The sequence below is a fragment of the Macrotis lagotis genome, chromosome X (assembly GCF_037893015.1).
Source record: "Macrotis lagotis isolate mMagLag1 chromosome X, bilby.v1.9.chrom.fasta, whole genome shotgun sequence".
Taxonomy (NCBI): domain Eukaryota; kingdom Metazoa; phylum Chordata; class Mammalia; order Peramelemorphia; family Peramelidae; genus Macrotis; species Macrotis lagotis.
In genome coordinates this window covers 318,733,208-318,805,296 of record NC_133666.1, presented here as the reverse complement: position 1 = coordinate 318,805,296, position 72,089 = coordinate 318,733,208, and the positions used below count along the sequence as shown (strand labels likewise).

At 34.4% G+C, this 72,089-nt stretch overlaps 1 long non-coding RNA gene across 2 annotated transcripts; it reads right to left on the bottom strand.

Annotated features, from left to right (window-relative positions):
* Window positions 1-14,467: 14,467 nt before the first annotated feature.
* On the bottom strand, window positions 14,468-55,982 carry LOC141503253 (uncharacterized). 2 transcript variants are annotated; one of them, XR_012472793.1, is made up of 4 exons: window positions 55,902-55,982; window positions 54,949-55,080; window positions 47,955-48,044; window positions 14,468-14,770 (listed from the first exon to the last, which is right to left on the bottom strand). It is a non-coding gene; the product is annotated as an uncharacterized LOC141503253 (long non-coding RNA). The 2 variants fall into 2 exon arrangements; XR_012472794.1 differs by lacking the exons at window positions 14,468-14,770; window positions 47,955-48,044 and adding an exon at window positions 54,644-54,764.
* Between the last annotated feature and the right edge of the window lie 16,107 nt (window positions 55,983-72,089).

Here is a 72,089-nt window from a genome sequence, read left to right as displayed (position 1 = left end):
TATGGCAATATCAGAATTATGGGCAGCCTAAATAGTATTTTTTTGTGTGTGGCAAGAAAATCAAAAACAATAGATATCACCCTAGTGGATCTCATGTTGTCCATTTTTCCTACTATAAGTTATTAAATTATTTTGGGTTAAGTCCTTGAAGGCTCATGTTAATTGTAAATATGTTTTCTTTTTGGTTATGCATACAATATTATTGGATTAAAAATGCATATATAAGAGCAGAGATTATTTTTTAAAAGAAAACAGGGAAGGGGAGAGCATAATGCAGTAGAAAAATATCCTAGTTCCAAAATCAGAGAACATAAGTTTACATCCCATCTCTGCTGCATTCTACCTGTGACCTATATTGACCTTGGGAATTTTTCACTTAGTTTTCTCCCACCCCTGGACCTCAATTTCCTCATTTATAAAATGAGGAGTTTGGAATAAAGGACCTCTAATTTCCATTTGAGCTCCAAATCTAGTTAGCACATAATGGAAAGTGATAGTGAATAATTAATAAGCTTTTATGGATGTAACATACAAGTAATTTTCCCCAGCATAAATAGCTATAAATGTATGTTTATTTGGGTTTGTTATTGTTTAAAATTAAGAGCATAATAAATTATATAAATTAAGTTATCTGCAAAATATCATATTTTAAGTCATTATCAACTATTCATACTTTACAAGAAATGAATTTGATTATTTTACCAATCTCCTATCAAAGTAGCTCTTAAGGAAATAAGCACAGAAAGGCCTAAAGAACATGGCTTAGGAGATCAGGCCAAGGTAGACATCTCATTTGAGATTTGCAAAGGGGAAGTATGATAGTGTTGAAAACTGTCCTGGGTAGTTAGGAACAAATGGAAGAAAATAATTTAATCAATGGAAATGCAATATATGATATAGAAGAAGGAACACTAAATTTGGGGGGTTCATTGATATAAATATTGATCTTGAATCTGTCTTTACCTAAGTTGGAAGAATCATTTCTTTCTTTCAGATCCTCAGTTTTCTTATCTTTAAAATGAAAGGATGGCCTAGGTTCTCTCTAAGGTCTCTTCCATCTCTAGTAATTAGGGATCTAAAATTTAAAAATTTTATTTTTTAAGTATTAAATTATTGCCTAGGAAGTCACAGATCATACTGAGGAGAAAAATGAAGTAACAATAACAAAAGAAAGCATTTTTAACCAATTAATTTTTATTTTTTGAGCCTATGATAAATATAAAGCATTTCTTACATATCTGTAGAATGTGCAGCATGGTATGACCTGGAATTTCAAGTGCTTTTGTTGTAGAACAGATATGGGAAGACACTAATAGAATGGAAGCTTCTAGAGAGCAGGGAATGTTTTTCATTTGTCTTAGTTCACCACTGTCCAGGCTAGTGCTTGTCACAGAGGAGTGGCTTACTGAATGTTTGTTGAATATAAATCCCTTAATGGCAGTGATTTTTTGATTTGTAACATTGTAAGTTCATTGCCTGCTTCTGTGCCTGGAAATTGACAAATTCTTGTTGCTTGATTGGATTGAGTTGAATTGAATTGAAGCAATCTGCCTCATCAAAAGAAAAAAAGAAGAAATAAGGAAAGAAAAAGGGGAAAAAAGCCAGAGAAGAAAGTCCTAGGGAAAAGTAAGCAGAGAGTCATAAAAGAAAATATTCACTGGGGAGCAAATGGGACTTGACATAACCCCTGAAGCCAAGTCAATAAATTTTATTCAAATAAGATTTAAATAGACTGAGAAGGGAGAAGAGGTAACTTTCAGTCAGAACTTGAACAAAAGGGAGAAGGCAGATGAATAAAGGATGTGTACGTGAAACAGTAAGTTCACTAGCTCAGTCAAAGAGGTAGAAGAAGAGCTACATGTCTGTTGATTGATAGATACAGTTAGAAAACAAGATGAAGCAAGGATATTGATCTTTTAATATTAGACTGAGAAGTTAAGCATTGTTTTTTTCTTGTAAGCAATGAATTGGACTTTAAAATTTCCTATGCCTCAAGTCTAGCTCTAGATATAGATGCTACTGCAAAGACAGAGTACCAGTCACTCTACAACCCCAAAACACTGGGATACAACCCAATCTATATGACTGACTTCTACCTCAATATTTGTTAACACTTCAGTGCTCAACCCATGTGACTACAACTCCACTGTATAAGAAGTCCCTGAGGCCCTCACTGAAGTGTTCTCCATCATTCTCCATCAATTCACTAAAGACTCTCTCATGTTAAAAACAAGTCACTGGGCTTTAAGCAATTTCTTTCTTACCCTTTCAGTGAGTGGACATTCTGTGTATTTAAGGGTACTGTCATCTATTCTCTCTATCCTTCCAGGCCAAACTGTTTGGTATAAGTGCCCTGAAAGACATATATAAATCTGCCTCCTTGCTCTTACTGATCTCAGGCAAGCATATATATAGACTATCTCTGAGGAATACATGTAGAAACTGATAAATATTCAATTCAATATGTCTAAAAAAACATCCTGTATGTTATACTTGGGTTCATTTTGTGAAGAGTTTGTATTAAACAGGAGCTGAGTTCTCTTTCAGTATTCAAAATTAGAGGAGGAGGTGAGGGAGGAAGAGAAGAAAGGAGAAAAAGAGGTGAAGGAAAGAAGAAGGGTGAAGAGGAGAAAGAGGAAAGAGCCAAGGAAGGAAGGAAAAAATGAAAGAGGAAAGGAAAGAAAAAAAAAGGAAGGAAGGAAGGAAGGAAGGAAGGAAGGAAGGGAGGGAGGGAGGGAGAGAGGGAGGGAGCAAGGAAAGAAGGAAAGAAGGAAGGAAGAAAGAAGGGGGGGCTTTCCAATTATTCCTTCAATATACATCCCATTGCTGATTATTTCCAATTTGTCCTGTTTAATTTTTTTTTGGTTCTAATTGTTTAAATGCTGTATTTCTTATTGAAGACTGTAAAATCTTGAAGATATGCATTTTCTTTTCTTTTCCTAGAGCCTTCCCAATACCTGGCACATAGTAAGTACTTAATTATTGACTAACTTTGGGTACCTAGGAAGCATCTAAAGGATATTCTAATGCTTAAATTGTATATATATATATATATATATATATATGCATATATATATATATATATATATATATATTTAAACATTCAAAATTATGGTTGCTATATACAAATATCTAGTCTGATGTGGAGCTCAGGATTCTTCAGAATGCTTGATTTTTGTATGCATCCATATAGAGTCTATATTAAACCACCTCTGAACAAGTACTTGAGATGTTGAACTATGGCATTTCAGTGACTTTAATGCTCATAAGTGTGGTATGGGATATTTAGGAAGGTACATTGTATATTTTCACATATCAGCTATCTTCAGGTCTAAGGAAAGGTGAATTAGCTCTTTGGTGAAAAGTTTGGGATGACACTAGGATAAAAAACCATATCAATATATTCAGATATTAGTAAGTAACTAAGTTCAGAAAGCAGGAAATTACCCTTCCAAAGTGACTATTGATTTATACTTGATACTCATTAATACCAAAAGTCTCTGCATTTTTGTCATAGAATCTGCAAATATTGTCATAAAAAGAAATTATTATAAGTAGTCTGAACCCTGTGCCATAGGCACTCCTTGGAGGAGGACAAGCCCTTATCACAAGACCTCACATTTATCCTAGAGTTCCTTGTTATCTCATCAATTCAGGAGTTCTATTCAAAGGTGAAGATTTCACACCATCAATGGCAAACCTTCCTATGTTTCTCTCATTCAGATTCTCTCAATATTTTGCCACAGGTGTGTTAGGTTCTTCCTCATTTTCCCCTGATGTCATGAGAGTAATAATGGAGGTTAGCTAGTTGTCATCTCTCACTCTTGACACATTACCAGACCATCTTTTTCCTCTCAAACAGTTCTTTGTTGATTTCCTCTATACCTATTTTTTGAAGTTCATTTACATGTTGATGTCTACTCAAAGCACCTTTCCATTGTTCTTTTTGTGATACTCATCTTTAGTTCTTTTAAGGTGGTGGTATTGAAATTCCCACTATTACACAACAATATTGATAAAATGTTTTATTGAAAAGATAGATTAGAGCAGCTAAGTGGCACAAAGGATAGAACACCAGCCCTGGAATCAGAAGGATTGGAAAACAAATTCAGTCTTAGATATACTTGACACTTACTAGTTGTGTTACCAGGAGCAAATCATTTAACCTCATTTACCACCCACCCATACACACACACACACACACACACACACAGACAAAGAGAGGATCTAAAAGCAATGCAAATTACCCACTGCCTTTTTAAATCTGGGATCTACTATGTGTCCATAATGTTGCATTGTTTGGCCCAGATGTGCATAATATTGGCTGTTCATTCAAATGCGTGCTGAAATCTATATAGTATATAGTCATCATCCATTTGGTCTTTCTTATATGGATGGACAGGTCAAACTCTTAAGTGATAACAATCTCTTCTAGAAGGTTCTATGATGTCTTGGAGTTTGATGTAATCAAAATGTCACCTGCAAAAATACCATCTGGAGGTTTTCAACTTCCATGAACCTATTCTCTCTGCTGGATCTTTTTCTTCATTGTAGCAAATATTTTGGTAAGCAAAGATCTCCTTCTTTTATTCCTTCTGTGATATCTTTTTACAAATAACTAATACGCAATAATAAGAATTTTTCTCCCTTTTTCCCATTTTACTATTCTTCAGTCAGTTCTCTACTTCAATAATAAAATGAATTTGTTGTCAGGAAAGCTCCATCCAATAGTGAGTTTTGTATAGTTCATTCTTGTTTTACAGTTCCATGTGACTCTTGCCCATATCCTTTCATGGATTTTTCCTAAGAGGTTCATTGATCATGCTAGAGAGTTTTGCTTGAAACTCTTGACATTGAATAGATATCAGTGGAACACAGGAATTATCCATTCGTTGTCATTTGTCCTGGCTATATAAGCTCCGCCCCCTCTCTGCAGGAGAAAAAGATTGAATTTATAAAAAGTATCTTAAAATACTCCCTCAAAAAAATTTAATCTACTCTCATATCCTTCTTCTTTTCTGATTTAAACTTACTGTTTATCAAATAAATTGGTATTGTTTCAAAGAACCATGTCCATTTTTTGAAGGACTTAAGAACATCCTTCAATTCCATGAGCAATCACAATTCCTGAGAACCCATAAACTACCCACACCTTTACCAAAAATGAGAAAGTATTAGGAATAAGACATGTTTTCTTATGGTCAAGGAGTAAATTAATTTTTCCTGACTATACATATTTATCATAATTTATCCACACAGTAGAAGATGGGAAGAATGGAGTAAAAAAATAGCTTTTTTATTCATTTGAAAGAATCAAATTTATTTTTCAATTATTTGTTCAAAGTATAGGAATTGTTGGACCAGTTCTATAGACTATCTTTCAATGGTATACATTAAAATCTAGACAATAGATGGTTTTTGTTCACTCGATTTTTCTTGGACTCAGATTGAACTCTGAATCAATGGATCTCACTGAGGAATCAAAATGATGTTCTTAGACCTGATGCATTTTGCACAAATATTTTATACATGTATTTTGAGAAGTTTTCACAGCCTTTTGGAAAGTCTCTTCCCTTTGGACGCTACACTGAATATCTCCATAATAATAATAATGATAGTAAATACATTGGTTGTCCTTTCTCTGTTATTTCTCAACTCATAATAAGAATCAAATGAACATTAGTTATCCATAATTTTGAGGAATTTTATTTTGTTTGAAAGAAAACATTTTGCAGAAAAACCTTTTAGGTAACAATTTGACTTATGAAAATAATTGCTTTTAATAGTCAACAGACAATAGTGGAATCTCCTGTTCTTCATACCTTCCATTCAATTCTATTATTGGCAAGATGTAATCCCCTTCACATTTGTGAAATCTATTTCCTTCTCAAGCTTTTATTAAAGATCACCCAAAATATTTCTATAAATTTGCTCATAAAAACTTTGTATAAAGGTAAAAATAGGTATTGAGTTAGTATTTATATTTTCTCAGTTGTATTTCTCAGGGGGAGAAGCAGTAATCTCCATAGTTTCCACAATGATCAATTCCAATGAACTATGTACTACTTCTGGAATATAATGGGTATTTAAGACTGAATGCCCACCTCAACATAGTGGGGATGTGATGTGTGTTCTAAAAGTTTATATGATCAAAGCACAGGCTCTGGCAGAATCATGCTTAGAAATTAGAAAGAGCAATGACTCAAATCAGAGAACACGTGTTAAAACTCAACTTCTGACTTTTACTTCCTGTGTGGCCATATGCAAATCGATGAACCTTTGTGAGGTTTTCTCATAAAATGTGGAATTAGATTAGATGGGTTCTGAGGTTTCTTTCAGCTCCAAAAATGGCATTGTAATACCATCTTGGAAAGGCTTCAAGTGGAATTCCATTAGGAGATAGCATCTGTTTTCCAAGAACTAAACTAGTTAAGAATAGATAGGTCTGACCCCTTACTGGGAACTTTCCTGCTCATGGCAACTGATGAAACAGAAAAACATACAAAATGACCCTTAATCCTGAATAACCTTCCCTTGATTCCTTTTAACCAAACTCTCCCTCAAATATCTGCAAACATGATTAGATACTGGGAAGTGGAATTTTTACAACTGTAACTATTATTTAAGAAAATTTTAGCTGATAGGTAATTTAAAATCTGAGATCTCATTCCAATAACCAATGAAGAGATACATTACTAGACCAGAGTGACAGAATTAGGTAAGTTTTGATATTCTAGATAAATAAGATCAGAAGAAAAAATGGCTCACAGTCCTTTAAAAGGTATTGGAGGAGTTTATTTTATCATGCGCCCAGAGCTAACAAGAAATATAATTTCATGATGCTTGGTCATTTTGTACAACTATGACTATGACCATACTATACTAAGTATTCTTTAAAAGATCATAATGAAAATAATTTTACCCCATATACCATCATCTATTATAAATTATGGAGTAGGGAAATTAAGTTTAAAAGCTTGATATAACATCCCAGATTAAATGAAGATATATTTTGATAATAGGTAGCATTCTGTAGTGGATGAAAAGCTTTCCTGGAAGTTTGGAAGACTGGGTTCAAGTTCTATTTCGGTCACATGAGTTGTGTAACCCTGAGAAAATCATTTAGCTTCTTAAAAATTCCAGGCAACTCTCTAAGTTGCAAAGGAGCTTTGGTATGTAGCTTGATAAAGTTTCCTCACCAAGACATTTCCTAAACCAATATAAATAAATAAATAAACAAAAGATCCAGGCTACAAAAGAAAAAGAAAAAATACCTTGGTGACTTTAGTACAAATACAAAGGAGATGAGATATCTTAGAAAATGTGGTTGAAGAATGTGGAAAGTTAACAGAGATCATAAAATATTAAAAATATTGTGACTATATGTCATGAAAACTTTCTTTAAGGAAGCAATCTGTAATTTATGGAAATAGCAAGCACCAAATAACATCACCAAAATAGAAATGATTAAAATTTTAGAAAGCTGAAAATTTTGCATTACTTGGAAGTCATTCCTGAAACACCTGTCTATATACAGTCAGGGCATTGACTTCTTTTAGCAGAGATTTCAATTCAAACATGTTAAAAGAAAGGATACAAATGAGAAACAAACAGAATGTGTTTAAAGCAACAATTATGTAATGAGCATGTGATGGTGGAAAGGGCATCAATATCAATACCAATTATTACAATTTTATACAGAAGTTTAATCAATGTAAATTCCTTAACATAATGAGGATGTTGTTTAGTTATTTCAGTCATGTCTTACTCTTCATGATCTCATTAGGTATTTTCTGGACAAAGATACTGGAATGGTTTGCCATTTCCTTCTCCAACTCATTTTACAGATGAGGAATCTAAGGCAAACAGGACTAAATGACTTGTCCAAAATCACATAGTAAGTATCTGAGGCCAAATTTTGAAATCAGATCTTCCTGACATCTAGCCACTCTTTTTTTTGAAAGATTTTATTTATTTTTATTAATACATTATTAAAATATTCTTGTTTAAGAGTAAACATAATACCCTTTCCCTGAAAAAATATAAAAGCTCAAGAGAAATAAAGTAAAGAAAGAGTAAAGAATGTGCTTCAATCTGTATTCTGATACCATCACCTCTGACTCAGGTGGATCATTTTCTTTATCATAAGTCCATCATAGAAGTTACTTCCATATTTTTCCACAGTTGCTGTTATTGATTGTAATTCCCTCCATCCATTCTTCCCCACTACCATTAATTGTATTTTCTCTCTCCTTTCACTTTGTCCTTCTTCAAAAATGTGCTGTGGGGCAGCTTAGTAGCACAGTGGACAGAGCACCATCCCTGGGGCCAAGAGGCCTCAAGCCCACATCCCACCCCAGAGACCCAGCAACCACCTGGCCCCTTGGTCCCAGACAGGCCACTGAGTCCCACCATTTTGCAAAAAAAAAGGAAAAAAGAAAATGTGCTATATCTGACTATCCTCTCCTTTGTTCTACCCTCTCCACTATCACTCACACCACCCCTCCCCTCCCCTGTCCCTCTTCTCTCCTTTTCTATATCCTATTGAGTGTGTATGCTGTTTCCCCTCTGAGCCATTTCTGATGAGAGTGAAGGTTCCCTCATTCCCCCTTGCCTTTGCCCTTTATACCATTGCAAAAGTTACATGAAATATCTTTTATATCAACTATATTAGCCTATTCCACCTCTCCTTTATCTTACTTCCAGTACATTTCCCTTTCATCCATTGACTCCATTTTTACAACATATCTTCAAATTCAGCTCTCTCCTGTGCTTCATCTATAAAAGCTCCTTCTACCTGCTCTATTAAATGAGAAAGTTCATAAGTATTATCAGTATCATCTTTCCATGCAAGAATACATACAGTTCATCATCATTAAGCCCCTCACAATTTACCCTTCTCTACTCTCTATGCTTTGCCTGAGTCCTATAGTTGAAGGTCAAACTTTCTGTTCAGTTCTGGTTGTTTCAACAGGAACATTTGAAATTCCCCTGTTTCATTGAAAGTCCATTTTTTCCCCTGGAAGAGGATGTTCAGTTTCACTGGGTAATTGACTCTCGGTTGCATTCCAGGCTCTTTTGTCTTCCAGAATATTATATCCCAAGTCCTATTAGCTCTTAATGTAGTTAGTGCTAAGTCCTGTGTGATATGACTACAGCTCCACAATATTTGAATTATGTCCTTCTGGCTGCTTCTAATATTTTCTCTCTGACTTGGCAGTTCTGGAACTTAGCTATAATATTCCTGGGGGTGATTTTTTTTGGATCTTTTTCCAGGGGAGATTGGCAGATTCTCTCAATTTCTATTTTTCCTTCTGCTTCTAGAATATCAAGGCAATTTTCCTGTAGGAATTCTTCAAAAATGATGTCAAAGTGGTATCCCAATAATTTTTAAATTATCTTTCCTGAATCTGTTTTCCAGATCAGTTATTTTTACAATGAGATATTTCACATTTTCTTCTTATTTTTCCACTCTTTTGGTGTTGAACTATTGTGCCTTGATTTCTCACAAATTCATCAGCTTCCTTTAGCTCCATTCTATATCTGAGGTATTTGTTTTCCTCAGAGACTTTTCTTATCTCCTTTAGCAGCTGGCCAATTCTGCTTTTTAAAGCATTCTTCTCCTCAATAACTTTTTGAACTGTTTTATCCATTTGACCTAAGCTGGTTTTGAACATGTTATTTTCTTCATCTTTTTTGGATCTCCTTGACTAAACTGCTGACTTTGTTTTCATGTTTTTCTTGCATCTCTCTCATTTCTTTTTCCAACTTTTCTTCTATCTCCCTTACTTGATTTTCAAAATTTTTTTTTGAGCTCTGTCATTACCTGAGCCCAACTTCTATATTTCTTGGAGTCTTTAGATGCAGAAACTTGCACTTCCTTGTCTTCAGATTGAGTATTTTTGTCCTCCATGGGACCAAAGTAATTGTCTATAGTCAGGTTTCCTTTTATTCTGTTTACTCATTGCTCCAGCCTGTGCCTGGTTTTGGGGTGCTTCCTGAGATTTTGAGTATTATTGGTACACCCCCACAAGGACCTCAGTGTGTGAGGCTCTGACTGCTCTCCTGATCTATGAATGACCACAAACTCATCCTTTCTGCCACAGGACTGTGTGTGTGTGTGTGGGGGGGGGTATCCTTGCTCTATGGGGAGGCCTAGACTGTCACCAGGTTCTGAATGTGGTCAGAGCCCCAGAGTCCTGTTCCAGAGACAGAGGACAGACCTCCGCAGTCTCCCTCCACTCTCTTACTTTTGGTGGGCTGAGCACTTAGGGCATAGCTGCCTCCTGCTGGGCAACTCCATGGTTCTGCTTCCATTTCCTGGATCTGACTACTCTGAGTGCCACGACTATGCTAAGGGTCTGGGCTTTACCCTAGCTTTGACAGAGGTTTCCCTGCTGATCTTCCAAGTTGTGTTTAGTGCTCCCTGGGGTAAAAGTCAGGAAACACAGTTTTTCCACTATTTTCCAGGTTACCTTGGGCAGGAGAATTGCCTCGCTGGATTTTTCTGTGGGTTCTGTCTCTCAAAAATTTAGTTAGAGTCATAATTTGGGGGGGGGGTTGAAATATTTTAGAGAGAACACCTAAGAGAGTCTCTTCTCCTGCTGCCATCTTGGCTCTGCCCTCCCCCATCTAGCCACTCTTAATGCAGATACCAAAAAGGTATAACAATTTCTTAAGACAGAAATCTTCACCTAGAAGAAAATTCTGGCAGCCAAAAGCAATCTTCACTAAAAATCATATTAATTTATAAAATCTTTTTTAAAACATTTATTCATGGCATTGGGGTTAAGTGACTTGCCCAAGGTCACACAGCTAGGTAATCATTAAATGTCTAAGGTCAAATTTGAACTCAGGTCCTCCTGACTCCAGGCCTAGTACTCTATCCACTGCTCCATCTACCTGCCCCTTAATTTGTAAAATATTACAGAGTCTAGAAGCATATGAGATATATCACCTTACCAAACAATGCTAACTAGCAAATGGAAAAATCAGGGTAAAGAAAATTTATCATAAGATTCAATTAAATAATGTCATTAAAGTTAAAACTGGAAGGCAATGATCATAATTAAAATATTTACTTTATTTAGTATTTTTACCCAGTTACTTATAAAAATTTTATCTGTCATTTTTAAAACTTTGAATTCTATTATACATATTAACAGAGCCATTGTGAGAGGATCCACTATGATGGACACAGCTCCTCTCAGCAATTCACTAATCAAGGACCATCCTGAGAGACCTGCTATGGAAAATTCCATCCACATTCAGAGAAAAACTATGGAGTCTGAATTCAGAGCAAAGCATACTATGGTCACTTTTAAAAAGTTCTTATGTTGTTTTTTTCTCTCTCAGGATCTTTTCCCCATTTATTGTAATTCTTATTTCACAGCATGACTAATGTGGAAATACATTAAACATGAGTGTACATGTACAAACTGTATTAAATGTTCAATGTCATGGGGAAGGGAAAAAGGAAGGTGGTAGAAAAATGTAGAATTCAAAAGCTTGCAAAATTTTGAAATGGTAAATGTAGAATATTCAGTGTTGAAATGCTGAATGTTGAAATGCTGAAATGTTGAATGTTGAATGTTGAAAACTATCTTTGTATATAGTAGGAAGAAAATAAAGGGGGAAAAACGTTGAGTTACAAATTTTCTCCCTTCATCCCTTCCCATCCCATCCTACTTCTCACTGAGAAAGCTAGAAATTTGATATAGTTTATAAATGCAAATGAAATATTTGAAGAAATTTTAACAGCTTTCTTTCCATTAAGATTGATGTAGAAGGTTTCTTGGGGCAATTGACATAATGGATTAAATGGATTAAGTGCTGTGTCATGCCTGAAGTCAGGAAGACTCATCTTCCTGAGTTCAAATCTGCCTTCTGAATCCTTCTAGCTGTGTGATCCTGGACAAGTCACTTAACCCTGCTTGCTTCAGTTCCTTCCTTTGGAAAATAAACTGGAAAAGGAAATGACAAACTACTTGTGTATCTTTGCCAAGAAAATTCCAAATAAGGTCATGGAGAGTCAGAGACAACTGAAACAACTGAACTGCAGGAAAGTTTTCAGCCCATTTTATTATGCAATTACTTGGACAATTCATATTTTGTCTATCCATATTTTTAGTTTGGAAATACATAAAAATGGGCAGTGTGTAAAGTTTAGAACTGAGAAAAAGCAGAAATTTGGGCTGATTTGACTTTAGGAAATATCAATATGCTTTTAAAATATTTCATTTATTAATTTTTCCAACTACAGTAGTTTTTACCAGTCTTTTTTTTGTGAAGTTTTGAGTTTTACATTTTTCTCCTCCCTCCTTTCTTTCCCCCTCCCCCAACACAAAGCAAATCTGATATAAGCTCTACATTTATAACCATGCTAAACATAGATCCATCAAAACGTTTTTTTTTATTTGTTTTCCAAGGCAATGTGACTAAGTGACTTGCCCAAGGTCACACAGCTAGGTAATTATTAAGTGTCTGAGGCTGGATTTGAACCCAGATACTCCTGACTCCAGGGCCAGTGCTTTATCCACTGCCCCACCTAGCTGCCCCTATTAAGTCTCTAAGGTTTCATTTGACCTCACTCAGGTCCTCCTGACTCCAGGGTGGATGTTTTATTCACTGTGATACCTAGTTGCCCCTCAATATACTTTTAATGACAGTGTGCTCCTACCTGAAACAAAACCACTATCAGTAATCCTACAGGGTTGGTCTTTAACTGTGAGTAAGCACACTATAAATTCTGAAGAATAAATGTTGAGGATCATCCACAGGGAGATGGAAAGGATTAGTCAAAGGAAAAGCCAGGAAAAGAAAGTCTTTAAGGAAAGGTAATTTCAAAAATTGGTCTCATCATGTGGTGAAAGAGAGGACTAGAAAAATAATCTGTATCCTCATGATGTCAAGGGAATTTGAGAAAGATCCCCATAAAGTTTTGTAGACAAGTTATGCAGAATATGAGGGAACAACTATGTAAGGATGTAGACAAGCAATCAGATGCATAGGTAAGGATGGAGCAATCTATATTATTGGAGTGTAAGCCCATGTAATGAAGTACATAGATCTATTAGACTATTTTTAAAATATCCATGATTTTTACAAGCATTTGCTTTCTTCTCTTCTTTTGGTTACCTTTTGAATTGACCCTTCAGCACATAAAAATCTATTCCACCTCCAATTCAGGCTTTCTTTGTACACACACACACACACACACACACACACACACACACACACACAGAGACAGGGAATAAACCACACACACTTCCTTGTATAATATATATGAAATAGTGATACTACTTCAGTTTAGCAAGCATTTATTTTGGCATTGTGATAACCACTATAGTAGATACAAAGCTTTTATTTTTGATTGTGTTACTTCCAGGGCATGGTAAAATATCAAAACACTTCCTACTCACAAATGTCAAAATAGTCTTTATAAGGAACAGGTATCATACAAGTCTTATATTCAAATATATTGTATCTCCATATTTCTCCTAGGATAAAATACAAATTTCCAGTCAGGCACCCATTACTATGTCCCTACCTAGCTTTCTAGATGTACATCCATATCCTCTATGCTTCAGCCGTACTATACTACTTATTATTTCCTAAGTTCAGTGTTCTATCTCCTCCCTTCAATGGATTTGCACAGACCACTGCATAAACCTGGGATGTCCGCTCTTCTATATATACACTGCAAGATTCTTATCTTCCTTTAAGACTTAGCCCAGAGTCTTCTTTATGAAGCTTTACCTCATGCTCTTAATTGTTATTTCTCTTTTTTTTGTCTCAAATTAACTTATATTTACCTATATTGCAAATGTTTTATTCCCCTAGTGGTCTATAAGTTCCTTGAAGGCAAAGTCTATATTGTTGTCTTCTACTTCTCATCTCCAGCACCTCTTACCTAGGCTTATTATATCTAGTGGTTGAATTAATGAGACCCAAGAAGTAAAAACCTCAAGGATATAATTGCAGAGTAATGACAAAAGGATGAATTAATTAAAATCTTTGACCCTTCTGATTCTTTCCATTTGAGTATCCTACCTTAATTTTGCATCAAAATTACTTTTTTTTTACTTTAGTCATATAATTCAGCATATATTTCTTGAGGAGCCATAATAACTGTCCAGGCACTTGTACAAGGCCCACAACAGGGAATGAAATTCCTACATTCAAGATGCTAGCAGTATTATTGGGAGACAAACCCTTCCTGGCTGAAAGAGCTGTGCTTTAATCAGGATATAATTAAGTGGTTATAGGCAGGAACTACTACAGGTAATAAGAGAAAATAGAGAATAATGTGGACTTCAATAGTCTGTAAATGCATTATTAGGAATTGGGACTTTTTTGGAGTCTGGAAAGATGACTAAGCATTCTTCATCAGTACTTTTATATCACATAGTGAAGAGAATCAAAATTGTTATAAAGGCAGAAAATACATCCAAGGTCTCACCTTTTTTCCTTCATAAAGTGCAGAAAATTGTAGGTTTCACTTGAAGTCACCACAGCATAGTGCTATACATTTCAATACATTTAGCTTTAAGAGTTTGGGAGAGAAGTATTTGACAAAATGTACTCTAGGTTTTGCCATGCTTTTAAATGGTGACATTGGTACTCTTGAAAGGAGACTGGGGTTGACCCATCCAAAAAGTCAGCAGTCTGTGTTAGGCAATGCTAATTCTGAGACCTGGTAGTCAGAGACTTTTCAAAACTCAGTGGGAAAAGCAGTGAAAAAGTTGTCCTCCTCCCCTTGGTGGCATCTCTGGAAGAGAAAAGCATGAAGAGGAATTTTTTTTTTGAAATATAAGGTACAGACTCTCAGCTTCAACTGGACAGGATAAGATCTAGCTGAAGTCTGATGATTAAATTCAGGAGTTGGGAACCATGGCTCTACATTTTTTTCCCCTTCAGTTCCAAAGCATAAAGCTTAATGAAGGGGAATTCAAGACCTTGTGAAGAATTAGAGACAAAAAATGACCCCCAAAATCCCCTAAAAGAAAAAAGAAAAGCCAAAATGGTCTGGATATCTACTTTTAAAAGTTGGCTGCAGTTAACATTGCACAGGCCCTGCCCATTATTTTTTAATCTATCATTGACAAGGCAAAGCTTGCCTGCAGACTGGGATTTGGGACTTGTTATCTCCATTTTATTGGTCTCTTCACCAAGAATAGCAGAGCCGATAAAGCACTGACTTCAGTCAGAAGAGAAGGGGAAATGGGCACTGAAACCACAGGGGACACACACAGAAAAGAGTCACTCACATACTCAGCAGTAGCTCAGGGAACATTTCTTATTTAGTATCTGGAGAACAGAAGTAAAAAAAAAAGATTGAAAGAAAGAAAGAAAGATCTTTAGCAGTTGTAGGATGACAGAAAAGAAAAGAAAAGATGAAGGAAGGAAGGAAGGAAGGAAGGAAGGAAGGAAGGAAGGAAGGAAGGAAGGAAGGAAGGAAGGAAGCGAAGGAAGGAAGTTCGTTTATGGAAATTTTTCTTTTCTTTAGTTTCTCCTAGTTCTCTGCTCACAATTGAGAGAAATATTACTTAATTTTCTTGAGATGACAAATTTTTTTGAGAACTGAATTCTGCAAGAAAAATAAAGACTATTCTCCCTCCAAATTTTGGAATGGAAACCCATGCAGTCAGTGAAAACCAGTTGCTTAGTACTTCTAAGTTTATAAATCTATTCTAGATGGGATCTGAAAAAGCACAAGGGGATGACATAAGAAAGTTCCAGTTCTGTGAAACTGTTCAGCGAGTTTAAAGCCCAAGAAAGTAGCAGTGCTAGAGCAAAAAATGTCTTATAACAATAAGATTTCCAAGTCCCTACACAATGACCCAGTTTTGCTTACTGAAATAGCATTATTTCTTATAGAATTTCCTTGATTCATAATTCATTGTTAACCAGGACCGCTAAGCATGAAACATATTGTAATCTGCTCTGCCATTTAGTGTCCATCTTCTCTTAATCTGAAACAATGAACCTCTAATCCTATACCTCCAAAGAGCATTATACACCTCTAGTTAATCTACCTAGCTTTGACACCACTCCCCCTCCATTAGTGTCTTGATTGGGGGTGAATAAAAGACACATAAACTCCAATATCTAGTTGGCCCAGGACCATGCTACTCATTGCATCTAGTCATTCTGTTAGAAACCAGGGGCATCACTTTATTACTGCACTCCACTATTATCCCATTCTACTTCCTGCTCTTTCTTGCTCACAGTAATGATATCATTGCTTCCAGTGGAATAGGAAAGGACTTAAATATTTGACTATACTATGGCTACATTCACAATACTTGTGATTTTCTAAAAAAAAATCTTCCCTTCTTAGGCCCTTGCTCACAATTTGTGGAAAATATTCCTATTACATTTAAAGGGGTTTTTTTTTTTGGTAATGATACCTTAAAAAGAGTTTAACTTATAGTAGAAAATTAATAAATGCTTGCTCACTAATTCATTCATTTAAAATTTAAACTTTCTAAACCTTTTGACAAGCGACAGGGATGAAATTTACTTTCAAATTATGAAAGATAAAAAGGGAGGAGATTTGTGAATTATACGTTAGTACATTTTCATCATGTACTGAAGTTTTATTCAGAAAGATACTCATTTTTCTTTCATCTTATTTGATTCTCATAATAATCTGGTATATTGAATACTTCCCATTTAAGAAATAGAAAGCCTTAGATAGAAAATTCATTTTCTCTGTCAAAGACTCATCTTTCTGAGTTCAAAGCCAGCCTCAAGACACTTTCTAGCTATATGACACTGGGCAAGTCACTGTTTGCCTCAATTTCCTCATCTGGAAAAGGAATTAAAGAAGGAAATAGCAAACCACTCCACTATCTGCCAAGAAGACCCTAAATGGACATGACCAAAATTACTGAACAATTATAAAGTCCTAGAAATACTTTCTAAATCAGACCATGAATACTTGTAGAATCAAGACTTACCACTCACATCTCTGGATTTTTATTCCCCTTTTCCATCTATAAATTGTATCTAAATAATGTAAGCATGACTATGAAAGTCAGATAGTATCCCATAGTAAAATAACACTCACTAGCTTTGCCATTTACTAGTTGGATAACCTGAGGGAAGTCACTTCATCTCTCTAATCCTTAGGTTTTTTCATCTGTAAAATGAGACATGGCTAGATGATATCTAAGACAGACCCCTTCTAGCTTAAAACTATTGTACTATTTAGTTTTATCTAGTGAAGTTTAACTATGAAGCAAAATGTCAGTTCATGAATCACTCCAGCATTGGAATTAACACCCAACAAGCATACTTCTTATTCCTTCATATGACTGGAGTTCTCCCACAACTTCCATTTAAAGAGACAGCCATCATCTTTTCTTTTTTAAACTTCTCCAGAAATCTGAAGGCAAAACTCCAGAGTTCTCCATCATGCCCCATCACTAAATACTTCCTTGCTGCATCTTCCCTATTTTCTGACTTCCTTTTATGTGTTATCTTTTCCCCCTTTGGAAAGTAAATTCCTTGTCTTTCTTTTCTCTTACATTCTCATTACCAGTACACAGTCCATTGCTTTCAATTCAGTAAATAATACATACTTATTGGGTGAGTGACTGACTGACCTGCTAAGAATACCATCAGTACTACCAGCAACAACAATCTAAGGTTTGCAGAACACTTTCTTCACAACAATTCCTGATAGATAACAGAGGATGTTGTAGTTTTATACATTGAAAATTATCACCTAAACAGCTCCTAGTTTTGAGAAGATGGGATTAAACTCCCTTGTATTTGGGGCAAGGACTTTCTCTTGAAGGCAGAGTGGTTAAGATCTCCTAAACTCACAAGAAAAAGAAATTCTTGGTGAAGAACTAATATTTGAACTTAAACTGGAGAGATTTAAAAATTAAATTTTTCATAATTATAAAACTTTGAATATCTGATGTATATATGACACAAATGAACAAGAGGGTTATAGTTTTAAAGAAAAATAATTTAACATTGCATATTAAACACATTGAGTAAATATGAGCTGCCCAAGAAAGTTCAGTTGAATTACTACTTTAATTCAATGCATAGTATTATAGAGAAGGATGTAATCATGAGATCATTTACTTCAATTTTAGAGTTGAATAAATTGAGGTGCTCAGAAGTAAAGTAACTCTCCCAAGGCTATTCTGATAGCAAGTAGTCAAGTCAAGAGTCATACATCCTTGAAGTATACTAAATGCAAACCCACACATGATTTCCTGAGGATTTTGCAAGTAAAAGTATTTGTTATATAGGAGAGGAAGCATTGCTGGAATCATCCAGAAGTTTTTTGAATGTTTCATTTCACTTTGGCTAGGACAAAGTATAGTCCAATAGCTATAATGCAATACTAAATTCTGTGATTCAAGTATACGTTTCTTGGATCATGGCCTTAAGTTTAAAAAAAAATATGCATGTGGACATTTCTTTAAAATTCTGAAACAATTCATAAATCTTGCATTACAGTAAAGAAAATTAGAATTAGAAAATGCTTGCGTATGCTTATAGTTCTCATCTTGACATAAGTCTTTAGTTAAACAAATAATTAGGTCTGGTGTCAAGTATAAATTAACAAAACTTACACATTTACTAATTGTTCTTCCTTGCAGCAGATAGCAACCTGTATTTGGTCATTAGCCATGACACACGGTTACAGGCACACACAGGCACCATTTGCTTATTACTTTTTAAACAGATAACCCAAGAGTGGATATTTGCTGTCAAGACAGCTGCCGCCTGCATAGCTCACCGAGGCAGTTTGCACGATGCCTGCTATTCCATTTGTCACAGATGCCTTTATGAGGGTACAGAAGATACAACTTTGCCTCATTTTTCATTTCCTGTTATCTCTCAGATTGCGGTCTTCAGCTACTCTGTTTTACTGTACCTCAACTACTGCCGACATTATCAGAGCACCACCTGCTACCAACACTGTGGCTGAAGTTCTGTCAGCATTTCCATTAGGAGGAATTTTTTTAAAGAATCTTTGAAAACTCCATCTAGGCTGAAAACGAGGTCGATGGTTGAGTCTACACAGGCAGTAAAGAAATGAGGCAATTATTCTGATAATTCAAAGGCAAAAATCCCTTACTTCTGAAAAATATTTTTAATTTATCAGAGTCCTTCCTCATCCATTATTTCATTTGAGCTTCACTGCAACTCTCTTATATGAAAAGGTAATTTTTATAACCATTTGAAAGAGAAGAAAACTGAGATACATTAAATAATTTGTATTTATTTATTTGTTACTGAGCTATTTAATAATAAATCTAATACCAAAATTTTTCTTATACCCCAGTCCTAGACACAAAAGTTTTTCTTCTCTTACTTTACAACAAGATATTTTAGATAGAAGTAGAATTCAGAAACTTATGCAAATCAAATTACTGCATTGATTTTCAACATGAATTGGATAGATGGCAGAGTAGATAATAGATCTGTAAAATACACTAATGCCAAACAATTTTGCATATACACACAAAATGTTTACCTTTCTCAATATCATTAAATGATATGTTCATATTAAAATTCTTTTAAAATTACTTAAATTACAAAAGATGTTTAAAGTGTCCAAATGAAAATGTATGGACATATACTTAGCCCTTTTAATAATACTTTTTAAAAAAGGTCTAAACTAGGCAATTATTTGAAATCATAGCAGAAGTTATAAAACTGCTTTAATCAATAACATTCATTATTTTCAAAGCAACTCATAAATGCAAGTTGGAAATTGGAGATGGGGTGATGGTTTGAGTGGAGAATTTTATTTCCTTATCATCTTGCTTAAACTAATAAAGTAATATATATATATATATATATATATATATATATATTTACATTACTTAAAAGATATATATGTAGACAATATATATTTAATGCATATTCATAGTTATTTAAAATTTTTAAAAGAAAATTCCAATTCAATTTGACTCCCAGTCTTTGATATTTCAATGAATCTATTGCATCACTTATGTGAATACTCCTTCAAAAGTATAGTTCTCAACTACCCAAGCCTTCCAATCAGTGTAAATTTTATCTATGTCCTCTCATAAATACTTGGGTCTTTCTCTTGATTTATTTATGAATTACATTATTATTTTTGCTATATGACTAGGATAATTTTTTAAAATAATTTTTTCTAATGACATGATTTATTCCACTTCTCTCTAAACTTCTTCTCGTTTATGATGTACTGTAGCCTGATCATCCCACCTATGTAGTTTCCATTTCCTTTTTGGATGAGCCTGGCTTTCATTTCATTGGCAACTATCATATTATATAACTTAGAATATTCACCATTTCTGGAATAATATTAACATTAAATGAATGGACTTTTGTCTACAGAAGAACCTTGGGGCTATAAAAAAGATCACACAATTTCTGAAATGCATTCTATCCCATTTTTCTCCTCTTATTCAATTCTGGACCCAGCTCATTGTCCATTTGAAGTGTTTGTCCAAGATGTATATGCTGATAGAGAAGCTCTATCAGATGTCCACTCAACTGTATATCAGACTTGTATTAAGTACTTATTATGCTTAAGACTGTGTACTTCCAAATGACAGCATGTGGTTTTTGTCACTAAAACCATTACCAGTGGTAATGCCTGAATAAACAAATACAGCTTAATGAGCTCTCTTGTGACTAGAAAAGAGGGTAGCTATTTCAAATGATACTCTAAGGTCTTCGACAATAAGAACCAGTCTATATACAAGGACTGTCCTGTATCTCTAACTGTGTTGTAATGGAAATGATGATGTTCATTCTTCCTAATTGAAGAGAATCATGTCATCATGATGACATGACATGCACAGTTATTGGAGTGCTATACAAAGACACCCGTCTCACTTGCCTTTTCCAGAACTGCTTCACCCCTTGACCTGATTGATAGGAAACAGGACTTTTGGTGATGTCTGGATGGTAACAGAGTCTTTTGGCCTTTGGCTTCTTTCCCTATCAGCAAGGTATCTCAGAGTACTATCAACACTGGGCAAATACCACTATGTGATTTCTGGTAACAACACAGAACCACCTGTTAAGGGCAACCTGTCTCTCAGTGAATCATCAGTACAACTTTTCTTCTCAGGTCTTCCACATATGATTTACTCAGCAGTATCATATGATTGACAACAGTTTTAAACATTAGGACAATGTCAGTTTATCACTCATAGACCTGAGCTGCTCTACTCTGTACATTCCCCAGAGATCAAGTTCACCTGATGCCACCAGAACTGCGATGCTTTCCAAAGTGCAGACCCCTCTCAGGACACATCATTTCAGGGTGGTACTGTCCTTCCCAAAGAAAAGAGGACTCTCACCAGGTGCTAGATGAGTTTTCCAGGATTGGTAGTGACATCACATTGGATGCCTTGTAGAATACATCTCTACCACACTGGATTCGGGGATCTGAATTCGACTCTATTTTGAAAGGTTGAGGGCAATGGAAGTCAGTTGTTTGTTACTTGGAGGTGCATTCAGTCTTAATCTTACAGACAATCCTTTTGACCTTTGAGGTTTTAAGCAGGACATGTAAGAAAAATTACCACAGGGATAAATGACTTGAGATGGCTAAGCATACATAGAGATGTTGCTTTTTGTTCCTTCATAATTGGCTCTTCCTACCATTGTGAAGCAGAATTCACCAAACTTTGGATTGTTCATTCACTGATGGGAATGGGAATTGAGATTAAACCATCATGAGGCAGGTTCATTTTACCCTACTGAAGAGGGATTGTCACCATAATAATGCTGCTCAATATGAGAACTGTAGGTTCAAATATCTGGTGTGTGTGTGTGCTTAACCGAGGAGTCAATGGGACAAAGCTACTGTTCCAGTGGGAAAAGAGTTACAGGTTTATATTTATGAAATGACTGGCTGAAATGGAGAAATTAATAAAGTATAGAACTATAGATTAGAAAGGAAACCTGCTGCAGGAATTTATTTCATTATTTTCCCCATTCCCAGTTCAAGCAAACTAAGCCTCTATCTCCTTGCCCTATTAATAGTTCTGGTTTGAATTCTAACTCCATTATATGCTAGATCATAGACTGCCATTTAAATTTTATTAGCTTCAGTCTCTTTATAAAATTAAGTGAGTGATACTTGCACTCTCTATCCTACTGGATTGTTGTGAGGAAATCATTTTGTTAACTTTAAAGCACTAAAAATGTGTTGTTTCTGTTATTTTTCTCCAAATTGTCCTCTAACCTGGCTTTGTGTCTCCCTTCAAGCTCAGAGTATCTTTAGATAATGTGGCAGATAAAGTGCTGGACTTACAGGCAGGTAGATTTGAGTTTGAATTCTATTTCAGGCATTTATTAGATATATGATCCCTAGCAAGACATTTATCTCCTCAGTGCCTCAGTTTCCTCATCCATAAAATGAAGGACTTGATCCCAATAACTTCTAAGTTCACTTTCTGCTCTAAATATGATTCCTTGATCCCATTTCTGCTATAGTGACAAGTAGTTAATTAAATTAAATAATATAATGTATTACAAGAGAGAGCTAAAAGATAAACTAGGTATTCCCCTTTCCCTTTTAAAAAGTGTGTTATGTCTAAAGGCATAGCTCCCTCATTTTTCTTCCTGACTGCCAAGCCACCCCACCCCCCACCTCCAGTTCAACAGCTTAGCACAGACTTGCACTATCTAGGCATCCCATCAAACTCTTATCATATGCATCCTCTCATTTTCCTCTCCCAGCATTAAACATTACCATTAATTCATCCCATTTCTTCAGGTCTCTACTCTCAACCAGTTGTCATTCCCCACCAAAGCAACCTGATAAACTGATTCATTGTAAATGCTAATTAATGACTCAAGCTTAATGAATTTCACCTTTTTTAAAAGAGGCATTTGCATTTTAACAAGGGGCAGAATATAATTAATTTAATTAATGGTGGAAATGCAAACACTGTAACAAACTACTGGAAAGATGCTTATAAGGGAAGAAGTCTGAGTAAACCTCAAATAATCATATAGGCAGCTCTCTATTAAAGAGGACTAGGACTAACCCTTTATCACCAGCCTCCAAGTAAATGGGGAGCAAGAAATAGAGAACAACGTTGACTGCTGGGAAGCTGTGTCTGCTTCCTTTAATAAAAGGAACTTCACAGGGCATCTGAGATACTCTCCTAAGGGAAATTCTGCCTGGAGCAATAGAGAGCTATCCAGATAAAACTAATTTCATAAAACTGTAAAATCAACCAAACAATAGGTATTTATTAAGGGGCTACTTTGAGTCAGGGACTGTGTTAGGCCCTACAAAAACAAGTATAAAAAATGAAATAATCCCTAACTGCAATGAGCTTTCATTCTGATGGGGGAAACAACAATTACATATAAAATCCATTGAACAAATACAAATTTAATAAACACATATAAGTATACATATATAATTACATAGAGTATTTATTTCATAGAACATCCATCTTTTCCCCTGACAGAATATTCTGAATTTTGCAGGGTAGTAAATTCTTAGTTATAATCCAAGGTCTTTTGCCCTCGGAAATACTATATTCCTTTAATGTTGAAGGTGAAAAGTCTTGTATTTTTCTGATTGTGCTTCCTTTGTATTTAAATTGCTTCTTTTTGACTGCTTGCAGTACTTTATACTTTGAGGATTTTGGCTTTTAGAGTTTTTACCTTGAGGTCTCTTTCTGGAGGTGTTCTGTGTATTCATTAATGGATATTTTGTCTTCTTGATCTAGTAGATTTGGATAGTTTTCCCTGATAATGTCCTGAAAGATATCTTCCAGGACCTTTTTTAGATCTAGGCTTTCTATAGAGTAATTTAGTAACACAGAAGCATTAATACAGTGTATAATATTTGAGAGACAGCCTTAGCAATTGGAGAGGGTGGGAGCAAGAAAGGCTTTATAATGAAAACGGTGTATCAAAAAGAATGAGAGAGAGACAGTGAGTCAGAGCTAAGAAAAGCAGATAGTCATTCTGGGAATCAGATCCGCCTGTGCAAAGGCACGGAGATCGGAAAAGGTGCTGTAAGTGTGGATCAGAGATCAGTTTGCTGGAAGACTATAGTAGGGATTGCAGTATCCAAAGAAGCTGGGGGAAAAAAGGTCAAATGCAAGTAGTGTAGGCTTTTTAAAGCTAAAAGAGAACTTATATTTAATTCTAGATATAATAGGAAGACATTGGAGTTGGTGGGAATCACGTGGTCATATGTATACCTAAGAAAAATGTCTTTGGCAGCAGTATGTTGTAGGACTGACAGAAATGGGGAGAAACTTGAGGCAGAAAGAACAATTATGAGAATATTGCAATGATTTTGGAGAGCAATCATAAGAGATTCAACTAAGGTGAGAGTTGTAAGAGTAAAGAGGATTCAACGATAAAACTTTCTAACACAGTAATAGCAAGAATTGACAACATTTAAATAAAATGTTAAAAACTAGTAATAATCTAATTTTATCTAATTTTATAAGTGAGGAAAAAAGATCTATAGAATTTGAATATTAATGAAAGAGGGGATAGTTAGGTGGAGCAATGGGAAAAGTACCAGCCCTGGGGTCAGGAGGTCCTGAATTCAAATCCAGTCTCAGACATTTGATCCTTACTAGGTATGTGACCTTGGACAAGTCACTTAGTCTCATTGCCTTGAAAAAACAAAAAAGAAAAGAAAACTAATGAAAGTCTCTATAGGATCACCAAAACTGCAAATTTTCTTGGATGACCTGATTACTCAAACCCTTAACATTTTCTAGGTTGTTGCCTTCTGTTCAAACTAGATAGTGATCTTACACTATTCCTCTGATACCTCTGATAGGAGTAGGGTTGAATGAAACTAGCTTAGGTCACACAAGAGATGATTGTTAAATTTTCAGTGTGAGCCTTTATACCTCAGAAATAAGCAAATGCTACAAGTAAAGACTATTTATTATTTCATGGATTTTTCTAGAGGAGTTACAAAAAATATAATAAAAACATTCTTACCTTATAGATTTTAAGATAAAATAGCAGCATGCCTGATTTGACCCATGAACCATAATTAGCTGACTCCTGTTCTAAATTTAAGAGATGGAGATAATGTTAATGAGGTATATATCTCCTACAAAAAAGTCGGGTCTCAATTCTTTGCCAGAACATTCCCCAGTGCTGGGGAATCTCTCTATACACTTCCAGTTTTTCTACCTAATTATCCAAATCTCTGACAAATTTTGACCCTTGCCATTTCTTGTCTCTCCCTGAGTAAGAAGCCTCCATTCACTTTCTTTGTCTCCATGATCAAGAAGCCTCATCCTATTTCATGAGTGATTCCATATAGATGATTATAGGATTTACTGTTGGAAGGACACTGTATTTCAAAGATATTGTAGTACATTGAAAAAGTCTCAATTATGGAGTCAGAAAATTTGGGCTCAAATCCAGTGACTGAAGTTCACTGCATATTTTTGGACAATGACAACCTCCTTGAATCTCTGTTTCTTCATCTTTAAAGTAGAGAGTTTGACTTGATGACTTCTGTTCTTCTGGTGCCCCTTACCACTCTATACCTATTCTCTTATAACTTGTCCAATGTTATATAGATAATAAGTACCAGAGTTGGCATTTCAATGCACATATTCTGACCCCAAATTCAGTACTAGCATGGGAACTGGGTCTAATACATGCTCTGTTTTTGACTCTTCAAATACTGTAATGTATTGTCCTAAAACATCTATAATATCCCTAAACAACTATCCAAATCAAAACAATTATTTTGCTTCTATTCTTCCTTTCTGCTCTTTCCCCAAATTCTTTGTCCCTTATTATTTCTCATTTGAATTTGTGGACCTGAAGTGGTTTGATTCCATTAACAGTCTTTATCAGCACCTGCATTTCATGGATAACACCACATGTCTCACTAAAAGATCATGGGCACTTTGGGGAATGGGGATTTTATCAGTGGGCAGATCGCCAGCCAATTGCCCTTAGTGAGAGTGAGAGAAGATAAAGATGAAAGGACCTCAAAAGAGGAAGACTTCCCTCTCCCTAAATTCCATTGTCACCAATCCCCAAATATCTCCCTCTCATAATATGGAAGAGAGGGCAAAGGAAAGTAGCCATCCCCTTTATGTGGGCAATGACCTTTTCAAAACAAAACTGTATCTTCCCATTTTCATTTGTTCCTCTTCTTCATATGCAATAACTCCTGGATATCACATTTTGTGGACTGTGAAATTTGGGTGTGTAACTTTTGGGTAGCACACTGAGGTCCTGATTTTTTCGTTGTTTATAAAAAGAGTATAAGGGGACATAAAATGTAAGTGAATCAAGCCCTCAGCTAGCATTTAATTGATAAGAACTAAAGCTAATATTAGATAACAAATAAATGGTCTGTTGCACAGGCATTTAATTAAACACCAAATTAATGCAGTAATGACCTACTGGAACTAACAGCCAGGAATGCTTTACTGCAGCTTAGCATCTGGATGCTTTCACCTTCCACCCCCTCCCTCTCTTCATGTACAGAAACATTGAAATGAAATACATTCATTTATAATTGATGCCCTCTGCATTATTATCCATCCCTTCCCTTCTCCTCCCACCCCACTCAGAACTTCATTGTATCTAATATCCTTCCTCCATATATCAGTAGGTCAACCTTCTACTCAAGTCCATTTCACAGGATCATCCCAAACTATGAAACTCCAGTCCCATAGTCTTCAGCTGATTATATGCTAACTAAAAATTAATTGTAGACAGTGCTTAAGATAATAGTTTCAGGAAAGAACCATGCAAAACCATGGAGAAAAGCATTCAAATCAATATACTCTTTTATATGCACAAGTCTGTTTCTATCTAAAAGCTTTCAGTCATACAACAAAGTACATGATAGGTACCAGAGTTTAATTTCACTCATTTATTCAGAACCTTTTTCATTTTCTCACTAGGATGTTGTTCTTTACAAACAATATCAGTCTTTATTTTGATCCTTTATCCAGAAATAATAAGTGAGGATTCCCTTGATAGTAAGAAGACTGCCCAACTAGGCACTGTTGAGTGAGGGGAAAGATGTCTGTTCTCAGGAAACTTACATTATAATTGGGGGAGAAAGGGGAAATCATCCCCTGGGAATTTACTTATTAGGACTAATTAAACACATTTACAAGACATATCAGAATCCACTTAGATAAAAACAAATGGAAATACTAAAATAGAGAAAATGGATAAGGGGGGACAGAATAACTGGATTGGGTTAGGGGATACTTCAGAAAATTTGTGAAGCAGATAACCATTTAATAACATTTGTCCTTCGTTCTCAAAGAAGACCATGAAATCAGGGAGGTGATACCATGACAAGCACATGAATTGAATTTGAGTAAGGGGGTGCTGTGATGGGTCACCAAGGTCACTTTCTCCTCCACAGCCATCTGGGTCCAGTGGCCAGATATGGATCAGAATGGCTGGAGATCCCCCCTGGATGCAAGGCAATCAGGGTTAAGTAACTTGCCCAAGGTCACACAGCTAGTAAATATCCTAGGCTGGATTTGAACTCCTGTCCTCTTGATTCCAAGGCCATTGCTGTATCCACTGTGCCATCTAGCAGAATTTTCAAGTAAGACAGTGAATAAATCAAACAACAACACTCAAAAACCTGAGTGTTGTGAAACACTGTACTTGGAGGTAATCAAAATGCAAAGAGGTAAAGGTATCTTTCTTTGTTTTTCCAAACGAAGTTAATTTTATTTTTTCTTTTCAATTTTAATATTTTATTTTTCTGACTACATGTAAAGATTTTAACATTCATTATTTAAAAATAGTCAATTCCAAATTTTAATCCCACTCTCTCACATCCCTTTTTCCTAAGACAACACGTAATTTTATATAGGTTATATATGTGCAATTATATAAACCATATTTTCATAATAATAGTCATACTGTAAAAGAAGAAACAGACCAAAAGAAAAATAAATACATAAAAAAGTGAAAATAGTATGTTTTGATCTGTGTTCAAATTCCCACAGCTCTTTCTCTGGATATAGATAGCATTTTTTTCATCATGAGCCTAAAGGTACTGTACTTGAATCAAGGAGATTCTAATCTAGATGAAGAGTACATAAATACAAAGATGATGATAACAATAATTATGAGTACAACAATGTTGACAATAATAATAATGTAACTGAGGGAACTTGTTTGGATTTTCTTCTTGGAAATTATAAAGAATATGAGCTAATATTTCCTATTTGGTTTCAGTCTTCTACATGAAACTTGCTTCTGACCATGAGTGACTACAGAGTTTTTGTAAGAGGTTGGTTATAAGTTTTCTGGTTGACCAGGGAGCCAGAAGACCTTGTTAATAGAGGCTTGACAATTTTAAAAAAATTGGAATAAAAAAGGAACATCCTGTCCCTATTACACTCTCTTTGTTTTGTAGGTATGACAGGATTGCTTTGAATTGGTTCCAAGAGTTAGTGGGCAATGGGGTAGAATCTCTGCCTCCCACCCAGTTATGAATGACTCATTTTTTTTTCCTTGTACCAATTCTTTTTTTGATTCCAGACAAATTTGTTTTCTGAAATAACTAGATAATATTACAAGTTCAAGAAATTAAGTAGTCTCATCAATGCAGAAGGACTACAGTGGTAGTTGACATCAGAAGAGCAGTGAAATGCAGCAATGAAATTGGTTGCAAGTATATGTGGAAAGTCAATAAACTAAGGGAAGTCTCATGGATAAAAGTAATACTTGATTATAGATTCCAAAATGGTACCATTTCTCAGAGTCAAGTAGAGAGCTGCACCCAAGGAGAACTTAATGAGGATCCTATGACATTAAAAAAATATGTTCAGATCGATGCCTAATCCATCTTCAACAGATGCACCATTGTACAACCATTGTAATTTGTTTGTACCCACATCTCTGTGAAAATCGTGGGTATATGCTGGGATTCATCTCCAAGTATTGGGAGTAATACTTATATGACCTGTCCTAAATCAAATTATCTTAGCAAATAGCTTTTCTAAAAGCTATCTGATTGATCCATTTAATAATAGGAAGCACAACAGGGTGAGGATGTAGGGGAGGCCATTCAGGTACAGTCATTCAGGTATTCATGTAATTACAACAGAGTAATAATTAATTGCCCTATAGAGAACCAGTTTACCATTTACAAGAATGAATTAAAAAAAGTTTTTCATTTTTATATATATGCATATATGTATATATTATATATAAATTTATAAATAAAATCTACTTTGGTTCTAACAACAATACTATAATATAGGTGCTATTTTAACCCTTGTATAAATGAAGAAACCAAGTGACTTCCTCTGGATCACAAATCTAGTAAGTGTCTAAAGGAGGATTTGTGCCCAAGTCTTCCAACTGACAAGTATAGTGCTCTATCCACTCTGACAAATATTAGTCAAGTTCCAGGAAAGAGAGGTTACTGTGAGCTCATTTTGACTACCTGGAGGGGTTGAAATCAGACCTTCGAGAATGAGCAACATTCAAAAAGTCAGAGAGGAGAAGGGAAAAACATTCCTAATGGAAAAAAATAAATAGCATAAGCAAAAGTGATGAGGCAAGAGATCAAGTTATATTCCAAAAAGAATTGGCATTCATGTGAATAGAGGAAGATTTACATAAAAAAGCAATGCTAATAAAGATAGGTCAGGACTAGAATATGGAAAGCCTTGAATGCCAAGTTTAAAAGTCCATATTTAATGATATGAGGTCCACTGAAATTTTTTAAATGGAGAATTAGCATGATTAATGTTGCACTCTGAAACTATCTATCAACATTTTTTTAATTGAGTTCCTACTAAGAAAAAACACACAATAATTGATATAGTTAAGTCATACACACATTATTTCAGAGACTGTAATTTTCTGATAAAAAAAAGATAGAAATGGGATTTTAAATCATCATGGCTTCCAATAATATATGCTTCTCCTGATCTAAAAGAGAGTTATTTCATGGAATTCCCACCAAAGTTAGCAGAGGGAGCATGAAGAGACATAGATGGGAGTATAACCATTATATTCCCAAATCTCAGCTCCTTATCATGCCTTGAATAATATATTAGATTACTGGTTCTCAGAGTGTGGTCTAAGAATACCTGGAACTTTCTGATACTTTTTCAGAGGGGCTTTGATGTCAAAATTATTTTCATAATAATAATAAGATTATTTGCCTATTAAAAGTCCTGCTCTTTTCTAAATATGTATTTTTATGAGACCTATTTTCTTTATATATTATATAACATATCACAACAAATTTAATTCAGAAACAGAAATGAGAATTCTACTGTATTCTATTGTCAGACATTAAAGGGATTCGCAAAAATATGGAAAATAGTGACTTTTCACAATTGTTTTAAAAATAGTTTTCTTTAAAATAATTATATATTACTTTATTAATAAATTGATATATTGCTTTGTTTTATGATTTTTTCAAAATTTTTTCAGTTAAAATTTTTAATGTGGTAAATATTGATAGATATAATCCATATAAACAAAACTTCTTAGAAATCCTCAATAATTTTTTAAGTGCAAAAAGTTTATGAAACAAAAGTTTGAAAACAATGACCTAAGACATTAAGTAATAGATAATCCATTGAGCCTAAAGGCAGGAAAAGATTTTTTCCTTATATGACTACTCTTACTTATATACCAATATTCACCTGCTCTCAGATACAGAGACCAAAAGACTATTCCAAATTGGGTATAATTGACCTCTAAATGTGTTATTTTTCCCATCATGGTAGGTGTAGAACTGATAGTGACCAAAACTGTGAACTTCACAAACTTTCTCACTATTCTCCCCCTATATCCTCCATCTGGGTCTGCTTTTCCTTGAATTAGTTGATGGACTAGCAACAAAGATTAGTCATAAATGAGTAAATATAAAGTAGGGTCTATTGGAGTATCCCCAGGGATATGTCTTTGATACTATGTCATTTAAAATTTTTGTCATTGACTGGAATGAAGTTTTATGTAATATGTAATATGACTATGCTATTCCAAGATGACATGAATGGGACAAATTGCTTGCATGCTAGATGTGAAAATTAACAATTCAAAAAGACCTTGAAAAATAAAAATAACTGAATAAGAAGAAATTTAAAAGCAATAAATATAAAATCCTACATTATGATTTTTTTAAATCAGGTTTACAAGAGTAACATAGATGTAAAACAGTTCAGATGAAAAATATTTTAGTCAAGAACCAATAAGTTAATAATTTGACATAGTAGTAAAACACACACACACACACACACACACACACGAACACACACAGAATTTAGGCTACATTGAGAGAAATGTCTAAAAAGAGGGATGAGAAAGAATCCTGTTCCTAATCTATTACTGCATACAGTATTGTGTAATATTTTAGGAAGGACTTGGACAGTCTAAACAATGTCTGGAGAAGGGTGCTAGGGTTAATAAGTTGACTGGAATTCATTTTATCTAAGAACTGATGGAAGGACCAGGGATATTTTACCTGGGAATAAATGAGGGAAGACATGAGAACAAGTATTTGTAAGGCAAATACAGAGAAGACCCCTTCTGCTTGACCTCAAAGGAGTAAGTTGCAGAAAGACAGACTAGGTATCATGGAAGGAAAAGCTCTCTAAAATTAGAGCTCTCCAAAAGTGAAATATGCTGCCTGCAGAGTTAGTGAATTTACCCTCACTAGATATGTTCAAATCATGACTGAATAACTATATATCAGGGCTATTGTAAAGGACTCTTGATCAAGCACAGGTTAGAGTAAGTGTTTCAAATACTTCTTTATTCATAAAATTATCTGTATTCTATAAAGTAAAGGTCAGTTTAAATAAATCTAAATAAGTAGATTTCTTCTTGGGTATTGTTATCAATGGTAAGGCACTTTTATTTTACTATGGATTCTCTGGGGACATAATCCTTTAACCTAAAACCACAAATCTATGTGTGGATTTTCAGGTTCCATAGCAAAAAATACAACTCTCAAAAAAATCATTCTGTCTACATGTAGAAGTCAAATCTAGAGTTGGATAGAGGTTTGATGGAAAAAATACTTCAAGAAACAATGTGAAGTCGACCGAAAGTTTATTAATAGAGAATTCTCCAAGGTACATAGTATTGGCACCAGTCTTATATATGAACTCCAGTTAAAGTAGACAAATGGAGAATGTTATTCATTAATTTTTCTTCCCTATGAAATAGTGTATGGACTGTGGAAGAGTTGATTTCTGGAGAAATCTTCTGTCTATTCTTTCATGGAAAGCTTTCTCTCAATGTTTCCATCAGACTAATAAGCAAAACACAATCTTTAAGTTAGAACTTTTAACTTTGCAGTGTGCTTTTCTTTTCTTAATTTCTTCTTTTTACTTTTGCATTATTCTTTTATTTTACATCACTTCACTTCCTATCTCCCCAGAATTATCATCCAAAAAAATAAAAACAAGAAGGATAAACAGGTTAGTAAAACTAACCCAAACATCCACCAAATTGCATTTTCTATTAGATTAGTTGGTGACCATTATTGTGCTAACAAGTAGTAAAAGCCAGAAATTTTGTCATCTTGTGACAGAGAAGAAAATTGTGGTCTAGAGGAGTAAATTGACATGTCTAAAGTCATTCAACAAGTTGGTAGCTATACTAGAAAAGAAAAGAAAATCATCTGGCTATCTATCTTTAGCTTTTCTGATTTCACCACTTCCTACTCAGCAGGAAAACTTTTCAAACCAAGCAAATTCAACCAAATTCAGAAAAGTCAGTTGTGTCATTAAAAAAAGGTAGATATTAAAATGTCTCCTCTAATTTCTTCTCCTCCGTCATATGTTTTATCCCGGGATATCAAATTGTTTACAAGCAATTACAGTAATTAGGCATAAATACACCCTAGTGAGGCAAATATTATTATCCACTTTTTAACAGATGGGAAAGCAAAGACTTGGAGAATTGGAGTGACCTGCACAAGGCCAAAGCGGGTGTTAGCTGCAGATGTACAGAAAGAACCCAGGAATCATTCACATCATCTCTGTTTTTTTAATGCCCCCCCCCCTTCTTCCTCCATTCCATTTCTTTACATTTTGAGTGATTTATTGTGTTTGAAAAGATTTGAAAAAGGAAAATAGGACATCATAAAATGATAAAATGAGAAATAATATAGATAGCAAAGCCATTGGGAGATGGTAAAAGAAAGGCAAAGTGACATAGGCTTCTTACTGGACTCACTGAGATCCATGCCAGGGGACACTGATGGAATGTCAAATAGTTTCTTCTTATGAATAAGGTGGTTATGTTTTCTAGTTCTGCTCATTTAATACTGAACCCATAAAATGAAGACAACTGGAACAGCAAAATAAGAGGAGGCAATTAAAAAGAATTCCTGTATATACACAAGCAATCATATTGTATTGTCTTTTTTGAAGGACTTTGGGATTTGTATGTCAAATGTATAGTTGCATTAACATCAGGGAAATTACAGCCAAGAAGAATGCCGGAAGACAAGGAGGCCAACTCCTCATGCTGTGCCTTACTGCCCATTATCACATTTGACAAACAGCTTGAATTCAGACAGAAAGCATAGGACAAAATAGAATCAGACAAGAATAGAACAACGGAGTTAAATGTTAATGCAAACAAATCAGAAATGAAAAGTCTTCAGGCAAAGTTCATGGCACATTCTCCACATCTGAAGCAGAAAAGCCAAAAAGAGAAATAATAATAATCATTTGATTTTTTCATTGAAGCATTTGGGAAATTTTTAGCTGTTTTGTCATCATTTATCAAAGTAAAAGGGATGCAGCCTGAAATAAGTCAGGAAGAGTTTTGAAAGCTTCCCAGACAGCTTTATGAAGTTTCAAGGCACCCATTTCTACTGAGAAGCAAAAAGTTATTTATGGCCCTGGTCAATTTTGTGAAAACATGTATAGCCACTATATTCCACCATTGATAAAGAAAATAGGGATTGGTGGTGAAGATAACTACTCATAAAGTCCCATCTCACTGACTTTCTTGAATATGCAACCAAATCTCTATGAGAAAAGTCTAGGACAAAGCACATCCTAGTGTGATTACACAGACACAGACAGTTGGTGGGGGGGTGAAATCTAAGGAAAATATGATTTGGATTCATGCCATTCACTTTCCTCAACCAGAGGAAAATAAAATTGTAATCAGTCACAAGTCACCTATTTTTCCTCAAACTATGTCTTCCTTCCCTGCCTTGCTCTGCATGTTATCTGTCATGGGCATATGCCAACAGACTAGTTGACTCTATTGATTTTTTAAATGTGTTTTAAAAGAATACAGTATTGGGTTTGGGTTTTCATTATTTGATTTTATTACTAACTGAGTGATTTATTAAATGATTGGTCAGTTCTGAATTTTGATGTCATTTGGTGTAGGAACTAAGAGTGCAGAAACCAACTCCAAATTTACAGATTAAAAACTCACACTTAACCTGTAGTCCTAGAAAACTGCCTAGAGCATTGAGAGGCTTAGAGAATCATAGATTTAGAACTTAAAGAAACCTCAAAGTCATTTAATCCCATCTCCTAATTTGAAAGATAAGAAAATGAGATTTTAATTGGAGTTTAAGTGCCTTGCTCAAGATCACAAAAATAGCTAACTTCACCATGATTCTAAAGCCAATAAGTAAAAGGAAGGATTAGAATCCACAAATTCCTCTATCTAACTAAGACCAATTTTGGGTCAGTTCCCATGATCCTGCATTTTAAAATACCTTTGCAAAAAGAGAAAGCATTTTTTTTACTTGTTTAGATCAATTGATTGATGTCACAGATGCATGGATATTCAAGAGCAAAATGTGGGGTAGGAAGAACAGCACTATTGAAGTTGAGAGCACAAATTGTTTGGGTATATATTCACATATAAACATGCATACAGGTGTCTGTATATACTTATACATATAAATATAGACATTATCTGTATACCTGTACCAAATATTCAGATATATTTTCATGACATATATGTGCACATATATAACAATAATGTATGACCTTGAATTTTCAGTGCAAATCTATGTCAAATAGAGCCCCAGATTTAGTGAATGAATGAATGAATGTCCTTACTTTTAAAATCAAATCATATTTACACCAACCAGGAAATTCAGGAAAATGGATATTTAGAACTTGAATAATTATTATATATTATAATTATAATAATCATTAAAATTCACCTAGGACTGTAGTGACCCCTTATGCATTGTGGCCTATCTACCTAATGTTCTATTGAGTCTAGCTTGAGGGAATAATAACATTATAGAATAACAGTATGACTGTGAGTCCCAAGCTAGGTTCATCTTTGATTTCCTATCTTCTTGTATTACATTGATTCAGGTTAAAAGATGTTCCCATTCTTCTGAAATAATGAGCATTATTAGTGATGGCATAGTATATTTCACCTTTGATCCTAAGTACATGGATAAGCCATAGTAGCACAATCTTCTATCTCAGTTGAGAAGAGCAGGCCCCTCTGGAAGCAATTATCAATCCTGATTGTCAGCAGTTTTGCAGAAGTCCCAACTCCCATGTCTATATTTCAACAAAACAATCAAATGTCTACTTTCCCACAAAGCTGGTCATCTACAGGATATTCAAAATAGAACAAAGAAGTGACTTTCTAATGACCTTCCCAGCTGAGATAGCCTAAACTTTTTCCAGGACATTGGAGTTTATGTTTCCTTATCTTGTGCAGCTGTATACAACCCAAGAGTCAAACTCATTGGTTAGAGAACTCAAGTTTAAATGTGTTTTAAGAGAATACAGTATTGGGTTTGGGTTTTCATTATTTGATTTTATTACTGAGTGATTTATTAAGTGATTGGTCAGTTGTGAGTTTTGATGTCATTTGGTGTAGTAAACTGAGAGTGCAGAAACCAAAAAAATCTCAAGTCTCTCTTCCATTTTTCTGTTTTGTTTCCTTTTGTTTCTGAAAATTAACATGAATATCATTCAGGAACACCAGATTATCACTAAATAGACAATATAAATCATATCTTATTGTTCAGTGTTTCCTGAAACCAATTTTTCCCTTCTCCTTTTCTCACAATTTACAGTTGGGTGAAATGACCAGAAGCCTAACTCTCCTGCCAGTTAATCCCAACCTATTAATGAATCTCTAAGTTTTACTGATCTCCAAGAATTATAATTATTATAGCACTCTTCCTGGGTGAGGAATTTAAGATAAACTGCCTCCATGTCCCTTTTGGCAATAATGAGACTTCTGAGAAAGTCAATGTTGATCTCATTAGGGAAAAAATTGGAAACTTGGGGTCTAGGAAAATAAGAGAAAACGTCCCATCTTTTTTCAGTACATCCTGGAGAATAAAATGTTCCCATAAAGCAACTTGCCACAAAATCATTTGGTTTGGCATTGCCACAGCAACTGTAGGAGGGACTCAAAATTCATCATATCTAGGAGCTTTTGAGGGGTGAGTTATATGTTTGAAAAAATATAAGTTTTAAGTTGATAATTTTGTATGGCTTGTGAATGATGTTATAAATATTCAAATGGCCCTTGGCAGAAAAGAGATTTCCCCCTCTTCCAGAAAGGAAGATGTTGACTAGAGATAGCAATAGAATAAGTAGCAGCTTGCTCATATGACTATCCAGTTAGAAGAGTCAATAAATGTTGTCACATCTCCTTTGCTTCTCCTCTACTAGAATCTGGGAATGGAACACAGTTGAAACATATAAAGAGTCAATAAAACTAGGCTCAGTTGTGAAGCTCTTTGTCAGATTCAGTTGTTTGTTAGTAGAGTACTTTGAATCCAATTAGTCAATGAGTCATGGGGATGGACAGGATTATATTTTTGGTAACTCTGGGGTGCCTTCTTTGACCTGGCTGCTTTTCTGTCTCTTTTAGGGACATGGGAAAGTAGGCATGTGCTATACTAAGTTCTGCCTAAGTTACTAGGAAATTAGATTTCCATTTTGGGAGATTTGAGAAATCCTTCCTCCTTCATTACTACCCCCCACCCCAGTCTTATCTTTATATTTACCTAAGGTCTTCATCCTCAAGTTTCCATGAGAATTCTGAACATTCTATTATATAGTTTTCTTACAAATAAAGGCAGTTCTGCTTTTTCTTATTTAGATACAATAAAATTTAAGATCACAATCCTTTTACTAACTAGACATTTTGAGTCAGCCTAGGCTATAACAAGGAAATTTTATGTTTATAAGACTGACCCATCAAACAGAGGATATTTTGAGAGTTCCAGATATATAATAGTTGCAATGATGACAGTACTCCTTTTTTGTTTCACTGACCTTGTATAGATAGATTATATATAGGTCAAGAAAGATGTCTATGATTTGTAGTATGTGATTGACTAACAAATATCCAAGGCAAGATCAAACCATCTATCAACCATGATGGTTAAAGTCTATATACATATGAGTCTGCTACTACATTGTTGCATGTATTTAAGGAACCATTAGAACATACAATGTTCTAATAGAATGTAGTAAAATTTAAGGTAAAATTTTGTACTTTTGCGTCAGATTAGGCTCAGGTGGCATTAAGACAAAATGAAAGTGGAAGATTCACTCTTAGCTAGATTGCTTCCTTATGTTAAAGATGTTATGGGCAGTTTGTGGGTAAGAGTTTTAAGATGCCTGGATAGTCACAACATAAATGGAATATAGCAACCAGTGTTAGAAATACAAAAGAGGATTTGTCACTAATATCTCTATCAATAAATTTAAGCAATTATGAGTGGTTCTGGATTGTGATGAGGTGATAATGCTGAATACATTTGGAAGGACTTGAACCAGGGATTTGGTTCAAGATCATTTGGTTCCTAAAAATTTGGGTAGAAATGGTGAAATTACTGTTGACTTATGTGATCAACTGATCAAGCAAAGAAAATAAATGCAAGTCTAGAAGCACAGAAATAGAAAAAATTAGGGTAAAGGGATGAAATCAAAGGGTCATAAATCTCCCAGGCAAGAGTTTTCCAGAAAGACCTCAAAAAATGAAGCAGACAAGGGAATACCATGGAGACATCCAGAAGATTGAAAATTGGTGCAAGACAGGAAGACAGCGAGTTACATGTGAAAGGATTACAGGGAGTACTCAATAGTATATGCGAAGTTTTATTTGAACAACTTTGTCTGCAGGATTATAAGCCATGTTGGAAAGCTGTTGATAGCAATATAAATTTAGTCCACAAGAAATGCCTGAGAAGACTCAGGAGACACCCAATGGCCCAGCTTTGATCTTGGATGTCTGACTTAAGGGAAAAATAGAAGGAAATCCCATAAGACTTACTGACCAATTATCTCTACATTATGATTCCATTTTTCTCTAGACTTCCTTCCTACCCAGTATATCCATCCAAGTTTAGCCATCCCAATGGCTAAATTTGCATTATGCATGAGCAAAAGCAAAAACTTTTTTGACATAAATAATAACATGAGCTTTTCTTAACACTATAAAATTTGCAATGCACATTTCATATATTACCTTATTTGAGCTTCACAAGTATCCAAAGGATATTATTGATATCAAAAGAAGAGAAGGAATAGGCTAACCTTAGCTAAGGTATGCTATACCATCATTATTCATATTAAGAACTGACATAACTATTTTTCCCATTTTTTTAAAATAGAAAACTTTTAAGTAAAAAGTAGTATAGTTGAAGATTCAAGACTCACTTCAGAAATGTACTGGCTAAAGACTGGACAAGTCACTTAGCTTTCGTATCTATTCCAAAAATAGGCTACTAGCCTCACTGTATGAAGAACAGCATCAACTAAAAAAAGCTACTGTGGCTTGTGTCAGAACAGATAGGTAATCAATGTATTAAAAAAGTCTAGTGTTAAAGGCAGTGTTCCACATTCATAATCCCTACTTCTGAAAATAAAAAGGAAAGATGAATGAATAAACAGAAGAAGGAAGGAAAGCAAGAAGAGAAGGAGGGAAGGAGGAAGGAAGCAAGAAAGGAAGAAAGGATGCAAGTTTGTTTGTTTTTTAAAAGCAAGGGCAACCTCCGTTCTCATGAAACTTCTAATGGAGGAATATGAGAGGAGAACATATATGTGGGAGCATGGTAAATAGGAAAGGGTATATTGGTTTGAAAAGTTACAGAGATGGTGAGTGGAGCCATGTGGGGAATAAGTAGATTGGCATAATCTTTTGTATGATCAATGACAGAAGTGAATTTAAGGGGAGGGAAAAGAGAAAAAGGGGAAGTAGAAGATAATGATAGGGACCAATCATCAGTCAGGATAGTTGTTCTAAGGAAGGAACACAATGGATGAAAGAATTAAATATTTAAGGCACAATATGTGATCTGATTAACAAGATAGGGGAAATTGTCCTGAAACTTGGGAATTCTTATTTTACTTTCAAAACATCCATTCAAATGTTGCTGTTACAATTAATTTGTTTTTGTCCTTATGTATCTTTTTCTCCAGGCTCTGCTTTCTTCACTTTGTATTTATGATATGCTTTTTTCTTACATCATAATAAGTCATTTAATAACTATTCCCTTCAAAAAGTATGTTTAATATTTGCCTTACAATTCTTTCTTATTGTATTGTATAGATATAAATATTTTAATGCATGTGAATATTTATAGATAGATAAATAGACTGATAGATGATAGATGATAGATAGATAGAGAGGAGAGAGAGAGAGAGAGAGAGAGAGAGAGAGAGAGAGAGAGAGAGAGAGAGACTGAGACTGAAAGATTGACTTCCTTGGGACATAAACCTAGAAGTAGAATATTTGAGTTAAAGGGCGTAGATATTTTAGACACTTTTTAAAAAAGAATTTCAAATTGGTAACCATTCTGGTGCAATGACTGCTCCAACAGATAATTAGACTCTATTTCATTATAGAGTTTTCTGGAAAATGTGATTGTTTACAGAGATTGATTTTTGATAAACTTTTATGACATAGGAAGTACATGGCTCCATTGTTTGACATCCCCAGGAACCTTCTCTGATGTGAATATGTTTGTCTATCTGTCCTAGTACATTAACCTCTGGGAAAGAGTTGAAGAAAACATGGTACTTTGTTGGGTTTTCCCCTAACCTCCACAAAGGTCTTTTTGCTATGGCCATACATGGCACTTCCTTATGGCTTTCCAGTGTAGTATATCTGTGATAATAAACATGTGCCATTCTAAGGCATGATTCACTCTATCAGTTGCCTACCTACAGTTTCTTCTGTGGCATCAATCTTTCCAGCTCTTATATGAGTTTCCTCTCACTATATTCTTCCCAAGCTACATTCCCCACATTGCTTATCTATCTCATTTTTAGGTATGTAAAGACTCTCAAGTATGCTCAAGGCTCATGATCTTGGCATAAGTTCCTTTTTCTTAGAAACCTTATTATAAAACCAAGCCTTATTAAAAATTTAGGGGCCTTCCACTTAAGGGTGGTTTGGGTGGGGTTTAGATAGTAATCAGAGGACACCACATGCCCAAGGAAGGAAAATACAAATGCAACAGATTCCAGCTGTTGCTTGTTAACTGGTTATCACTTCAGAGGGTGGGAAAAAAAGAAATGAGTAAATTTCTCCTTGAGAATTAGTTATCAGTTCATAGAATTAGAGCTAGAAGACATTCTAGAATCATCAAGTTTGACTCATTTATAAGGATAAATAAGATAAGAAAAATATGGATTAGTGAGATTACATGATTTAACCAGATCACACAATGTAATCAGCGTCAAAGTCAAAATTTGAACTCAGGTTTTCTTGAAATTAGTGTTTGGCACTTAATAGAAACTTAATAAATGCTTATTGATTGCTTCCTTGCTTATTTGATTTCTGACTAAGTTCTCTATTCTGCATTAAAGAAATTATCAGAGCAATAGGTGGCGCAGTGGATAGAGCAACGGCCCTGTAGTCAGGAGTATCTGAATTCAAATCCAGCCTCAGACACTTAATAATTACCTAGCTGTGTGGCCTTGGGCAGGCCACTTAACCCCATTTGCCTTGCAAAAACTAAAAAAAAAAAGAAGAAGAAGAAGAAGAAGAAGAAGAAAAATAAAAGAAAGAAAGAAATTATCTATCCTTGACTCTTTTCCCTTAGTAATTAAATCATCAAAAAGTCAGTCTAATATCCACCAGCAAATCCTACCCAAATATTCTATTTAATGCTGCCTCACAATAGCATTATTCATCATACCAAGTGGTACAATGGATATATTATAGGACTATATAGGACTATAGGAAATCTTAAGTTTAAGTTCCACCTCAGAACTCAGTGCTATTATATTCATTCTCTGAGGATATTCTCAATTTAGTCAGTTTCCAATTTAGACCACTGCACCAAGCTTGTATTCCTATACTCCTATGGCCCAAAGTTTTCAGTTTTCCCAGAATACCAGAAAGTACAAGATAATCCATTTGATTATGAGCTCCAGTATCTATTATCTCTTTAGAAGTTTCATTGTGTTTCCTATAAACTAAAGTCCAATTAAAATGTCTTAGAAATGTATTTTGTGAAATGCTGTAAGAGAATATTAGTCTTTTGGGCTTGAAGAAGACCATGGCATCATCAAGGTGATGCCATGACATGCACATGAATTGCTTTTCTTTGAGGGGTTGTTGTTAAGTCATCAGCCTTAGTTTCTCCTCCAGAGTCATCTGGATTCAGTGGGAGAAAACTGAAATGCTATATAATGCTTTTGATGTAATCCTTGGTTATCTCTCCTGTTTCCTGCAGCTTAACTAATTTTGAGAATTATCTAAAATTCTAAATTCACTAAGCAGTTCAGATTCTTTAGATGTTCTGGACTAATCTTGTATAGTTTAATCTTGTATAGTTTGAACATAACATTGGAAGTTCACAACCAGTAATAAAATCAACGTGTTTTATACAATTCATTTTGATGGGTGACTAGCTAAGATGGCAGATGGTAGGAGAAAGTAGTACATCTTAGGTCCCTGATCACTATTCCAATAATAATCTAAGGAAAATGTCAGACCAAGTAGTGATTGGAACACCAAAAAAGAGAAACTAGAATCATCTTTATAGTATAAGATCACAAATTCAAGCCTACAGGGAAGGAATCAGAACAGAAACTGAGGAACAAGCCTGGGCCAGTATCATGGAAACAATATCCAGAGCTCCATACTAGTCCAGCATCCCAGAAACACCAAGGGCTGTTTTCAGATGCTTCCACAATCTCATGTCAGTATCAGTGATCTTTCAGAGGGTCCAAGATTCCGATATACCACAGAGACCAAGAACACTGATCTACCCTGAGGCCAAAACCTTGAAGATACAAAAAAAAAAAGGATGAAAAACTCAGATTCAGTGCCTAGGTCAAGAGTTAATTTCTGAATCAGACCCCAGTCCAGACCAGCAACTTGGGATCTCTTGAGATAGAGACAGGAATATAGATTATATTTCTAGAATCCCAAGATGTGGGTGACCTAGAGAAGATCTTAGAAAAAAGTCTACTGCCCATGATAACAATGCAGTACTTCCAAGGACAAGATTCCCTGTGTCAGTACCCACACCTACCAGCTATGGTTTCAGAAAGGGAATGTCTGGAAGAATGACTAAAAAAATTTAAGCAAATATTTATTTTGGGTTCAGGGAAACCCAAGAATAGAGCCAGAAGAGGAAAACCAATCAAAACACTTACAACAAGGCCTCAAAGAAAATATGATGAATTGGAATTCCTAAAATTAAGGAAATGATTTTTAGAATTTAATGTAATATTTTAAGTTAAATGAGAGTATGGATCTTGAAAAAATAAGAAGGAAAGGGTGAGGGGATAGGATATACTAGGGGAAATGGGGGGGGATGGAGACAATTCATTTTCTCACATGATAGCAAGTGAAAGGAGGATTCTACACAAGTGAGGCAGGGGTAGAGTGAGTAGGCAATAAATCACTTGATTCTCATTTTGAACTAATGAAGAGTGAAGTGAGAAGAACCAGGAGAATATCTTAGACTTCAACAACAATATGAAAATAATTATGGAAATAAATATAAGGTAAGAATTCTGATCAGCAAAATGATCAACCATGATTCCAAAGAGCTAATGACTAAGAATACTGCCCAACCAAAGAACTGGAAATTGAGGGGATGTTTATCAATAGGAGAATGACTGAACAAGTTTTGGTATATGACAGATAAACCTGAACTTTCATGAAATGATTCTAAGTGAAGTGAATCGAACCAAGAGAATATTATACATAGTAATAGCAACACTGAGTTATGATAAACTATGATAGACTTAGCTCTTCTAAGCAAAACAACCATCAAAGACAATTCTAAAAGACTTGAGATAGAATACGCCCTCCACTTCCAGAGGAAAGCACTGTGGAACCTGAATGTAGATCAAAGTATACTATTTTCACTTTTTAAAATTTGATTTTTTTGTTTTTTCTTTTTTCTTTCTCATGGTTTTTCTCTTTTGTTTTAATTCTTCTTTCAGGATGTGCCTAATATGGAAATATATGTAACATGATTGTGTACAAATAACTTAGCTCAGATCGTCTGCTATCTTAGGGCAGGGGGGAGGAAAGGGCAGAAGGAAGAAAACTTTTCAAAAATGAATGGTGAAAATTATCTTTATATATAAGTGGAAAAATAAGTTAATTAAAGAAATATAAAAGGAATGTTGTTCAAATCCTGACAGAGTTGTGGTGACAAAAATAAGCAGAGTGAAATACATTTTTGGACATGGAAAATGCTAAGATTTGTTTCACTTAAGCATTTCTTGAAGGGATTTTGTTTTATTATGTTTTTTTAAGTAAGAGGAAGTAGAATTGGGAAGCAGAGAGGATAGATATTTGCTGATTTTTAAAAATTAATTTAAAATGCAATGATATGTGGGACACTTTGCTAATAACTGGAAGAAGAAAATAATAACTTTTTAGATCACTTTTTGTGATAGCAAAGGATGAAAACAAAATAAATGCCTAAAAATTGAATGTTGGCTAAACCATTTGTGATAGATGAATGTAAAAGAATATTAATGTGCTATAAGAAATGTAGATGATGAATACATAAAAACATGGAAAAGCATATATGAATTAATGCAGAGTGAAGTAAGCAGAGCTACAATGACTACAACACTATGAATAGAAAGAACAGTGGCACACAAAAAATTCAAAAGTAAATATAACAAAATTAGACAGATTTAGAGGGACTGAAAAGAAGAGATATGAGCAAACACTACCAACCTACTTCTTAGAGGAAGTGAGAATTCCACTAGTGTTTCAGACTTTTTCAGTGTTTTAGTTAGTTGTGCTATTTCATGTGAGATGGCTGTCTGGGATGCAGGGAGAGGATACATAGGATACTAAGTGCGTAGGATAAATATAATCAAATAGTTATCTAAATTCTGAAGAATGAAAAGTCATTAACTAAAACTGGAGGAATCAGTAGAAGTTGAATAAGGTATTATTTGAATCAGGCTTTAAAAAGCAAGTTGTCTAACACTTTCAATGAAGATGAACATGGCAAAAAAGGTCAATTACCACACTAATGAAATATGTTCAACTTGTAAAGGCCTCAAGCCAAGATCAAAGTGGAGGGAGTGTTGGTTCTGTTTGCAGATGATTGTGTGCTCAAAGCAGTCTCTGAAACTGAGATGTAACAAAGTATGGATTGGTTCTCTTACTGCTTCTTCTAATTTTGATCTAGCAATTAACACCAAGAAAAAACAGATTATTTCCTCTGCACTACACCATCCATATGTAGAACCATCAGTCATAGCAAAGGGGAAATTTTGAATACTGTGGATAAGTTCACTTACTTGGCAGTATACTTTTCAGGGATGTACACTTTAATTATGAACTAGATGCTCACATTTTGGCCAAAGTTAGCTCAATGTTTGGAGGACTTCAAAAGAAAGAAATGAAAAGAGGCATTAAGACTGATTACCAAGATGATGTTCCATAGAGTTGTAGTACTCACCTATTGTCAAGTCCTTGTGAAACCTAGACATTTTACCAGTGCCTTGCCAGGAAATTTAATTATTTCCATTTGAATTGTCTTAGGGAGATTTTAAAGATCACCTGGCAGAAGAAGTCCTTTCTCGAATAAAACTGCCAAGGGTTCCAACTCTTCTACAGAGAGTGCAATTGCAATGGGTTGGCCATGTTGTTAGAATTCATATGCCAAATATACATTTACACAAAAGACATTTATGAAGAACTCACACAGGGAAAGTATTCATATGGTGGTCAGAAAAAGTCATGCAAGGACTCTATCAAGATATCTCATAAAAACTTTATAAGTAATTTCATGATGACACTGGTGCAGTTTTGCCCAGCATGGCATGCCCTCATCAGAGAAGGTTCTTTGCTCTAAGACCAAAGAAGAATTTTAGTAGCTTAAAAGAAATGAGATGTGAAAATTTAAAGAATTCATTTGTTCACTATGCCTATTTGTGCCAACTTGTGATAGAGCAATCGGAGCTCATATACATCTAATCAATCACAGTTAGACACTCTATAACTTGATGCTAACATAGCACTATTTTCATCCTCTGAGAATGAAGGACACCAACTTAAAAGACAGGCTAGTGATATTATCAAAGGAAATAGAAAGAATGAAAGTCTAAAATAAGATAATTTTAAGACAGGTTCAGAGAGTAATGAATAATCCAGTCTGGAGGGACCATAAATGTGAGGAAAGAAATAGGAACCATATGAACTAAAGTGAAAAGAATATATTGGTACCAGATTTGACAGGATCTTGAATATTAAACAAAATAATCTCTATACTCCAACAATATTAATAATGGTTTGGAGCAGGGCGAGAATTTTGGAGAAAACCAGTGCTTTTATTCAGATAGATTGTGACCTAAACTTGTTACATGAGACATTTGGGATAGTCATTGCAGATACAAAGGAAAAAGTGTTCTGACGCTGAAGTGCAGGAGTTTGTAATCTAGGTGGGGAAAAGATAGATAAATACCAATTGAGCAAAAGAGACATTAAGTACTGTATGAATTCAAAGGATTTTATAGTAGTCAGAGGGCCTGTAAGTTACTTCATCTGGGCCTTGAAGGATGGATAGAATTTGGATAGATGAAGATGCTCACATTCCAGGTGAGTAATTGCAAAAGTTTTGCAAAATTGCTCCTTGGTCAGCACAATCTGACTCAGAGGTATCATACACTCATTTTCGCACCACTTCTCTCAGTCACTATGCACCAGACCTCTGGGAAGAGAGGATACACCAGTGATGAGAAGCAAAAATTTTGACAGAGGAGAAAATCAGATTTTGTTTTATGTTAATATCTTACATGTCTACCTTAGAAGCTATGCAAGCTGATTGCTTGCTGATTTTAAGTAAAATATTGTTTCTCATCATCATTGATAAATAGAGTTACTTTTTTATTTCCCACATGAATCTTTGAATTCCATAATCCTACATTTCCTGCCAGGATATTTCCATGTTCTGATAGACTAACCAAAAATGGAGGAACTTATTTAATTCAATTCAGTTTTCACCAAACATGTAGCAAACTCCTGTTATACACAAAACACTATACTTGCTTCTGGGAATACAGAAGTAAAACTGAGGGTCTGCCTTTGAAGATCTTACAATCAATGGGGAGTCAAAATATGACACCTGTACAAATAAGTATGTTGCAAGATAGTTTACAAACAGAAAATGTTTGAAGACATTTTGAGGAGGGATAGACTACTAAGGCACTCATGGAAGAATCCATAGAGGGGATGGAAACTGAGCTGGGTCATGATGGAAGATTTCAACAATTATTGTTGCTTAGCTATTACTATATTACAAACAAGAGGTTATGCAGTCTGGAATAAGGTGTGGACAGTAGGAGGAGTGCAGAAGGGATGGTTTACAGAAATATTGTCAAGAATGAGCAAACTAAAAGTTAACACTGAGAACAAGAATTAACAATTGTAATATATGGAGCTGCTAATAATTGTTCTCTTCTTGGAATATTAACCAGTGTTCTATATAATAGATGTGGGACAGGTATGGATAATATTGGTGAAAGTATGGGCTTTGGTAAAAATTGTGTTCAATTTTGTCTTATATAATTTGACTAATTAGTTAAATTCTTTTATTTTACTCCAGGCTAAGAAACTAAAGCCTATACTGACATGCAACAATTAATTAGAAAAAAATACTAGTTTATCATTGCATAGATAATGTCTTGGTCACAAACTCTTATATAATTTATATAACTGTGTCTTACTTCAACACACAAAACTGAATATCTCTTTTTAAAAACATGGAGAGGGACAAAAAAGTGAAGGTCTCAGGCAATTAATTCTATTACACTTCTCTTCATTCTCCCTAGGTACCACAAATCTACCCTTCTTGAGATTCCCTTTTAGTACACACTAGAAAGATGTCTTGAACTTGTCCACAGCTATTTCTAATTTGTCTGATCTTCATCAGTCAGTTTAAAGGAGCATAAAATGTCATCTGCCTCATCCTTCACTGTGTGTGTTAATGTATTTATCTGATTCCCTTCCCCTTGCTCTCTCAGCTTGATGCGATTCTGAATCTTTCCAATCACCTAATTTATTTCAGTCACTCTTCAGGCTTACTGAAGTTGAATTTCTCAGGTGGACTAGTTTGAAATGATGCCATGCTCTAGCAGTTCTATAAGCAATTATCATCCTAATAGCCTGTAAGTCCTGCTTTGTATATTCTCTGTTGGTTGAGTGCCAGACAGAGGTCTATTTTCCCCTAAGCCCTTGCCTTACTACTTTAGGAAGGTTTTGCTATGAAGTCTGGTTTTACTTATTTACAATGACTTTCCAACTTAAGAACTGGTTAAGGGCAATGCTATGTATGAGTGGTTTATATAGATCCTGATTTCAATGTCCAATGCAACCAATGAAAATTAAACAAGTCAAACATATGGTAACAATTGTTAAATTTACATATAGAACATAAAAAGCATGTTCACCAGTTGTGTAGACATATTGGTACAGAAATCATCAATGTTTTATCAGCATAAACAATGGCAGAAAGAAATATTTAATACCTTTTGATAAAATGAATGAAGGCAAGAAAGTTGAGCTTGGGGTTATCGAAGTTAACAACTGCTATCAATGGTCTTATGGAGAGTCCCATTCTTTTTCATTATGGAGTTGAGTATATCCATCATATAAAAGTAAAAAAAAACTTTTATTAATTGATTTTTTGCACCTAAAGGTAATTTATTTTTAAATCATATTGTGAATATGGTTTTCAACATTCATTTTTATAAGATTCTGAATTCCAAGTTTTTTCTCCCTCTTATCTCCCCCTTCATCAAGAAAACAATCTGATATAGATTATACATGTACAATGCTATCAAATGTTGCTTACTGACTTTGTTTTATTTCTAATTTTATTGCATAGGTCTTGTTTGGGCACAAGTTTTTCAATTTAAAGTAATCAAAATTATTCATTTTGCAAACCATAATGTTCTCTCTTATTTAACATTAATTTCTCCTTTATGACAGTCTGACTCTTTCCTGTTCCTCTAATTTATTTTCACCTTAAAGTATAGGTTATTTTAAGCCTAAATTCTGCCATACTAATTTCCAGTTTTCTTGGTAGCTTTTATTGGGCTAGTGGAATTATAGTTTTGTTTCTTCATTGCTTATCTGAATTCTTTCAATTTCTTCTTTCTTCTCATTCTAAAATTAATATATCTAGAAAAAATATTGAATAATAGTAGATATAATATATATCCTTGTTTCAACCAATCTTATTTGAATACTTCTAGCTTATCACTAGTACCCATAATACTAACTTGTGGTTTGAGAAAGATACCATTCAACATTTTAAGGAAAACTTCACTTATTCCCATGTTTTCTAGTGGTTTTAATAGTAATTTTGTCAAAAGGTTTTTCAGAATCTATTGAGATATAATTTCTGTTAGTTTTGTAATTGATTTGGGCAATTATGCTGATAGTTTTCCTGCATTCCTGCTATAAATCCCACATGGTCATAGTGTATATCCTCATGATTAATTGTTGTAATAGCTTTGCTAATATTTTATTCAAAATTTTTACATTTGTATTCAATGGGGAAATTGGTCTACAATATTCTTACTCTTTTTTGGCTCTTCCTGGTTTAGTTATTGGCACCATTTTGGTGTCATTAGAAGAATTTGGCAGGACTCCTTCTTTACCTATTTTTCCAAATAGTTTATAAAATTTTGAAATTGTTTTTTAAGTGTTTGATAGACTTCACTTTCAAATCCACTTTGCCCTGGAGATTTTTTTCCTAGGGAGTGCATTGATAGCCTTTTTCTAAACTGGTTTTATTTTTATATTCTCTTTTTTAATCTGAGCAATTTATATTTTCATAAATATCCATCCATTACACTTAAATTGACAGATTTATTGGCATATAGTTGGGTAAAATAGTTCCAAATTATTTCTTTAATTTCTTATTCCTCGATGAATTCATCCTTTTTTATTTTTACTACTGGTAATTAGGTTTTGTTCTTTCTTTTTTTAGATTGAATTTCTTAAAAAGTTTAACTATTTTTTGTTTTTTCATAAAACCAACTCTTAGTTTTGTTTATTAGGTCAATTTTCTTAGTCTTTTCTTTGTTTTCAGAATATTTAATTTAATGTTTAATTGTGGATTTTTAATTTTTTCTTTTCTAGCTTTTTTAGTTGCAGACTCAACTTGTTGGCTTCTTTATTTTATTCATATAAGCATTTAGAGATATAAAATTTCACCTAAGAATTGCTTTGGCTGTATCATGTAAGTTTTATTATTCTGTATTACTGTCATTGTCTTGGATGAAGTTATTGATTGTTTCTATGATTTGATGTTTGACCTAGTCTTTCCTTAGGATTAGATTATTTAGTTTCCAAATAACTTTAGTCTATCTTCCTATAGTCCTTTATTGCATGCAATTTTTATTGAATTATGAACTAAAAAGGATGCATTTAATGTATCTTAATTTCTCTATTTGTGAAACTTTTTGCACTAATAGAATCAATTTTGGGGTAGGTATTTATCACTGATACAAATTTACATTCCTTTCTATCCCCATTTAATTTTCTCCAGAAGTCTATCATATTTAACTTTCTAAAATTATATTTACATCCTTAACTTCTTTCTAATTTATTTTATTATAGATTATTTATTATTAAATATTATTTATTATTAATTATTCTAATTATCTATTTCTGAGAGAGGAAGGTCAAGGTCCCTCACTAGTGGAGTTTTGTCATCTATTTCTTCATGTAACTCACTTAATTTCTCTTCTAAGAATCTGGATGCTATAGTAATTGCTACATATATGTTTACTTTCCATATTTTTCCACTGTCTATAGTGCCCTTTAGCAAAATGTAGTTTTCAAATAAGTTTTAACCAGCTCTATTTTTTGAGAAGCAAATCTTATTTGGTTTTATAAATACCTATATTGTACTGATTACGGAAAAATATAATAATGTCAGTGAAGTTGTGGGATTATATCATTCCAGAGCCGTGTTCCTTGCTTTTCTATGTTATATGTGTCCCTGGACACATGTTTTGAGTCAGACTATAAACTTCCTGAGGTCTTAGACACAGATAACATAGATACTATGATGAAGAATTTTTGACTGTACATGAAATGCCTCCATCACCACTCTGATAATATTCCCTAAGTTATTCCTTTCAGTAAAATGGGTTGTTATGATTACAGAGGAGTAATGTGATGAGTTTTCCAATAAACTAAATAATATTTAAATATGTCTAGAGATATTTAAAGGATACCTCCCATGGACATAATTATGGTATGTGATTACTCCCCTGGCTGAGTCTGGTAACTGGGATTTTTTCCCAGTTTGTTGGCTACTGAAAGTTAAGGAGAATTAAAAATGTTTGGAAAAGATTCTTCCAAAGTATAGTTGCTTAGAAGAAACTAAGTTAAATAATGATACATTCCAGGTCATAAAGCATTTAATTCACAAAGGAAAATTCAATCAATTTTTTTAAAAAAAAGAGTAAATAACAATAATAACAGGAGACTCTAATATTTCTCTATTTAGATTTTACAAATAAAACATAAAAAAAGGAAGGAAAAGAAAATGGAAAAGGATTAAATAAGTTGTTGAGAGAATTCAGACACAAAAATTTCTAGCTGTCTTCTGAATGGGATCAGCAAAGAAAACATGTCTCAGCATCATATGATACTTTTACAAAATTGATAATGTAGATGACTAGCAAAAAATTGCAGAATAGAAAGAAGCAGTAGATTTTAGCTTTTTCCATAACTAATCCAACAACAACCTAAGAATGACAGGTTTAGTAGAGAATGGGAAACTGATCTATAAATTAAGCCAAGATGTTGCAATTTATCTATAGGCAAATGACTAGAGCAAGAGCTGTGCAATTAGAGTAGATTGGTATCAAGAAAGCAGTACCCAAAACTCCACATGAGGCAAGCAGAAGAGAAACAGAGTAAATTTGGGACTATGATCAGAGCATGTATTGGTTCATGGTATGCAAAAAAGAGAGAAAATAGCCCTCATTTATTCCTGGAGTCTGGCTGTCTAATACCTAATGAGTTAGCAAATGTCGTATGCAAATTTAACATGTAATATAGGATATGAACAGCTTGAATTTCCCAAAATGGCTATACCTAGAAAATTAGATTCATTGAAAAATTCTAAGAACTTGAATCCCTGTGGCATTATGTGTCTGGAAGAAGAAAATTTGTGTCATAAGGGCTATAGAGATGGTAAAAATCAATCAATCAATTGATCAACAAGTATTAGTTTATATCTATCCTTCCTTCTTGAAGACGACCATACCATTAGGGAGGTGAAACCATGACATGCATGTAAATTGGATTTGAGTGAGGGGGTGCTGTGCCAATTCACCAGCCTCAGTTTCTTCTTTGGAACTATTGTATCAAGTGATCAGATATGAATCAGAATGACTGGAGATGGCCCCAGATGCGAGCCAATCAGGTCCAAAGTCACACAGCTAGTAAGTATCTGAGCTGGAATCTAACCCCTATCCTCCCAACTCCAAGGGCAATACTCTATTCTCTGTACCACCTATGTACTATTACTGTATGCCAGGTACTGAAGGGACAAAAAGAAAAAGTCCTTTACTCAGGATGCTTTTATTATATTCCATTTGGAGGGATAGCATATACCATATCTATATCTATATCTATATCTATATCTATATCTATCTATCTATACCTATAGCTATATGTATGTATATTTTGCATATATTTATATATGTATATATATATATACATGCATACATATTATATATAAGAAATAAAATAGCAATGTTTCTTGAAGGATTGGGGTGTTATTTATACCTTTAATGTGAATTAGGCAAACTAGAGAATTTCTCTGTCCCCAAAGTGAAACTCTTCATTTATATAGACCAAGTTTAATTTTAGGCAGTCCTCTTTATTTACTGAAATTATTACCTGGAAACATCAGATTTTGGTTCTGTGAGTCTCCAAAAATAAGGATAAAGCTTAAAAAGTTTCTTGTCAGAGGTCTATGGTAGAGAGACCATAAAGTTTATCTGAGACTACAGTGGCAGTATTCAGAAACCCAAAAGGCCCTGGATGTTGAAAAAGATCAATGAAACAAGACGACACCTAAGGTTAAATCAAGCTATACAAACTGGCCCCTAACTGGAGAGAAGCAAGCACCTTGATTCTGAGGTGAGAACCTCTAAGAAGACAATAGCAGCATTCAAAACTACTAAGATGTTTCTGAGCTCCCAAACTCCAGTTCTCCCTAGAGAAAAAAGAAATAGCTGCTGAAAGGAAAAAGATGAGCTAAAACAGTATGATCCTGGCAGGCTATATTTTTTGTTGTAGTTTTTACTTTTGTTTTTTTTTGTCTTTCTTTATATTCCCAGAACTTAACACAGTCACTGGTACATAGTAGATGCTTAATAATGCTATTTGACTTGCACATTTCCTTACCAATTGCACTGTATCTGATAGCCCAGAAGTAAGTAAAGTCTAAACCAGGATAGCAAAATTATGATTTGGAAGATACCTTTATATGGATCAAACCCTTAGTACCAGAAATTCAAACTCCAGGCCCTCCATTTGCTGTTTATTATGTGACCTCTGATAAATAAATTAACTTCATAGAGCCACTGTTTCCTCATTCGTAAAATGAGATGTTGGACTAGATGACTTCTAAGATCCCTTTTCTTCTAAGATCTTATACTTTCAAAGCAATGATCTTTTCCTAGTATAAGAAGGAAAAGCTAATAAAGCTTTCTACCTTTGAGTAACACATCAGTAGGGCACAACTGGCAACAGCTTTAACATTAGAACAATGACAGCTTGCCACCCTTGGGTCTATGCTGCTCTGCTCTTTTAGTGCACTCCCTAGAGTTTGAACTCACTGGACACAGCCAGAAACACAATTCTTTCCACAGTGCCCAGTGAAATAACTCTGGGAGGGAGAGCTTCCTCAATTTTTTTTAAAAAGTTGGATACAAGTAGCAATCTGTTCAAACTAGGAGTTAGGAAGACAGGGTTTATTTCCTGGAAAAGGCCAGAGGTAGAAGGTGAAGTCAGATGTTCCAGAAAGCTAACAATTGAGCTCTACCTTCAGTTTATGTGAAGTATACTCGGCTTTCTGCCAACCCTTGTGGATGTGATATAGGAGCCTGAGTCTGAAAAACCCTATAAATAACTTCTAGATATTTACTGAAACCTAGGAGATGGGAAATCATGGAGCAATACAATCACATTGAACCCTAGTCCATTTGAAACAGCTGAGTGAAATTCCAAGGCACAAGTAGTCCCCAGGATAGAGAAAAATAAGCCCCTCATCATTCCCAGATACAGAGCTTACCCACTTATGGGGAAACAAATGGTCCCATTATAGACTGAGGAGCAAGGCACTCCTAGGACATTTCTATATAAGCAAGGTAAGATGAAACCAGTTATCTGATTTAGATAATTACCAAGTACTGCTAAGTTGGCCCTGACTCCCTTATATGGAGAACACAAAGGTATTCAGGAACAACTGACTTTGTGGTGAAGAAACAGACTGCTGAGCTAAAACTGAATTAAATTCTTAAGACCTAACTCTGCCGAAATGAGGGTCCTTTCAGTTCCTTGATTCTGTGTTCAAATGAGATGATTTGCTATTAAACTTCAATGTGACCAATAAAGACATGACCCTGCTGTTGTGTCTTTGTTTCTTGTGTCTATTCTTCCTACCTTAAAGTGAAGGAGTGTAGAAAATGACTACAACCTTGTGAACTTACACCAGAAGTCCAGAACTGGAGTTCATGATGAGATTTATGGGAGACCAGAGGCTGGTTTTCCTTGGAGTCCATATTGCAATAATGTAGGTAAGGGAAGTTGACAAGCCAGATCCATAACTTTGGATAAGGATTGGCTTTAAGGTCCAGGGCACAAAGGAAGTACTGGGTGCAAGCTGTGACTTAACAAAATGCAGCTGTTCCTCCTCTTGGAGCTCTCTCCTGGACACGTGGCAGTGTTCCATGAGTTTGAACTTGGGAAGTATACTAAAAGAGTAGCATAGACCCAAGAGTAGCAAGCTTACATCTCCTATTGTTAAAGCGGATGCCAGTCATGTCATACTATGGCTCATGTCATGTGTCCCTCAAAGGTGGAAGTTCTTAAAGGCCATGCTATTCATTGAGAGATAGGTTAGGATTTATCAGGTTTTCCCATTCTGTCACCAAATATCACAAGCTGGTACTTGCCTGGCATTGATGTGGTGCCTCACTGATATAAAAGGGAAACTAATTTAAGAGCAAGAGACTCCTGCAGTAGCCAGATCATCTCCAATAGTTCTTTCCCTATCAATCAGGTCATGGGATGGAACAATTCTGGAAAAGACAAGTCAGGGAGATATCTTATACAATATACCCCTCGCTGTAATAAAATTGCACAACTCATGCCACCCATCACTCAGTTGATTGGTGTGGTCCTCTTCAGTACTGAAGGACTAGTAGTAGTGTAGAAGTCAAAGAAGAAGACAAGTAATTAGTAAATATATAAATATTGACTCACTTGACCTGGTCCAGAGGTAGCAGACATGCAGATTCATCCATCCTTTAGCTTTGCTATATTTGGAAGTAAATTTGATGGGAGCAAATGCTATGAAGAAGTTGCTCTAAGACTGAACTTACTTTCTATCAGGGACTGAAGTGGAGTAGGAGAGAATGTATTAGAGGTATTAGAGGAATTTTTTGGTAACTTCTCTAGTTATATATTCCACAGTAAATATTCTTTTATATAAGGCAATTGTCATTTGATTAAAGGAAACTGAGATACTAATCACTGTCAATTAGAAAGAACATAATAGAATGTGTGTCCAAGCTGATAGCATCCAAATAGCATATTCCAATCCCTCAGGGATACTGCTAGAACTCTGAAGGGAAGATGTATATAATCAAACTATAACAACACAATTCAGCACTGTAGGTAGGAGTTAAAAGAAATAATTCACATTTTAAAGGCTAAACAGCTATAGAAATATAACAAAAATCAGAAATTTACAATATTCAAAGGAGGGAATGATGATTGGAAAGGTCAAGGAATCTATGCTCCAACAGACAAAGGATCAAACTAGACAAAGGATATTAACATATTATATTCACTTCAAGACTTTCAGAGTACAATGAGCTTTGCATCAGCCCGCACTTTTCTCATGTGTTCTCACCAGTTGGAGAAATCAGAGTGTTCATGTTCTCCACGGAATTTACAGGGTAACAGACACAATGGTTTGTAAACTGCTGGAGAGGAAAGCTTGTTTCTCTCAGTCTCTAAAACCCCTCCATCTAGCAAAGTGCCTTAAATATTAAAAGCTCATGGTAAATGTAGACAGAATAAATAGTCCCTCCAAATTCAAACAATTTCCTAGGCACTTCATATAAGAATGAGTTCCAGGTTGTACTTATACTCTTTGACATGGAGATATCAAAAGCCTTCATTCTTTTCAAAAGCACTTACTAAGCACCTACTGTTTTTACAATTCAGTGACATAAGAAGCCCACAACTGTCAATGAGATGAATTTCATGCTGATACAAAATCACCCTTCTCAGCAAGCCAAGCACCCAGGGATCTAGGGAGGACATTGTGATTCAGTTAGGACCTGGTAAGCCCTTTCATAAAGTTTCATCATAGCCACACAATGACCCCATCTCTGCCCCATGTTGCTATGCGACCATTTTCCCACTGGATTCCTAAAGTAGAACCTGCAGCATAACAAATACATTTCAAAGAACAGAGGTTGATGTAATCTCCCCAAAGAATATAGGGTATCAGTGACCTCCTATCCTTCCACAACTTTAGACTCTGTGTTCAACACTTAAAATCAATGCATATGGATTTTGTTTAATTAAACTGAAGTGGCAATATTTCCTACAAAGATATTTCAACAATTGAGGAAAAAGTGAAATGATGGATCAAAGAGGACCTTCAGCATCTTTTCCATTTAAAAAAATAAGGCCACAGGAAGAAATGCATAGAGAAAAAAATGTAACATTAATCAACTCAATTGGACAGCAGGGGTTATGGTTAGTTACTTCTATTTCACTATTAAAGGTCTAGTTACCATTGATAATAGCTTGTGATTATTTGTCTCGAACCAGCAAGAATGTAACAGATCACAATTCCCTGGGTAAGTAAGTGACTTTTATTTACAGTGACAAGATGATCTTTTCACTTCTTTCTTTTTGGATCACACACACGCACACACATATACAGCACCTCTCTGTAAACATAGGTACAACTAGGAATATTCTTTCTGCTCCATATTTTTTTAATCTACTATTAATTATTGATGATAGGTAAGGTTCATCTCTCTCTCCCCTTGAGTATTTTTTGCTGCTCCACTTTTGTAATAAAGACAATTATGAGGTCCTGTGACATTTACAAGGACCTATTCTATTACTCACAGTTATGATTGAGTATGTAGAAATATCATCTTGAAACCATTTCTGTAGGAACCCTTCTGCTAATTGCTGCTTGGTAAAATTCAAGTGTATACATACATATATATATATATATATATATATATATATATTATATTAAATTCAAGACACTATATTAGCTCTTTAAGTTAACTTGATCCTTTCAACTGAGACAATCTGAGGGAATTTATGGAGGGCAAGGCTTTACTCATTCTGCAGGGACTATGACAAAGGGCAATGATAAAACAAAAGAAAAAATTATTAATTAAAGGGATAAACTTTAAAGAAAGATGAGAAGAGATGGCATAAAGGAAACAAAGTGGAGGACATTAAAAATACATTTCTCATTGTCTCAAAACTAGGGTAAAGAAGGCAATGATATGAAATGAAACTGAGTTGAATTTGGGAAGGAGAAAAAAACCTGAAATGAATGACATCAATTCTTTCAGCTAAGTATGAAGCAAAGTTCTCTACTGAAAGGGAAGACATACAGATGATGTTAGTTCCTTAAGGAAAGAAAAGAAAGTTTAGAACAACTAGTGCTCAGAGGGTGTCTAAAAGCAACAAGGAAGAGCAAAAAGAAAAATGTAAAGCAAAAGACTGAGCTAAAATTGGATAGCATAAATTTAATTTTTTTACAGACAACTATGTTGCTTCTTCTAGGTGTGCTTGTTTGTATGTATATGTGTGTGTTTATTTTTTAAGACTAGATATTATTCAGGCTAAAATTCAGAGGTAACCCATGGGGTCCAATTCCACTACCAATCCCATGACTAGCATGGGAATTTTGACCTGCTTGAGTATACTGATGGCCCTACAATCATTGAGGTTCACCTTATTAACACTGCACTTAGTACAAACATTCAATAATCTTAGCCAACTACATTTCAACTAGTTGAAAAAAAGGACCAGTCTCAATCTTGGTGGTAGCTGTGATTATGGGATGTGCTACCAAATCTCATCCAGTTCTATTTTCCAATATGTGTTCATTAGCAAAAGATGAATAGTAAAAATAATTCAACATCTGAAAGGGAAAGGGATGAATACAATAAAATAATTATGTATAGGTTTCAAAAACAGAAGGCCGTGTAAATCTGAAGTAGTTGAGATTTTGAAAGGAAGAGAGAGGCTGAGAAATGTCTGTGTGTGTGTGTGTGTGTGTGTGTGTGTGTGTGAGAGAGAGAGAGAGAGAGAGAGAGAGAGAGAGAGAGAGAGAGAGAGAGAGAGATTGAGAGAGGTGGGGAGTTATATGTATAAATGACTGGATATTTTAGTGAAGGTGAAGTGAATATTTAAAATGAGAGATACCCTGGAACAAATGGAAGAATAAGAAGTTCTGATCAGTTAAAGGAATTTCAGAGATATTGATTGTGGATAAGAAATAATGAAAATTAAAAAAAGACTCATCTTTGAATAGAACTGAGGTTGAATGAAAGTACAGATCATGTCAATTGAAATTTGATGAACTAAAACCATAAATTTATGAGTGAGATCCATATATAAATTGAATTCCCAAATATAAGGTCAAGGATGTAAATGTAGAGAAGGATTGTGAGTCAAGATTGAACTTCTTGACATAGGAAGGCAAAGGATTAGGTGAACAATAGATAACCATCAGGATCTAGATATTGAATCTAGATGATATGATCATCAAAGAAGTTTCTAAGTAATGACTGCTCCTCCTCCTAACTAGTAATACAAGCTGAAGAATGAAATACCTACTTTTCAGTGAATTTCCATTCTAATGGAGTGAATAGATACAAAGCCAGTTGGGAGACCAATAATGCTTGGGATGATCAGAAAAGCTTGAAAGCTATGTTGAATGGAAGAGCAGAGCTCTGTGGGGAAAAGTACAGTAAAAGGAATAACCAGCAAAACCTGAAAGATAAGTAAGAAAATAGATTGTAAGAGACTTTTAAACCTAAGAGCAATTTCATTTTATTTTTCTTAGAGACAAAGGAAGCCACTGAAATTGATCGAGTAGGCACATGGTAGGATATATGCTAAAAGAAAATTAATTTGACAGCAATATGTAAAATAAAGTGTGATTTAAGGGAAGGAGACAAAGTGGGAGAGTAGTAAAATAATCTAAATGGGATGTCATAACACTTTAATTTAAAGCAGTATTTGTGTGACTGGAGAGAAAGGGTTATGATGTTTTGAAGAAGGAAAGACAAAATTTAGCAATTTAATTAGATTTTATTTGGAGAGAGACATAGAGACAGAGACAAAAACAGAGAGACAGAAAAAAGAAACAAAGTCAAATTGAGAGACAGAGACAGTGAGAGGGACAGAGATAGAATGAATTTGGGATAATTTCAATGCAAAAAAGCTAGGAAATTGGAAGGACTGTGGTGTCTTTATCAGAAAAAGTTAATTTGGAAGAGGGTAGGTTTGGAGAAAAATATGGTGATTTCAGTTTTGGACAGTGTATTCTGTGAGGAACTCCATTTCTGCTATTACAGGAGGAAAGGAGAATGAGAAGCACTCTAATGCAAGATTTTTTTTATCAATTTGGAGGAAGAAAAATTAGGAAAAATAACAAAATTCTGAAGGACAGAGTATATAAAGCAAAAGTATAATGGAAAGCAAAACAATTGGAATATGCCTGTAGTTTCATGAAAGGAATATTTCTTGGGCTTGTACGTGCTGAGCATCCTCTTCATTATTAAAAAATCACACCCCTCTTCTTTGGATTCTAATATGTGGCTTGGTTCAGATTCAGAAGTGGATGAGAGTAGTTTTCAATAAAAGGACTTAAACTATCTTTTCTTACACTGACTGGCTTATTTACAAGCAGTCAATATATACCTCCACGCCTCTCCACTTTTCTCCCTAAGAAGATCAAAGCAGTCCTGATATTGCAAAGATCAAAAAAAGGGGTTTGGTACAGCAGAGCAGCTGGGTGTTACAATGGATAGAATGCTATGTCTGAAGTCAGGAAGACTTTGAATCTGACCTCAGACTTCCTAGCTGTATGATCCTGGGCTAGTCACTTAACTCTTTTTGCCTCAGCTCTTCTTTTATAAAATGAACAAGAGAAGAAAATGGCAAATCACTCCAGCATCTTTGCCAAGAAAACCCCAAAAGGATTCATGAAGAGTCAGGCACTACAAAAACAATAGAACAATGACAATCCAAGTTGATATCTTCAATATGAAATAAGTTCACTTTTTTAATGATATCTATAATATTTTTTTTAAAATTTATACATCATTGAGTCATCAGGTTTTCTATATGAAAAACCAATAGTGGGATTGTCTATCACCTCAAAGGACTTTAATCCTTTGTAGTACTACCACCTTTATTCCTGGTAAAACTCAACTAGAAGCAGATTCCCTTATAGTCCTGCAGACTCCCTTGCAGTCCTTCAGACCCCAGAAATAATAGCATTGAGCCTTTTCCATTAGATAGTTCCTATTGGATAATTCAACATTGCTAGGAAAAAGAAATATTGGACTTAAAATCATAGTATCTGGTGTTCTATTACTAGTACTTTATCATTCCAGGCAAGTCACTTAATACTTCTTATCCTTATTTTCCTTATCTCTAAAATGAGAGGTACTGACTAGATTATTATATTAGAGAACATAACTTTGTTTTCACATTGTACCTTTAGGTATACAGAGTTAATTAAACTTCTTTCCAACTCAAAAGAGTGGATTGTTTATTTTGAAACTGACCTTCTTGACACTTTTCACTCCTCTGTTTTTTAGAGACAAAAACATCAACTTTCATACTGGAGTCAATGGGACCTGTCTTTAACTATAAGAATTAGACAGCAGTCATTTCCTTTGGTGCCTAGTGTTGCTGGGACTTGACTCTCATACATTTTCACTGGATTATTAAATATTAAAGAAGCTAGAATTTGTTGAAGCTTTCTGCTGGACATAAAAATGTTCATTCAGAGGGTCAAAGAAGAACTAGAGAGTGAAAAAAACAATATCCAGTTTTAGCTTTATTGACTATTCTCATCTAGTTTCATGGTGGAAAAAGTGACTTTTCCTGGATTCAACTTTAAATACTGAGAATTCTGAATCATTTTGCCTTCTGCCAACCTCTGTTTTCTCATGTACAAAATGAGAAAGTTGAACTAGATACTACTCAAATCTGTTCCAAATCTACAACTGTGATTCAAGGATTCTATAACTAAGGGCTGAAAGTGACATTTGAAGTCATCTGGTTAAACTTCTTTATCATATAGACAGGGAAAAAACTCAAAATGGAGTTGTCTAAGAATCATCTTTTATTTCTCCATTTCATATGTATTTGATTGATTTTATCACTTTTATAAATGTTTATTTGATATTTTAAGTCACTTTTATTTTTTTTTAGTTTTTGGAAGGCAAACAGGGTTAAGTGGCTTGCCCAAGACCACACAGCTAGTTAATTATTAAGTGCCTGAGACCGGATTTGAACCCAGGTACTCCTGACTCCAGGGCCGGCGCTCTATCCACTGTGCCACCTAGCTGCCCCTCACTTATATTTTCTAATATATTCCTCTACCCCATCCTTCTGTGGAAAGGTATCCTTTAATGATGATGATGATGATAATAATGAAGAAAAATAAAGAGTAAGGGAGAGTAATGAAGCAATTCAACAAAATTTACTAAAATATCGACTATATATAATGTTAAATGCCCATAGTTCCTCAGTATCTACAAATACAGGAGAGTGGTTCAAAAGTAATACTTAAAATTATATAGCATTCAGATTCTTTTTTTATTTTCATGCATGTAATTAGTTATTGTGTATATTGTTTTGTTTTTGTCCCATTCAGTATGTATCAGTTCATAAGTTTTCCATGCTTGTCTGCTTTCTACATATCCATTTCTTTTGATTCAGTAACATTCCATTACATTCATGCATGTAATATAATTCATTAATTCATTGCATTCAATGGTCATATGTGTTTATCCATTCCTCGATTAATGAGCACCTACTTAATTTCTACCAACCTATTTTAATATTTTCTTAAAATTCCTTGTCAATTCAAAAATTCTTTCTTGAAGAATCAATGTTCTCTAGTTAACCAAAAACTGAGATATTAATTTTGATTCTCCTTTCTCTATTCTATTTCACTACTCTACTTTTTTTTACAGCAGCAAGCAATCACTATCTCTTAATAAGCAATTGTTCCTTTTCCTATTTTATCACCTTTAGAGGTCAAACCAACAATTCTCCCATTATCTTCCTCAGAAAGTACTACCCAAGAGAGTCTTGCATTATGTCTCAATCATACCTAACTTGATTCTTTAATGATCTACTTCTTTCACTCAACCTATTCATCTAATGTACCTTACCTTTCTTTGTGAGAACTCTGAAATTTAAGTATAGGGGCAGCTAGGTGGCACAGTGGATAGAGCGCCGGCCCTGGAGTCAGGAGTAGCTGGGTTCAAATCCGGCCTCAGGCACTTAATAATTACCTAGCTGTGTGGCTTTGGGCAAGCCACTTAACCCCACTGCCTTGCAAAAAACTTAAAAAAAACTAAAAAAAAAGAAATTCAAGTATAGTGGGCATTTGGCATATGAGCAGTGTCTCAAATGACATCTCTTCATGTAGTGTCTCATTTGAAAGGGAGAGGGTGACTTTCAGTCAATTTCAAGACCTAAATCCCTTTGGAGAGAGATTCATGTGATCTCCAACTAGTGGAATAGGAAATAAGTTTTTGTTTTGCTTTTTAGTAAAAACTAGATTTTCTTTCCTTTTTTAAATTTGCTTTTGAGTTGATAAGGGCCATTCAAGAATCAAGGCAAGATTTTCTTGAATTATAAAACAGCAATAATACTTGGTAAACTTTGTCAAAATTTGTCAAAATATGAAGAATTTTAAATTCTAAAATTTTAAGTTAGGGACAATTTTGATTTTCATCTGAATATGTAGGACAAAATAAATCATGCAAAATTGTTTTGAGATTCTTTCTATTTGACACTTGGGAAGTAAGAGAGACACAATAATGCTTTTACCTCCCAAAGGCCCCAGCAGACTGTCATTTTAAAAAGATAGACCCAATAATTGCCTTTGGAATTCATAGAAGATGAATGTCAGTGCAATATGAAGCAGGTCAATAAAGACTCTATGGAAAAGCCAAGACATGACCTGGACTAACACGAATGTGTAGGATTGAGACTGAAGAAAAGAGAGAAAGAAAGAAAGAAAGAAAGAAAGAGGAAAAGAAAGTAGATGAGAGATAAAGGGGGAAAATGGGAGACAGAAGAGAAAGGGAGGAGGGAGGAAAAAAGAGTATAAAATTCTTGCCTCTTATGTTCACAGACTTGTTTCCATACCAAACAGTAACTTCTACAGGAATTCAGTCTTTTCTTATTAGGCAGGGAAATGAGCAGAGCAGTTATAGACCTCTTTAATCTATAACATCCTAACTATTTAGCCACTGTCACTGAATAGATGAATGACATCTCCATTCATCCCTAACCTCAACAGTGGTTTTAATACCACAGAGAGGATGTTTCCACCACAGCCAAATTAATCCATTTTTTAAAAATTAATAGATTTGTATTGATATATTTAAAGCCCCTGTCAGTCTCTGTGCAGCCTGCCAAATCATGTGTTAAATATAAGAATAGAACTAAACACTTAAAACTCATCAGACTGTACTAAATGAGCTGAGATTGAGGAAAGAAAGACATCTGATAGGAGACAGGGAAGAGGAACTGAATTAACCAGGTCTCTCTGACCTTGCAAAGTTAGAATAGTCTACAACAGCTTTATTGATTAGAAGCCTTAAATTGGTTTCCACTTGTGGCTGCCATGATTATTTTAATACTCAACCAGTAAGAAACTTAGATATTCTCAATGACCCTCAAATTAACTGGAACAGCAGCAGAAGAAATAAAGTATACCTTTTTTCACCTTCTATAATGCTAGAGTAGGAGGATAATTCATAAAGAAGGGGACCTGAGTTTTTACAAGATCCTCTGTTAATAATCAGAACCTTTGGGATTTAACAGTTAACTGAAGCCCTTCTGAGACATTGGCCATGTCATTTCATATGCTTCAGCCCACTCCTCTTTTTCTCCCTAATACTGCTTCCAACTCTCTTCCCCAAAGGAAAAAGAAATGTGTTTGTATTTGTTTGTGGGGTTTGTTTCAGGCCTTGATAAAACAAGGAACTTTCTCTGAAATGACAAATCTAGGTTTATTTTCAAATTTGCATTTGTCTCAAATCACATACCTTGTTAAATCAACCTATGAAAAATTGATTAAGTGTGCCATATACACAACACTGGAAGAAAACAGAAAAATATGAGAAAGATCCAGTTCCTGACCTTGAGGTGCTTACAATACAGCTAAAGGGTCAAGATTCACATATGTGAAACAACTGAGAAAACATTGCAGAATATGATTGACAAAATTTTTATAAACTTTGGCAATTTCATTAATAAAAAAATGAAATAACAATGGTGGTTCTTCTGTAGATATTCTATAAAAATGTTCATCAAAACTGATCTGTGCTTTAGTATACAATTGTTTATAATGGAAGAAGTCAGCACCTAATGATCATAACCTTTTTTCATTTAGCTAGTCTGTTACATTGACCCTACCCAAATCTTTTCTGACTTCAGGACCTATCAGAACTTACTTTCAATGCCATAGACTTCTAAAACTCAAAGTTTCTTTCAGACTAAAAATAAGGTATTGGAATAGAATTTTAGTCAAGAACAATTCAGGAGAAGCCCTTCAAATACTTGAAGATGGATATCATGTTTTTCTAAGTCTTCTCTTCAGCAGGCTAAAGTTCTTTGTTTAAATTCAATTCAATAAGCATTTATTAAAGTGCCTGTTAGGTGACACTGTCCTAAGCACTGGAGATGAAAAAGAAAGAAAGGAAGAAAGAAAGAAAGAAAGAAAGAAAGAAAGAAAGAAAGAAAGAAAGAAAGAAAGAAAGAAAGAAAGAAAGAGAGAGAGAGAGAGGAAGGAAGGAAGGAAGGAAGGAAGGAAGGAAGGAAGGAAGGAAGGAAGGAAGGAAGGAAGGAAGGAAGGAAGAAAGAAAGGAAGGAAGGTAGTCTCTGACTTCAGGAAGCTTACAATCTAATGGGGCAAGACAACAACAAAAGAAAGCTGGTAGAGTCAGACCCTAGGATCATTTTGTTCCATGCAATTGAAACCAAGAACAATTAAAGAAAAATATAGGGAGATGGAAGTCCCAATGCTATACTCTATAATGAAAAACTTTTGGAGGGATTTAGTGCTCTACCCAGGAGCCATCCAATCTACCCAGTTTCTTCAATATCTATATCTATATCTATATCTATATCTATATCTATATCTATATCTATATCTATATCTATATCTATATTTATATCCATATCCATATCCATATTTGTGTATGTATGTACATTTGCACATATATATGTATATCTGTGTATATGGTTATATATTTTCACATGTGTGCAATGGGTATGTATATTGATATAGATATTATGTACATATACTTACATGGTAAACAATAGATATAGATAGAAATAGATATAGATGACATAGGTATAAATAAAATAATCTTGAGGCATTTTGCCATTCTGGTTTCTTGTTTCCTTCCTCTGGATACTCTCTAGCTAATCAATGATCTTCCTACTATGTGATAACCAGAACTAAACTTCAGTTTCAGTGTGACAGGATAGAGTGCAATGGAACTATTACCCCTATATTGTTGTATGCTATGTTTCTCATACTACAGTCTAACACGTTAATAATATTACTTTTCTTGGTTGCTATGCTATACTATTGTGGTGAAAAGAGGTAATGTACATAAAACACTTTTAATGCTTTAAATCACTACAAAAATGAGCATTGTTAATCTTAGTGGTACCTCATTTTGAGCTCACAATTCCTTAAAGCATCCTGCTTTTCTTAGTCAGAGGAACAGCTTCTGTAAGGGCATCTAGGTAGTATAGTGAATGTATCACTGACCTTGGAATCAGGAAGACTCCTTTTGTGAGTTCAGATTTCAGACACTTACTAGCTGTGTGTCCCTGGGAAAGTCATTTACTTCTGTTTGCTTCAGTTCTTCATTTGTAAAATAAGTTGGGAAAAGAAATAGCAAATCACTCCAGTCTTTTTGCCAAGAAAATTCCAAATAAGGTCACAAAGAGTCAAACATGACTGAAAAATGACTGGAAAAAAATTGCCTGTGAAGGGCATATCTTCCATATCTCATTCATCGAAAATGTGAAGGGTGGCAAGAAAATCTCAAATATTTCCTCCATTGACTTTCCATGGCATCTAAAATTCTGTCCTTAGAGAGACATTATCATCACAAAACAAACGTCAATACCAGAAGTAGAAGCAGAAGAGAGTGCAAGAAGTACTTGGATGTCTGCAATTGCAAAACAACTTGGAAGAGCCTGCTGAGTGGCAATTAATTGCAAAGACATTTATTTCTAAGGAAGAATGATTGTGGGCATGGTATGTGTTAAGAGGGACATCCTTGGGTATCTGTGTTAGTAAATCAATGTGGTTTATGTTATTTCATATCTGACAATATAACATACTGCAGGATTAAGGAAATTAAGATATAATGAATTTTGAGATTAAATCCAGCTTTATACAGCTTTTAAGAAAAGAGGAGCAAGGCACTGTAGGTTCTAGTATAATACTGGAAAATGTTTGAGCTTGAATCCTGCAATGTGATGCTGAGCAAATTGGTCTCAGTTTTCTCATCGTAGAATGGGAGTAATAGTACAAACATTGACAAAGTAATCCTTAAAGTTCTATATAAATGCCAGCTGTTATTATCATTATAATTCCTGGTAAATTTACTCAAATCTTAGAGAAGAGTGCCTCAAAGTGGACAAAGGCATATGTATCACTCATTCATTTCTGTCTTGAAGTTTTCTGTGATTTCCAAAGTTCTTTGTTAAAATTCAGATGCCCTGGGGGGTAGAAATATATTATTTACCATTAATGCTTTATTAGGATTCTATTACATTAAACTACTTTCCAAAAGGGTCAGCCAAGAATGCCATAATGGTCTCCAGTTCAGATAAATTATATAGATTATATATATATATATATATATATATATATATATATATAGAGAGAGAGAGAGAGAGAGAGAGAGAGAGAGAGATAAAATGAATAGATACAGATATTTATATGTATAAATGCATCCATATATATTTTTGAATATATGTATGTATGAATGCATACATGGACATATTTAAGGTATAAGATTGGGAAAGGTAACTCTAAGAAAATGTAGAAAAACCTGAAAAGGAAAGAGAAAGGAGAAAAGCCAAATTACAAAACCCCCACAAATTTACCTGAGCTGACTCCAGTTGAACTACAATTCCTTTTTTTCATGGACAGAAACTAGAAACTTGTAGCAGCTTGAAACAGAGCCTATGAACTTTAAGCAGCTCTATTTAGATTCTTTTTTGAGTGCAATCCTTGTTAACAGTGAAGGTGAATTAATACAGCCAATGTCAAAAAACTGTATTGTTAAATTTCATTTCAATGCTAGAAATCAATGACCTTTCCCTTCCCTTAAAAGGTTAATAATTTCTTCCATTTTCTTGATTTGAAGATGTTGAATGGTTATGTTTTTAATTTTATTTTTGCCTATATATAAATGTGTTTTCTTCTCTTTTCAACAGACACCATATTGACTTTATCAACTTGAGTCATGGATAAAATGTAATTGAAAACAAGCTTATTATTAGCATAGCACTTTGCAATATGGTGCTGAAAACACCAGAGTAAATTAAGAGGTGGCTCTACAGATTCAAAGCATTTGTACTGAAAAAAATGAAGGCCAAGGAGAGTGCTTATCTGTGAAAAGTGAATATTTTGGAATTTGGTCTAATATAGAAAAGATAAAGTTAACTCCTAGAGTTGTTAGAGAAACTAGCTGTGTCAAGCTCTTGTGGGGCTTGAGAAAAGCAAGCCGGGAAAAAGATATTCAATTGATATTTTCTGGAGAACTTTGGAAGGAAGACTCAAAACACTAGACAAGCTTGACCAATGAGAACAAAGTTTTAGGTTACCAGATACCTAGGTAAAAGAGTTCAAGGCATGCAATAGAAACAGCACAGTAAAAAGTAAGGGGTTATAAGACTTAACTTTTAACCCTGGATCTGCCACTAATATGTGTATGAACTTGCAAAAGTTTACTCACCATCTACATAAAATGACAGGGTTTGGACTAGTTGATTTTGATTGTCCTTTCTAGCTCTACCAATCTATAATCCTAGATCAATTACCTTCTCTTAGCTGTAGATTGCTTTTAGGTCAAATGAGAATTTGCCCCACCTCTTTCACAGTCTTTGGGAGAAAAGAATAAAATAGGCATTATAGTGAGAAAGAAAGATATTTGGCATTTAAAGTCAAAAGACTTAATTTTAACCCCTGACTCTGCCACTTAATATTTAGATAACTTTGTACAATTTTCTTTACCTCTAGATCTTAGTTTCCTCATCTAAAAAATTAGACTTATCAATAGTTAAATAAGCAATGACTGAATCAGAAAATTTTTTAGAAAAAAAATGTAAATTTTAAGGGACCATATGAAAATATGTTCCACTAAGAGGAAAAAAAATGCAAATGGAAACATTGAGGTTTCATTTTACATGCTGAAACTTGTCAAAGTTGACACATAATAGTTGAAGGGACTAGGGAAAGATCGATAAACACAGTATCAAATTGTTGGTGAAGCTGCAAGTCAGATATCAGCTTGAAATTATGCAAGAAAAGTAAACTGTCCATGCACTTTGATTCAGAAACATCACAACCCTAAATATATGATCAAAGGAAGTCAAAGACAGAAATGAAGACCCAATATAAATCAAATATTCATAGGAGAGCAACATTTTTTATTACAGCAAATTACTAGAAACACAATCAGTGTCCATCCAATGGGAAATACCCCCCAAAAAACTATATAACATATGAAAATTATGGAATATTATAATATAGCAAGATATTTTAAAGATAAAAAATTCAAAAATTATGGAAATATTTGCATAAACTGATAAAAAGTAAAATAAGCAGAACAAAAAGAAGAGCATAGTAATTGATTTCTTTAACAGTAATTTCTTTTTTTTAAGGTTTTTGCAAGGCAAATGGGGTAAAGTGGCTTGCTCAAGGCCACACAGCTAAGTAATTATTAAGTGTCTGAGCCCACATTTGAACCCAGGTACTCCTGACTCCAAGGCTGTTGCTTTATCCACTATGCCACCTAGCCGCCCCTAACAGTAATTTCTTAAAAGCAGGGACTATCTTTTGCCTCTTTTTGCCTTGTCCAGTTCTTGGCACATTTAAAAATGATTAATTGATTGATTGATTAAAGGAAAAAATCACTAAAAGATAACAGTTCTGAGCAATTGAAAAGCAAGAAAGATTCCACAAATATGTAACAAAACACCTCTTTGCAGAAGAGAGAGAAGCAAAAGCATTTTTGAAGCACAAAATTAAAATGTTATTTTTATTATCAGATATTACAAGAATTTTTATTTTGCAATTTTTTCTATGTTAAAAAGGAGAGTTGAGTGAGGAAAATGGGAGAGGTCTCTCCAGAAAATGGTGACAATAAAAATGTAATCAATATAAATTTTTTAATGAAGAGTTTGGAAAAATGGTGTTTAGGTGACAAAGTTCTAAGATTCAATGATTTCAGATTCTATGTGTTCTCTTCTTTTATGCTCTTTGGCTAACAGGCATTTTAAATAGTGTTTATATTCTCTAAATTTCTTTTTAAATCTTTAATAAGTTGAAATTTAATATAAAATGTTGGGTAGTCAGCTGGTATATAGTCACACCCTTTGGGAATATCAGAACTGTGACATAAATAGCCAGCCAGTCCAATCAGCAAACATTTATTAATGCTCTCTTTGTGTTGGATACCCTGATAAGTGGTTAAGATAAAAAGAAATGCAAAAAACATCCTCTTTTAGGAAACAATAAGTTGAAACCATCACTAGAGATAAATTTTAATTTTATCGATGCTGAGGACTTGATGGGTAACAAAAAAATCTACCTTGAACTTTATCTCATTGACCTAATCCTTTGATGCCTATCAAAATTTTAACATTATGACAGTGTAGGGAAAGGGAGTAGTCCTATGATTTCATTGACACAGGGAACTTCCTGACCAGGAAACTTCTACTACCAATGGAGATCAGTACCCAAATTGCAGTCTCAGAGAGTAAACTCTCTCTTCTTACTTATATTCTTTTGAAGCTGTTATTAATCATTTATACCTGAAGGAGAATGAAAGATCTGAGCACAGGAGGATATGGCTGCCCGAAAAGTTTGTATTGGGGAAAAGGCAGGAAGATCAGACACTTATGAATGGAAGAGAATAGAAAGGGAGATTTGGAAAACAAAGACAAAGTTATTAGGGATATGAGCTAGCAATTGTATTCCTTAGAAATCTTTCTTGGAAGAGAAGCAGAAAACTGGGAAACAATTTTTACAATGTGTTTCTAAAGCAGAACTGAGTCAAAATTATAAGAATTCAAGTTATTTCCCCATAGATAAATGATCAAAGGATACAATTAAGCAATTTTCAGATGAAGGACTGAAAGCTATACATAGTCATGTAAAATGCTTGAAATAACTATTAATTGGAAAAATTTAAATTACAATGACTGTGAGGTGCCACCTCATACCTATCAGATTTTCATATGATACAGAAGAAAAACGATAAATGTTGGAAAGGGTATGGGACAATTAGGACATTGATGCATTGTTGGTGGGGCTGTTAACTGATCTAAGCATCTAGAAAGCAATTGGGAACTATGAAAGAGCAAACAAAGTGCATTATATTTTGATCCAGCAATTCAACTACTTCTGTATCCCAAAGAGATCATAAAAAGGCAAAATGATTTACATTTACAAAAATATTTGTAGCAATTTTATTTTTTTGAGATAGCAAGGAATCAGAAATTAAAAGGCCACTCAACAATGGGAGAATAGCTGAATATAATGAAATACTATTGTGCTATAAGGATGAGCAGGAAGATTTCAGAAGTCTAGAAAGAATTACATGAACTGAGACAAAGAGAAATAAGCTGAAACAGGAGAACATTGTACACAGCATCATCAACTATGATTAAATTAGGTCTTCTCAGCAATACAATGAATCAAGACAATTTCAAAAAACTCATGATAGAAAATATTATCCACATCCAAAGAAAGAACTGATGGATTTGAATGAAGATCAAAATATACTCTATTCACTTTATTTGCATGAATTTTTTTCTTTTGCGAACTGTATTTTGCAGTTTTTTTTACAACATAACTAATATGGAAATAGGTTTTACATGATTGCAACATATATAGTTTTATACCAAATTGATTTTTTGTCTTAGGGAGGGGAGAGAAGAAGGAAAGGAGAAAATTTAGGATTCAATATTTTATTAAAAATCAATGTAAAATTATCTTTACATGTAACTGGAAAATAAATATAATTTTAAAAAATCTTTCTTGGACCTCCAGTGCTTTAGAATTAAATTTATAGAGTATCAAGTATTGGATTAGACATGAATATCTTTATAGAATGATTATGCTATTGTCTGAATTATACTATAAAATAGTATATAGATATCAAAATATGTAGACCAGTAGACTGTAATATCTTAGCTAATAATTGGGGGAAAGGAAAACAGAAAAAGGTCAATTTGATGCCATGGAGAAAACTATGAGCTCTGAAATTGGTAGTAGTAGTTATGAAAAGCAAAATTTAGGGAGTAGGAATAGAGTATGGTGTACTCTAAGATAAAAACCTCATCCCCGCCCCCATGATTATCCTTGTATTGACAGAGAAAAGTAAATTCCATGAGTCTTTTTTTATTATTTTCCATATAAGCTGTATAAAGAAATGTTCCAGGGGCAGCTAGGCAGTGTAGTGGATAAAGCACCAGCCTTGGAGTCAGGAGTACCTGGGTTCAAATCTGGTCTCAGACACTTAATAATTACATAGCTGTGTGGCCTTGGGCAAGCCACTTAACCCCATTTGCCTTGCAAAAAAGCTAAAAAAAAAAGAAATGTTCCAATAGGGGAAGGGAGCTAGATATTATTGCTAAAGTTTGACCATTCCATATGACACTATTTTTTGTAAATAAAAACCTACTCTTCCCCAAACTGAGCTCTGGGAAATTTTTCTCATGGGTTCATTTTTGTAATTTTAATATAGGATTCATGCCATGACTCTTCAACCAGTTGGTTGAAAGGAGAAGCTAGAGGGAAAAGCAGAGAAAGAAGGAGAAGCAAAACTTCT